The sequence below is a fragment of the Lactuca saligna genome, chromosome 4 (genome assembly GCF_052625555.1).
Source record: "Lactuca saligna cultivar CGN05327 chromosome 4, ASM5262555v1, whole genome shotgun sequence".
NCBI lineage: Eukaryota > Viridiplantae > Streptophyta > Magnoliopsida > Asterales > Asteraceae > Lactuca > Lactuca saligna.
In genome coordinates this window covers 276,760,137-276,832,225 of record NC_136420.1, presented here as the reverse complement: position 1 = coordinate 276,832,225, position 72,089 = coordinate 276,760,137, and the positions used below count along the sequence as shown (strand labels likewise).

At 36.4% G+C, this 72,089-nt stretch overlaps 3 protein-coding genes across 3 annotated transcripts; 2 read left to right on the top strand and 1 right to left on the bottom strand.

The window, feature by feature from the left end:
- Positions 1 to 40,084: 40,084 nt before the first annotated feature.
- On the bottom strand, positions 40,085 to 40,561 carry LOC145040689 (uncharacterized). Its single transcript, XM_078988597.1, has one exon. The coding sequence runs from the start codon at positions 40,559 to 40,561 to the stop codon at positions 40,085 to 40,087; it is 477 nt and encodes a 158-aa protein (XP_078844723.1).
- A 2,006-nt stretch (positions 40,562 to 42,567) lies between these two features.
- Positions 42,568 to 46,898, top strand: LOC145040688 (DUF21 domain-containing protein At4g14240-like). The gene is made up of 13 exons (XM_078988596.1): positions 42,568 to 42,808; positions 43,213 to 43,289; positions 43,404 to 43,487; positions 43,590 to 43,703; positions 44,073 to 44,156; positions 44,247 to 44,318; positions 44,578 to 44,645; positions 44,766 to 44,853; positions 45,116 to 45,189; positions 45,401 to 45,683; positions 46,122 to 46,168; positions 46,236 to 46,311; positions 46,800 to 46,898. Exons 1-13 carry the CDS (start codon positions 42,568 to 42,570, stop codon positions 46,896 to 46,898), a joined length of 1,407 nt encoding a protein of 468 aa, XP_078844722.1.
- A 1,116-nt stretch (positions 46,899 to 48,014) lies between these two features.
- On the top strand, positions 48,015 to 63,522 carry LOC145040687 (uncharacterized). The gene is made up of 17 exons (XM_078988595.1): positions 48,015 to 48,065; positions 50,297 to 50,425; positions 51,082 to 51,167; positions 51,262 to 51,397; positions 51,479 to 51,675; positions 51,766 to 51,886; positions 51,959 to 52,138; positions 52,223 to 52,291; positions 52,369 to 52,450; positions 56,929 to 57,090; positions 57,180 to 57,425; positions 57,534 to 57,771; positions 58,107 to 59,035; positions 59,152 to 60,369; positions 60,515 to 60,985; positions 61,352 to 61,828; positions 63,422 to 63,522. The coding sequence occupies exons 1-17, from the start codon at positions 48,015 to 48,017 to the stop codon at positions 63,520 to 63,522; spliced, it is 4,893 nt and encodes a 1,630-aa protein (XP_078844721.1).
- The last annotated feature ends 8,567 nt before the right edge of the window (positions 63,523 to 72,089 follow it).

The window sequence follows — 72,089 nt, the reverse complement described above, 5'->3', positions numbered from 1 at the left end:
TTAAAAATTTTATAATTCAAATTAAATCTTTATGCATTAGTTATACTATATTCGTTTATAAAAATACCACTACTTTTACACAAAAAAAATATATGCTAAGGTTTATAAAAGTTTGACTTTTTTTAAGGAATTCTTGAGAAAGAATGTTGTCCCCCACCCTAGCCTTATATATCACGTACAATTTCACAAATTATAACTTAATACTCAAATGTCTCATCCTTTCCCCCTTCCCCCCTCCACCCCTCCCCCCCCCCCCCCACCTACCCACCTACCCACCCTCCATCCCCTCCCCATTAAAAGTTGCACCCAAAAATGGCCCCAACCCTAATTCATGTTCTTTACTCTTCTACATTCTTCTTTCTTCATCTTCTTCTTCAATAAGAACTCAAGCTCTTTCAAGGTTAATTCTCCATAAGTTGGTTCTTCAATTTTTTGTAATACTTTCTCCATAAATCCAATGATTCTACACATAAAAATACTAGTTTTATTACAATTACACACATTAATATGAGTTAATATCCATAGGGTAATTCTATCCTCAAGTGTTCTTCAAGTTGTATAAACAACATCGCAGCAGGCGAACTACGATTTTAGCATGGTTGTAATAACTGACATGTGGAATTAACAATACATTTGGTTTACGGGTAACATGCATTCAAATGGTTTTAAATAAGAATAAAACTACATAATACTATTTTTAAGCATAGTAATACTTATACATTTTTTGTCTTATAGTTTTCAGACTACAACTCGTATTTAAAAAAATATTGGATTTTCTAGAATCATACGATATCATTTTACAAGGACAAAGTTACCAATTTTTCAAATACAAAACTCTTATGTACTCACCAAATTAATTATTGAAACTCTAAAAAACTACTTCTAGTCTTAATAAATCGTTAATCAGTTAATCACAAGGTTTTGATGATGGACGTTAAGGCGTCACACTATTTACTTTTGTCATCATGTCATTGGTATTGAAACAAACAATATTTGGACACAATGTAATTTTACTAATTATAATTCTGATGGTTGTATTGATTTGATCACTGTAATTCATTATGTTGTGATATTGTTCAAAAAACTCATCCATCCCATACGTTTCTGGCACCGTAGTTTGGGGATGTGACAGATTGGTATCAGGGCATTGTTTATAGTGAACTAAATATATCAAACCATGTAAGATATACAACTATAAATACAATGGGGTTAAAATACTCTAACCATAACATTTCATACAAGTATACTCTTATAATATAATGATATATTTTTTATATATAAATTATAAGTACATACATACTAGAATGGTGTCATACCAAGAACAATACAAAAGTAATAGGATGAGTTGGACAATATGAGTAGGCCTAGGTGGTATGTAATTAGATCATGGATAAATACTATCTGATCAACTATATTTATCCGAGATGTGATTAACATATGCTTGGGAATAGTCATTGTGAACAACAAGTCTAAAACTTACCAACATCCCATACAAAGAAACTCTAGAACTAAACATAAAGTTTAAAATACTATAGGAGTATTTTATGATGCTATAGAGCCATACACGTAGAGTATCTATGTTTCTTTTATGCTGGATTAGATGGCTAAGCCCATAACTATGACTGATATGTACTTAACTCGAGAGTAGCATAGTCTATTTGGGTTGCATATCACCAGGACAATTTGATACGATGGACTTTTGAGAAAAGGTTAAGTTCTAATATATTAATATGAAATCATATTATTCAATTAGTATTGATCAATAGTTAATTATGAATTTATTTTTTCATCAAAAGAGACTAATTAAATATTAGGGCTTGATTTCGTAATTCATCCATTCTTGTGGTGTGGGCCAATGATCCATGATACCTTAGGTTGGGCTAAACCCATGGATGATCCATGGAGGTTTAAACCCATGGACGCTAAGGAATATGGAAGATCATGTAAATTAGGGTTTGCATGGTGTAACCCTAATCTTCCATACTATATAAGCAGCCCCTTAGCATCCAAAATTGGCTATTACATACACTAGTGTTCTTGGAGTCACTATAGCCGATTTGAGTGGAAGAATCTCTCTCAAAAATCATCCTTTTTCCTAGGTGTATTGTGATTCAATTTGAGGTATTCATATTCTCTAAGTTCTTAAAGGACAAACACAACATGTTCTACAAGCTACATAAAGAGGTAAACTCCTAACTAGTATTTTACGTTGTTTATGTCATTTGTATGCTAGTTGCAGGCTTCATGCTTTGGAAATAATGTTGCATGTATAATTAGAGAAAACATATATCCAAAGCATTAAGGGTTGTATGTACACCATAGGATGTTGTAGTATAGTAAAATCCAACAGTGGTATCAGAGCCACGGGTGGTTTTCTATTATATTTTATGCAAAATGTGTTATTTTTCAAAGCTGAAATGTTATCTTACTACCCTACTCGACGAGTCCATGCTTGGACTCGATGAGTAGGATGACTTTTTCCTTGGACTCGTCGAGTCCAGTATGGGGCTCGATGAGTTGCCTGTCCAGACAATAGTTTTTCGAGTTTTTTGTCCTGTTTTGGATTAAAATCATTACCATAACATGTTTTAGTTCATAAAATCTGATTTGGTAATGATTATTCTCATCCAAAATAAAAGATAATTATCAAAGTTTCATGATCTGTATTAGTTTATATGATTAGGCTAATTTCATGAAATTTGTTTGATATGAATTATCTTAATTTATGAGTTTAATTAGGACAAAGACAAATTGTTTGATTTTGTTACTTACAATTTTTAATCTAAATGTTTTGATGAAATCCAGAACTTGTCCTCAAGTTATGGAAAATGAAAGGTCTCGTTTTTAAATGATAACTTAAATGGTTTTAAGTCTTCGATAACTTGTCCTCAAGTTATGGAACTTGAAGAGTGTTTTACATAAATTTTTTTATGAATTCCATAACATGTGCTCAAGTTACGGAATGTCAAGAGTTTTTTCATAAAACCTTTAATAAGCTCATAATTTATAAAAATCCAAAAGTTTTTTGAATATTTCAAAACATGACCTCAAGTATTGGAATTTGTAAATGCAAAGTCTCACTTTGAAACATTTAATTCATATCCCTAGAATTTCAAATTTTTAAAATTCAACCCTTGTACTATGATAATATTATATGTTTAATATTTATATACGTATAAGAATAAAGTCAGTCTTACCGTTAGTAGGCCTCATTCACGAAGCCTATATATAAGGGGTTATAAGGTTACTAACTATAAAATGGCAGTTTAATGGGTGTCCCCTCTCACCCACTGCTTCCTTGACAGGTGGAGGGTCGTTAGTCGAATGGGTAGGATAGGACATTAATTCTCATTATAAGTATAATGATAATTATACATAACTAAACTTTTATTAAATTCCGAATCTGAGTTACTTTAAGAAAAATATGAATATGGTGCTAACCCATGAAATTGCACTTTGCACCTTGTTAAGTCGTTAGTGGAGCGTATATTGTTAACCGACACTCTAATCTGGACTAACAGTGCATGGAAAAGGGTAGCTTGATGTTAATCATAGATTAATGGAATGTGTGTGGTTAACCGGCACATTGATTAGGTGGTTTGTAACATTGGGTGTACCAAGCCAATTTGCATGGTTATTCACACCTTGTTTGTGATCCTCGACATCCCAGTCACAAACTTGAAAGGCACAATCGAGATCTAAACATGCCATTGATATGTTCAATGAATCTCAAAGGATCTAGGAATTTCAAACCAATTAATACTTAATAATGATTTTGTTTTTTATGGTGGAAATTGATAAATCGTCATTTACCTGCCTTCAAATATTTTACAATTGGATTATGACATCCCTCTTCCGAATTGTAAAATGTTGTGTTGGGTCCTAGGCTTAATATTTCATTTAGGTGCTATATTAAAGACTTAAATCAACTCACTTGAATTTCTCCCTTGTAGATGTCTAGTTTTGACAACTATGTTCTTTGTTAGTGTCAACTATGTTGTAATGTGTCGAAGTTATTTGAGTCAATTTCGAAACTCATTTTATATATTTACTAAGGCATAATAGTTTCAAAGTTTTGATGTTTAGCCCTTAGTATTTTTCTGTACTTTCTGATTATCCTATAAATAGGAGTTGTACTCAGGGTTAGACATAACTTTTCCAAGTCATTTTGTCTAGTGTTCTCTGTGTATTCGAAAGTACAATGGAGTTGTAAACCAAATCTTATTTACTATCAATGTTCATACTACTTTGGTTACTCTGATTACAATCATACTTGATTAAGTCTCTACTAAAATTGTCATCAGAGCAGGAATCATGCTGCAATGATCTGACTTTCATTATGTATCAATCGTATTTTGAGTCTCATCTTCAATTTAAATATTTTATACACAATTAATATTGAAAATCATCTAAATCTTCATTTGTGATTTGATTCTGCAACTAGTTTGTATAATCGAGTATTCTTCTTGTTCTTTCTGTTCAATTCATCAATTAATTCTCAAATTTCTGATGTTTTTCTAAGAATTCATCCGTACATCTATGGCGTATTTCAATATGAACACAATAACATTGTATTCTCATCTCCTTGGATCATCTACGAAGATTTCAATGCGGATTCCATAGTATTACGATCAGTGGGTTGATCGAATGGAGGATTACTTGAATGACATAGATAATGGAAATGCATTACTAATGATGTAACTCCACCTTCTTTTGTTGAAAGCATAGGTACACTAGACAAAATGAAAGGTTGAAGAAGTATGAGAAGAAATGCATAAGAGAGCTTCGTGGTGCTATTCCTCCATTGGTGTATAATCATGAACGCACTTGCACAACTTCAACAGAGATCTAGAATACGTTGAAAGAAAAGTAACAAGGGAGTGAGAAAACTAAAATCAGTTCTGTAAAACAATGTCTGATTGAATTAAGAGAATTCAAGCAGAAAGATGGAGAAACAATTGAAATGTATTACAATCTTCAAAACGAGCTTATCTACAAGTACACAAGGTATGGAATCAAAAGGACTAACATGAAATACAAAATTAATTTTTTAATGGCTCTTCGTAAAGAATGGAGGAATGTAAGCTTGATGATTAAGACACATCATGGCTTCGATTTTTCTACCTTAAATGATGTTTATAACCAGCTAAAATCTCATGAAACTTAAGTGAATGAAACCGCAGAAGAGTCAAGGATCTGTTTGGGTGGTCCTTCAGCTCTAGTATCGAAGGTCAGTGGTAGAGAAAGTGAGAAGGAAGTTGCTGAGAACAACGGTTCAGGGGAAGAAGGTCTTATTGTTAACTTAGACGATGAAGTTGATGCATTTTACTCTAACAACAATGTGAATAAGTTTTACAAAAAGTAATTTAATGCGAAGATACAGTCTGGAGAAATGAAGAGAGGTTATTCTGGGAAAGTTAGTGAGGAGAAGAGGTTTGAGAAGAAAGAGGTAAAAGATGAGGATTCGAAACAAGAGAAGAAGCTGAAGGGTGGTTCAGGTATAGATTGACATTATTTTCATGGACCAAACCACATGGCTAATGATTGTATGCTGAGAAAGAAAGAAGAAAAGAAGAAAAAAGTGAAGGATGAGGCCTATTACTCTGAGAAGCTAGAGGAAGTTAGGAAAAGGTCGAAAAATATTTCACTTGTGGCTAGAGGAGAAGATGAAAATGAAGGAATTTATCATATATGGGCATCAGGGTCTAATGATGAAGAAATGAGAAATCCAAGCCATGGTGGGCCATGTATGCAATATACGCGGATGTCGAAGAAGAGAATGTGACATGAAAATGCTTTGTTTTGAAGTCAAGAGATAATGAACCAATGACTGCAAAGGTACGTTCTCTACTTCAATCCTTTAACATTCCTTCATCTGCATATAATTTTGTATTAACTGAGTTTGATGCTTTTGTTACTTATGTGAATAATCTTGTTATTTCTTCTAGCAATGAAGATAAGAAAGCTAGTACTCAGTTACAAGAAACTCAAAGAATCCAAGAAAAAAACAAGTCTAAGATAGATTGTTTAGAGCTATAGATAACAAATATTATTATACATACATATAATCTTAGCACTAACAATAAGATTTTATTGAAACAGAGGAACATATATTTTAATTCTGCTAAGATACTTTATGGAAAATTAATTGAAATACATCATTCATGTGAAATTAGTAGAGAACAACATTGGAAGCTTCTACCATTCTTAGCTTTCGAAAGAGAAAAAGTAGGTGAAACTTCTTATGATTGTGAGAAGAATATTTCAGATTTTGATAAAGTTCCAAATAATAGATATGCATATGGAATTGTGAAAATTGATGAATGTATGGATTCTAATGAATTAGTTGACATTGTGAATGACACCTTAACCAAAAATGAACAATTTAAAATTTTGAAAAGAACTAAGAATTCGTTTGATATGTTTCATTTGTTGATAATGTAAGAATTGATGAATTTATATGTAAATTAATATGTTTCACTTGTTGATCATGTATGAGTTGATGAATTTATATGTGAAGTTGATGTATATATATGTTGATCATATGATTATTCGAAATATATTTTATTCTATATTAAAAAACTAAAATAAATACATCAGAGTAGATAAAAAAAATTCTATAAGGAAATAAAGAAACATTGGTCAAAAGGGTTTTTAACAGAAAAAAAAATAATAAACCATAATAAACTAACTAAATAAATAACAAATATATAAAATTGTTTTAAAAAGACAATCAAAATTGGTCAAAAAGGTTTTAAAAAGAAAAATAAAAAAAATAAAATTGTTTAAAATACTCAAAGTAGAAAAATAAATCAAAATTGATAAATCAAAGTTATAATTACTAACTTATAATTACTCAAAATAGAAAAAATTAAAATTTTTTAAAGTACTCAAAAAGGTTTTTAAAAAATCTACTAAGTTATAATTACTCAAAATAGAAAAATAAAAACAAAAATAAGTTGATAAATCAAATTGGTCAAAAATGTTTTAAAAAGAAAAACAAGAAGACTAATAATAACCTAATTAAATAAATAACAAATATATAATATCGTTTAAAGTAAAATGTTATAATAAAAAAATGCTAAATCTATAAAGTTATAATTACTCAAAATAGAAAAATAAAAACAAAAATAAGTTGATAAATAAAAATATGAAAAAAAAAAAAAGCTGATATAAATGAAAAAAATAAGTTGATAAAGTCTCTTCTTTTTAAATCATCAAAAGCCTAGAAATACCCGTCCAAAATTGATTTAGAAATTAATTTCGGGTTGTCCCCATTTTGGGACTACTTTTTGAATACCTTATCTCATTTAGGATGCATATGTGAATTACATGATTGATTGTTTAAGAAATATTTGGTTGTTATTTTCTCTTTGCTCCTCGGTATATAATTTTATATATACTTAGGAGCTAAGGGGAAATGTTGCTGAATTTTTCTTAAACGATTAATCATGTAATATACATTTGCATATGAGGTAAGGTATTCAAAAAGTGGGTTTAGAAGCCTACCCTTGTGAATACTCTCTTGTTGTCTGGTTTTCTATTCCATCTGATTGAGCAGTTACTCTATCCTTATAAATATTCAATCCAAATTCTACTTCTTGTAGAGTAAACACTAAAACCTAACTTATGTTTCAGTTGCAACATGTTTATTGATAAAACGTGAACTGCTATTGAAAACCGTAACTCTACCTTGTTCCAACGAGGACTCAAATCTTTTCTTGAGAGGTCCAAACCACATGTCGATAACAAAGGTCAAATTAGATGCCCGTGTAAAAAATGTAATGTCAATACATTTATACTACTAGCCATAATGAAATTCCATATACTTCAACATGGTTTTAGTCCACATTATATTATATGGAAGTATCACGGCGAAAATACAACTCACCTGGTTGTCGAAGACATACCGCGTAGTAACGAGATGGCCGACCTTATTGATGATGTTATGGGCGGGTGTGATTGAAAATGATACCAAGCGCAACGAAGGGAACCCAGATACAGACGGTAGCGGTGTTGATGGTTGATTTCAAAAGCTGTTAGATGAAGTCCAATTCAAATTATATCCTGGATGTTCGTTTTCGTCCCTTGACTTTTTAGCAAAGCGGATGCATATCAAGGTGATCAACAAATGGACTGATAGTTGATTCGATCAGCTTCATGAGTTGTTGCAAACTGCATTTCCTAAAGGAAACAAGGTCCCCCCGGTCACATTACGAAGCAAAAAAGACACTTAAAAAGATCGTCTTAGGTTATGAGTCAATACATGTATGTAAAAATGACTGCTTTCTTTTCTAGAAAGAACACGAGTTGTTGCAAAAATGTCCAGTTTGTAATGAGATTCGGTGGGTTGATCAAAATACAAAGGGTAAAAAGGTGGCTCATAAGGTTTTACGATACTTTCCCATGACCCCCAGACTATAACGTTTATACCGTTCAAGACACACTGTTAAAGATATGATTTGGCATAGTACCGAACAACCCAAAGATGGTACGATGATTCATCCCGTTAATGGTAATTCATGGAAAAAATTTGATATGAAGTATCATGACTTCTCGAGGGAACCCCGAAACGTACGCTTAGGGTTTGGTGTTGATGGTTTTAATCCGTTTGGTAACATGTGTAATCCTCACAGCACGTGGCCTGTCATACTCACCACTTACAATCTTCCACCATGGCTATAAGAAATATGAAACTGTCAGATGGGTTTGGATCTAACATTGGTAAGAAAGTCAATGAAACCAATACTAACATTATTAGGTTGAAATCTCATGATTATCACATTCTTATGCAACATTTGTTACCCATTGGAGTTAAAGGTCTTTTGGGGAAAGGTGTTTATACACCAATAATAGAGCTTTGTATGTTTTTTAAGCAACTTTGCTCAAGAACATTGTTGGTGAAGGATATGAAAGAAGCCAAACCAGACATTATTGAAATACTGTGCAAATTAGAAATGATCTATCCTCCTGTGTTTTTTGACATTATGGTTCATTTAGTTTTGCATTTAGTTGATGAAGCTATTTCTGGAGGCCCAGTATGTATGAGATGGATGTATCCCTTTGAAAAGTATATGAAAAAACTAAAAAACTATGTAAGAAACAAGGCAAGGCCGGAAGGTTCTATAGCTGAGGGTTATGTCACTGAAGAGGCATTATCATTTTGTTTGATGTACCTTGAAGATGTTGAGACTCGATTCAATCGCCTTGAATGAAACGAGGATGTTGTCATAGAAGAAACAAAGTTATGGGTGTTTCAGTCTAAGTGTCGACCGACTAGTGCAAGGAAAATGAAAAATCTCAGTCTAGAGGAGAGAAAACGTCTACATTGGTTTGTGCTTGATAATTGGGAGGAAGTCAGACAGTATATTGCGTAAGTGTTCTTATCTTTTATTTCATTGTCTTTTTTTAATTTCTCACTTTTACTATATATATATATATATATATATATATATATATGTATATATATATATATATATATATATATATATATATATCAACAATGTAGTGAATTCAAATCATTACATCTTGAAATTGATGAAAAAACCGAATTCCCTAAATGGTTCCTTCATAAGGTCTATGATATGCAAAAACAAAAATCTCCAAGTTTAATAAGGAGTTATCAACTCTTTCAATCAGTGTGCATTTGCATGCCTTTACTTACACCTCTTGCATAGTGAATGGTGTTAGGTATATGATACTTATGCGTGACGCCCAACGATCAACACAAAACTCAGGGGTTCTAACTGAGGGAGAGAATAAGCAGAAATATTATGGTCAGCTAGAAGAGATTATCGAGTTGCACTATCCTCATAAATATTCCACCGTAATTTTTCTTTGCAAGTTGTTCGATAATGTAGGAGTTAAATCTGATAATAATTTCACCAGTATCGACCCACAACGCGAATTGAGCAGCGAAGATCAACTCATATTTGCTACGCAGGCTAAGCAAGTATTTTACATCCAAGAACCTTCTCCAAGTGACGAAAATGACACCCAATGGTGGTTTATTGAAAATGCTGATCATAGAAGAATTTGGGATCTACCAATGAATGATGTTGATCATGATCCCATTGAAAATGTCGACAATGATTCAGCCGATGTCGTTCTTAGCAATGATTCTTCCAATTTCACTCTCTCGGTTGACTTTAGCCAGTACTTTCAAAATTCTCAATCGGTTGAAGATGATATTAAAGTTGACCCACCGACGAGTATCATCAATAATGTGTCTGATTGCGAGACTAATTATGATGAGGAAGATTCTGATTACGATACTGATGTATCGGCAGGCACTGAAGTGTCTAGGGGCGGGAATGATTAAAAAATCTTTTTACATTTAATTAGTAAAATAAGGTTTGTATTTGTTGTAATCATATTATATATATATATATATATATATATATATATATATATATATTCATACTGTGTTATAATTTTTCAGGATGTCATTTTGTTGGATTGCATTGCTCCATCTCATGGCTGATGTGATGGGTCATGGAGGCGACGGTGGTGACGAGCCACCACATCCGTTCGATGGAGGTTTTGGTGATCACCAAAATGATGGTAATTGAGATTTATTCTAATTCATTGTATTTCACATTGTATGTATATAAAAAATTATTCTGGCTAATATTGTATGCAGTGGTGCCTCCGAAACGAAGAGGCATGGCGGTAAATAAAAAAATGCACAAACTCTATAAAGCTAACGGTGAACGGTCTCTTAAGATAGTATTCGACGTAAATACTAACATGCCGATTGGGGAGGTGTACGAATGTTTCATTCGGGAGGTTGGGAGCTATATGTGGCAGGACATCAGTTTTGATAAAGACACATGGACAAAGGCTTATGAAGCCGAAAGGGTTGGAATGTTGCAGTATCTTTCGGTAAATTATTTATAAAGTTATATATTTAATATTTTTTAATTTTGATTTATTTTTAATTTCTTTATTTTTTTGTAGAGATGGTTTGATTTTGACGCGATTACAAATCATCCCATGGCTTCAACTTATTGGGCGCCATTGAACAATCGGATATGTGTGCAGTATAGAGACCGCAAAATATTGAAAACAATCGTTTTGATGATTTTGCAGGGAATGTGGAGGCAGCAAGGGCTCAAGCCCTTATGGGTATGGACCGGCAGCGTTGGAATGCTGCTATTGACCATTTCTTAAAAGAAAAACATCAAAAATGATCAGCTGGAAACAAAGAATGCCGGAAGAAGCAAATAGTGAAGAATCGTGGAGGGACGTGCAGCTACGGTAGTACTTGTTTCAAGAAAGTAAGTTACAATAATGTTTATTCAGTTATAACATATTTTGTAATGTTTATTCAAATATAACATATTTTGTAATGTTAAACAGAGTTTGAATAGACTTGAAGTATTTCATCATGCGCATGTAAATAAAAGAGGGAAATTTGTTGATCCTTTGGTTGAAGAGCAATATGTAAGTTATTATTACTTAAAAATGAAGTACATTGTTGAATTTTTTTTTTGTTTGTTTTAACGTATAATAACAATCTTTGTGAAATAAAGAATGCCTTAGTTGCTGAGTTTGCTCTACAAACTCATCACATAGCCAACTCTGGTGGTGATCCAGACACCATTGATTGGATCGCAATATTTGAGAATGTGTTGGGTACTCGAAGGGGGCATGTGAGAGGCATTGGGCCTAAAGCTTCTTTAGTTGCGGGTATGTAAGTTTAGAAGTGTACGTTTGAAAGTGCAGGACCTGCTTTAATCACAAGCAAACCAAGAACGGTGGAATAAAAGAACGACAACAAATTTGTGATTACTTGGTAAACAAAATCTTTTATTGCTGGAAAATCTCTTAATTCAAGTTAGCAAAAACGTAGTCCCTATTTATACTAATTATGATTGAATCCTAAAAAAACACAAAAACTTAATAAATTTTTTCCTAAAGTACCCTTGCTTTAATATCCGATTAACCCAACAATCACCCCCTTAATAGGATTTTTCATACGAGCCACTCGTTCAAAACAACGCCGATTCCTCTTCGATTAGGCCTGCCTCTTCTTTTTCCCATTTAGGACCACTACTAGAAAAATAGCCATTTACGATACGCAAATGCCTGTCATAACGAGAGGCGACGCATTTTTGCACGTCGTCTATTTATGACACGCATTTATGATGCTCTCTTACGATGCGTAATGCGTGTAAAGGAAGGCCCTGTTATAAAGAAGACGACACGCATTTGTGTGTCGTAACCTTACGACACACATTTAAAATGCACATTGAGTATCATTAAAGCCCCTGTAATAAAGAAAGACGACACACATTTTTGCGTGTCATAAAGTTAAATGTTTTAAAAATTATATATTTTTATAGATTTACTAATTTTCAAATTAAATAATACATTAAAAATCTCATAATACAAAATAAAATACCACAAATAACAAAGATAATTAATTTCGTTGATATGTCAAATACAAATAATTATTCCAATAGTGAGTAAATGTTATAAAAAAAAATGAACTCAAGAGAAGCAAAATTTATATACAATTGCATTATCTAGCTTACTATGTGGCAACAACTCTCTCTGTGTTTACTTTTGCTTGAGTCTCGTTTCCTCCAAAGCTTCTAGCCATGCCAAAATATGATATCTTAGGGTTCATGTCCAAATCAAGTAAAACATTGCTAGCTTAAATTTATCAAGTCCTTGGCGTGAAGTCTTAGATAGAAGCTTAACTACAATCTCCAATCCTTCTAGTAAGCCCTAAAGATCAATATTGACCATGTAGCAGGATCAACCTACAATCTCTTTTCTGCCTTCTTATTACTTGCGGCATCTTCTGCCTGTTTGACCAAGGTTGTGCCTTCAGCAGCAACATGTTGCATTGAGTGTAAAAGATAAAAATAGATGACAACAAATACAAATATCTGCCTTCTACTTCAAAAAAAAGTAGAATCCAACTCCTAAATCACAATCTTGTTTAAACATACTAGAGACAGGATCCAATCCATGGGGTATTTTTGGAAAATAGTCGGAACATTCTTGACAAATCATCAACCTGCAAGTGAAGGGTAGAAAGGGAAGAAACAAATTTTCACAACCAGTAAGAAATCAAAACACTAGAAGTTTCACAGTGATTGTTTATGACATATGAATTACAATTTTGGTCCCTGTGGTATATCGAAATAGCACAGAGACCAAAACTGTAATTTACTCTTATGTAACAGTAATACAACAACATACCTTGTCATCCCTAAGTAATGCATGACAAACAGATTGTTCCCTTTCGAGCAACTGGGTTGCATACATGGATAGCAACTCATTTTGAACTTTCTAAACACAAATGTCAATAACAATAAGTATAAAAAAATCGAGTCACAAATTTAAATAGTGAAAAAGAAAACCTGAAGAAGCCTTGTTTCACTACTAAAATGGAGATAGCGAGAAACTCTATCTTTCTCCCTTTTTAAACACTCTTCTGCTTGATATTCCAAAAAGGGCAATTAAAATTTATAATGAAAATTTTCAAAACCAAAGAGGTGTATAAATAATCTATTATAGGAAAAGGGTATCTTAAACTACACATAATAAAGATATATCTAACCTTAATGTTCATAATAAGAAATCAATTCAACTTGGGAATTAAGAGAAAAAACAAAAGAACACAAACCTTTGCGTAACAGTTAATTATGTATACTCTTCTTGTTCATTGAAACACAAGTATCGAGATCTACTAACCAACGGTTAGGATTTAATCATGCAAAAAGTCCCTATTGTTGCCATCTTCATATGAGACCATTTAAGAGTAGGATGAGGAGTTCGATCCGTCCATATGAGAGCATTTAAGCAGAAATTTAAGTCATTTGGTGTATCTTCAAAGTCACCTCCATATGCCCAATATTTGCTACCATTTGCATTTTCATTGAGTAACCCCTGAAACCAGATGCAAATATTTAGAACTACCCTTGTTGTGTGCCTACTTGACATGATTCACAGTCAATAATGTTGTCTGATGCATCTTTCAGGGTGACAACTAATGTATACAGATTTGGCTGCATGCAACATAATCCAATGTTATTAGATGAAGAGGTGAAAAGAAAAGTAATTTGTTTGATTAAAAGACAAGATTTTCAACTTGCTCTGCGGAACAAAGCTTGGGATTTTTCAGTTTTCCTTCTAATCGATACCCATGAAACCCTAAAGGAAAATGAGGGGGCTTCTGAAGCTCCAAACTGGCCACGTTAGTTGATAGCAGATTGGAACCCTCATTGGTATTGATATCAAACAGTGTGGCTTCAACTTTGACATCTATAATGTCATTGATCTTCATAGACTTATCAAGTATTACTTCAACCTAGTGTATAAAAACAAAATAATTCTACCATTATACAACTCTTCTTACTTTAATAGATCACGAAATTATTGATAGCGACAAATCAGTTGTGAAGATGTTAACTACCTCTAAACCTGCATAGGTAGAACTTTCGGCTAAACTTGATCTGAAGAAATAATTTGCAATGAATACCTTAACACATGCATACAACATAAGTTTGTGTGAAAGAATAGAATTAAACACTTTAGCTGATGTAAGAAAAGTTAAAAACCTTTAGCTTGGATAAAACGAGCACATCTCTATGGATGCCAGACAACCATCAATGATCTTGATCTTCAAGATAGGAAAAATCACTCCATCTATATACTTTTACAGCTAGAACATTCTTCTTGTCAAATCCACACTCATGACAAAACTCGGTTATTTCAAATTCAGCAGGTAGTCTACTATCCTGGCTGACCAAACACCAAAACCAACAGAGCTTGTGAATATGTATATCATATTATAATATTTTTTGCTTGTTTGAAGGGTATAATGGATTGTTGTCTCAACCTCAACTTTGTTGTCTCAACCTCAACTCTATTGACAACATATCCATAACCCCTTCTAATGCTGGTTTAGAAATTTGAGCATTTAAAGTTGTTGCCATTAATAAAATAACCTGAAGTGTAGTGTACCAATCAATCATCAAATCAATTTTTTATTTTTTTTATTAGTAATATATGGTGAAAATATGTATCTCATAGTCAAGAGGCTTGCAGACGTGTCTCACGTGCAACAATTAGGTAAAACAGATATTTTTCTTTTTTATTTTTTGTTGTAGGAAGGGTATATTAGGCAACATTTAAACTTTAAATGCTCCCCTTCTTTACTTCCATTTTTCAATTTCCTATTTCCTAATAATAATTAGTTATACCTGAAAAGGGTGTGAATATTAGTTGTTGTAAGGAAGCCTCTTCCATTAAGATCTAAACATCGGAAAAGATATGTAATTCCCTCTGCAATGTCTTTGTTTTCCAGGGCCTTATGCTGCCACCACGCCTTATGCAGGTAAAATTCCAATTCTACCCCTACCTAACATATCCGTTATCCAGTTTCCATAATAATAAATTGTTTGTTTTTCTGTATGTCATAGTGTTTTTACAGCTTCCAACAAGGCTCGTAGTGAGGTCTTATTTGGATTTGGAAATAACAAAAAGTCATTTAAATTCAAGAATGAAGAATCAGAGGAGGAATTGCCTGTAGATGAGAACAGCTCTAGTACCCCAGACTCTACACGAAGCTATGGTGATACACAACTTGAGATATTTCACCATAAACATGGATTGCTAATCTTGCATCTTCTTTCACTCCTCGTGTTTCTTCCATCACTTGTCTTGGTTCGAGGTATAATTCAGTATCGACTAAATTACAAATTTGGGGCCAAAAATTACAACTTTAGTCCAAATTTTCAGATCCAGTCTCAATGTTGTCCTTAGGTTTGCATTTTGTTGCGATATTTGGACTAAACCTGCAATTAACAGTAAAACATAGGGACCTCTCAAAGTCCATCTCCCGAGCATTTCCTCTTCCCGTTTTAACCCTACGCACATGCTCATCAAAAGCTATTGGACAATATAATATCACAAGTCATCTTAAACATATATAAATTATCAGATTGAAAAAAAAAACATAAAAAGATAAAATAAGAAAGTAATTCTTAGTTCTTAACCCTCTCGATAAAAATATCCGTGAGTGTCACGGCAGCATATTCTCGAAGCTCTTGCTTGCTCAGTGTTCTGTTCATATCTTTATCAAGTGCAAGGAACATATCTGTAGTGTACATGAAAATATGATGAGGGTAGTTTCGTTCTTTTATATAGAATGAAAGAATCAAATTGTATTCCTTCCATCCTCTTCATTCTAATTGTATTCTGCCTATTTGGTATATAAACTTTTGTTTCATTAAGTATGTGGTGAGGGTATTTTGGTCTTTTGGAGACTGGAAAGGATATGCTTACGATATACACGCTGTGCAGATGTCATGGAAAACCAGTTTTCCACCTGTTCATGTTCAGTATCTGTAACTTCTTCATCACTTTCCTATCATCATTAAAGAAACAATTTTTTTTTTCAAATTAACAAAAATATTGAAAGATTAATTAAAAAAATATACAATTAAGGACAAAACTGAAATTACCTGGTGCAGTTCCATTAGCTCTTGAAGACAGTGACTAAGCAGCACCTTCTTTATGCATGCCTTCCCTGAAAAATTATAAAGAAATGAGATCACAAGAATAAAATGATAATCAAAAAACTATTTTTAGTTATTTGAAAAAAAAAAGTATAACCAATAAACCTCGTCTATTGGGATAAAAAAAGAAGAAGAATTTGGGTGCAGCAATTCGGCAATACATTTGAACAAAAGCTCCAAGCATATCACGCAATTGAGCCAAATTAGGAATAAGACCTCGAATATAAGCTTCCATTTCCTTTTAACAATATTATTAAGATAATAAACAAGAAAATATAAATGTTAACTAGATTAATAGGGAAAAGAAAGTAATACATTTTTCTATAGTATCCTACTTTTATTTTCTTCTATTATCGCATTGTATTTTCTTTCTTTTTTGTATTAAAAAGTAGTGAAGAATGAAAAAGATGATTGGTGTAACATCCCAAAAATACGAGCCAAAAATTTCATTTTTAAATCACTTATTTAGCAAAACATTAGAAATAAAACATTCACCGATCATATCATTTCATAAAAGATGTGTGTGTCTGGAAATCAGTTAATAAAAAAATAACAATGTCAGATTACAAATCCCCAGGAAGATCTCATAATGCGGAATACAAAGCGTGTGTGTGATGTGTCGCTACCGCGCCAGCTCCTTCCCCTTCGAAGAACAGGTACCTGAAACAAAAACTGAAAACTGTAAGCATGAAGCTTATTGAGTTCCCTAATCATACCACATACCATGCAATCACATATCATACATATTGTCGGGCAATTCTGGGGTGCCCGACTTACCCGATACAGCCATTCTAGGGTGCCGACCTACCCGTGTCAATCCGTTCTGGGGTGCTGACTACCCACATCAAGCCATTCTGGGGTGCTGACTACCCATCGGCCCTAACAATAGATCCTCGGTGACTATTTCACTCCCTACTGCTACTATCACATATACCATAACATAACATATTATCAGACATAACTGGGGTGCCTGAACTACCCTTCGTTCCTATCAACCGAACTCGGGGACTGGTCCCCTCCTACTACCTCTATCGCATATAACATAACAAGCCAGCATTCAAACATATCATCACATACTGTCAGACGTATCTGGGGTGTCTGGCTACCCTTCGGTCCTAACAACCAAACTCTACTACTATCGCATACAACATATCATGCTACCATATAACATATCAGGTAGTAGCAAACCTAGATGATATGACAAAGACAACCATCTATCATACATACTCCTACTAGTGGGCCGACATTGTGGCCTTAGACCCACCGCTACTGGAAGGTAACTCACCTCGAAGTAGCTGCTGAAAGTCTGCTTGTTGAGCGCCTGACTCCTGAGTTGGAACCCACGGCTAGAATTTCCATAAATACTAAGTCGGATACGGATAACTACTCTTGGGGTAAAATTACTATTTTACCCCCCATTCAAACTCAACATCCCGGTCAAAGTCAACTTCCTGGTTGACCGGACTCGTCGAGTTGGCTCGCCAACTCGCCGAGTGTAACAGCCTGGATCCCCAGGTATCTTCATTTCTTATATATTTTGACATTTTGTGAGGGGACTCGGCGAGTCGGTGGTTGAACTCGCCGAGTCGGGTCGCGGTTTTTAGCAGGGGTTCGCGTCCGGACTCGGCGAGTCCAAGGGATGGACTCGACGAGTCCGCACTGTTTAATGAAACCCTAATTTCCCGGTCCTAAGCTCTATTTAAAGGACCTTATGGCCCTCATATGCGGCCACCTTGAACCCTAAGAGCCTCCATACGTCTGTAAGCCCTTGTGTGTGTGTTTGAAGGCCTTTTGTTCTTCATTTTGTGTGATAGTGCAAGGAAAGGAGGGAGAGGAGCAAGCTTGAAGTGTTGGGGAGCTTAGATCTGTTGCTATTTCTTCAAGGGGGTCTTCTTGAGGTAACTTTCTGAGCCAATCTTCGTGTTTTGTGTTGATGGGCCAAATCTAGGGTTTCTTCTTGCATTTCTTGGCTTGAATAAGAAGTATGAGAGGTCCCATGGGGATATGGGACCTAGATCTGGACTTTAGCAGGTCCAGGAGACCCCTTATGACAAGCTTTATGCCCATCCTTTTGAGTTAGAAGTTAAACTTGCCATATTAAAGGTTGTTTCTTCAAAATAAGCCTTGTATGCATTGCATGGCAACCAAGACTGAGACTTTACGTGACAAATAAGCTTGGGAAGGCCAGATCTATGTATTTATGGAATGGATCTGACCGCAAAAGCCAGTTTTAGCTGGTGCATGGCATGGACTCGCCGAGTCCGAAGAACAGACTCGACGAGTCGCTTGAAGATTGTCCTTGAGACAATCCTGCATGTAGACTGGACCGAGTTGTGGGCGACTTAGTGAGTCGCAGAGAGTTGGAAAGGTTTTGACAGGTGGACCGAGTCAGGATGGGACTCGCCGAGTTGACCTTCGACTCGGCGAGTTGAGTCGTGGTGGCCCTGTGATTCAGGCCCAGGTGGAACTCGTCGAGTCGGGGGAGTACTCGACGAGTCAAAGGGAAAATTTTGAGAGTTGGTAAAAACGCGTAGACTCGCCGAGTCACTATTGTGCACTCGCCGAGTCTAGTCCAAATTGACTAAAGACTGTTGACCAGGTCAACCTGTGTTGACTTGATTTGGATGGTCCACCTTAGTGGTACAAGTAATATTTATAGATTTATAATATCGTAGGAGGATTGCAGCTCGAGGGTTCGAACCCGAGTGATTCCAGGATTCACGATTAGCCACTTAGCGAGGCATACGAGGTGAGTCTTCTCACTATACTGTACCCGGAAGGGTTTTGACTATGTGACCGGAAGGTCGAATATGATATGGAATATATGCTTTATGTGTGTTAAGTTATTTGCTATATGTGTCATGTATGATATGTTTGATATGGGCCGGAAGGCGTGTTCATATGGACTGTAAGGATTGATGTGGGTAGGACCGGAAGGTTTACCCAGACGGGACGGAAGTCCCCTGAGACACATGGACCGGAAGGTCAAGGCCTGGAAAGGCGTATGTGCGTATGTTGTATTTTGGGAACTCACTAAGCTTTATGCTTACAGTTGTTGCTTTATGTGTTTCAGGTACGAGTGAGGACCGTGGGAAGGCGCCAGCGTGACCGTACACACACTCGGGGAAACTATTTTATCTTTTGTTATGTAATCGTTTGAGACTGCGACGTTATTTTGGGAATCTAAACTAATTACTCATGTCTTGATGGTTGTAAAAATGAAAATTTTTTGTTGGAAATTTTATGACGTTACAAGTTGGTATCAGAGCCTTGGTTTGAGGGATTCGGGTACACCTTCGGGCGTAACTGGACTCAAACCGGGGATTGGAGAAAATTGTTTTTACAAAAAAAAAAAATTTAATTTAAATTTTTGAAAGGTGAGACGACCAAAGAAGAAAAAGTGTGTACGGTCAGCCAGCGCCCGAACGGTAAAAATCCCCAAAATACTCTTATTATATGTGTTACGATATATGATATGATATGATACGCATGCTAGTAGACTAGGTATACATATTAGGGCTAGAGTGGCCTGATTTTGTGATGCCTTAGTCTAGGAAAACTTGCTTCTATGAGGTGCTCGAGAGCGAGTGAGTAACAAGAGTATGAAAAGAATAGAGTGCTCAGGATTCGAGGTTGGGGAGGATGACTTGGGTGAATACCGACGCGGTGTAACTGGCAGTATTAGGCCCGTACTACCAAGGACACCGGGTCAGTAGGCAGCCAAGTGGAAACCCCTGAGTATCGAAAACTGAGCAGGACTGCGTTATCGAGTGCGATTTTTGCCCGATAGGGTCTCTGATATTCTTTTGTTGTATTTCAGAGACATCATGGTTGGACCACGACACAGACCTGGCACGAGTGGGGTGACTGACGAGGAGCTTCGTCAGATGATTCATGAGGAGGTAGCTGCAGCGATCCGGGCTGAGATCCCGGAGATGTTTGGGTCTATTAAGACCACGCTGATGGAGACATTTGATGAGCGGTACGCCGCGTTGTCTGAGGCTGCCGCTGCTGCAGCTACCGCAGCTGTGGCTGCTGCCAGACCACAGGGGGGTGACTCGTTGCTGTTCCGGGAGTTCAGCAACACGAAGCCACCAGAGTTTGACGGGACTCAGGATCCGATTGCTGCGATGAGGTGGATTGCCGATATTGAGGGATGCTTCTATACTTGTTCATGTCCGGAGCATCTGAGGGTGCGGTTCGCCCTGAACCAGCTCCGCCTGGGAGCGAAGGATTGGTGGAAGTTCGTGACGGCGAACTTCACTCTCGCGGAGGTTTCAGCCTTGACTTGGGAGGGATTTACTGCTATGTTCAGAGACGAGTATGTTCCCCCGGTAGAGAGGGAACGGTTGGTTCAGGAGTTCTTGACCCTCAAGCAGGGTAATGATTCGGTTGCAGTGATCACGCGGAAGTTTCATGAGAGGGCGATGTTCTGCCCCGAGCAGGTGTCCTCGGAGCAGGCTCGGATGAGCCGGTATTTGGGAGTGCTGAGGAGAGACATCCGGGAGTTCGTATCGAACTCATCATATCAGAATTTTGCTGAGCTTCAGGCGAATGTCAGGAAGCGGGAGATCGAGTTGGAGACCCAGGCCAGGGAGGAGGCCGAGTCTCAACGGATGGATCGGCGGCTGGCTCAGTCGCAGCCGGCAGCCAAGCGGACCAAGTCCGCTGATTTGAGATCCGGAGGACAGAAGAGTCGTACTTGTGGGAAGTGCGGCAAGGGTCACGAGCGGGCATGTCGATCGGGTGCTTGCTACAAGTGTGGCAAGGAGAGGCACATTGCGAGGGATTGCCCCAAGGGATTTGTGGTCTGCTTCCATTGCAACCAGACTGGCCATCGGAAGGCCGAGTGCCCCCAGCTTCGCCAGGGATCTTCGCCTGCTGCCAGGGTTCCTGAGGTTCGGCCAGTGAAGACCGAGGCCCCGAAGGCTCGTGGGAGAGCTTTCCAGTTGACTGCGGAGGAGGTCCGCGCGGCGCCTGATGTAGTGGTCGGTATGTATTCTTTCACGTATTTACATTTATGCTGAGACATTATGCTTATATTCCTATATGCGTAGGTACTTTTCTTGTGAATCATGTGCCTGCTTTGGTATTATTCGACTCAGGTGCGAGTCGGTCCTTTGTTTCGCTGGCTTTTAGCCAGTACATCGATATCGATCGGGAGACGATGAGTCGTCCCCTGCGAGTTGCTATAGCAAACGAGAGAGCAGTATACGCCACCGAGGTGATTCGAGGATGCGTGCTCGAGATTTTTGGGGTCGAGTTTCCTATAGACTTAGTCCCTATAGCTATGGGGGATGTTTGCATTATCGTGGGCATGGATTGGTTGAGTAAGTTTGGAGCAGTCATTGACTGCGAGAGACAGCTGGTGATGATTAGGGACCCTAGTGGGGGAGTGCTCACGGTTTATAGCGAAGGGACCCGGTGTGGGTCAGCGTTTTGTTCAGCGGCCAGGGCAAGGCAGAGTCTGCAGCAGGGCTGTGATGGATTCATAGCCTATGTGATGGATACTCGTGTGACCACGGAGAGGCCCAATTCGATTGATGACGTTCCGGTTGTATGCGAGTTTGTGGATGTGTTCCCCGAGGAGTTACCAGGCGTGCCTCCGGAGAGGCAAGTGGAGTTTCGTATCGATTTGGTTCCGGGGGCGGCGCCCATCGCCAAGGCGCCTTACCATCTCGCTCCACCGGAAATGCAGGAATTATCCTCGCAGCTTCAGGAGCTGTTGGGGAAGGGATTCATTCGACCAAGTAGCTCGCCTTGGGGAGCGCCGATTTTGTTCGTCAAAAAGAAGGATGGTTCACATCGGATGTGTATCGATTATCGGGAGTTAAACAAGTTGACGATTAAGAACCGATACCCGTTACCTAGGATCGACGATCTGTTCGATCAGTTGCAGGGGGCATCTTGGTTTTCCAAGATTGACTTGAGGTCGGGATATCATCAGATGAGGGTTCGCGAGGAGGATATCCAAAAGACTGCCTTCAGGACTCGTTATGGACATTATGAGTTTGTAGTGATGCCTTTTGGGCTCACCAATGCCCCGGCCGCATTCATGGATCTCATGAACAGGGTGTGCCGACCGATGCTGGATCGGTCGGTGATCGTATTCATCGATGATATTTTGGTGTATTCGAGGACTAGGGACCAGCATGAGGAGCATTTACGGGAGATTCTTCGGGTATTGAGATCAGAGAGACTGTATGCCAAGTTCTCCAAGTGTGATTTCTGGTTACGAGAGGTCCAATTCCTCGGGCATCTTGTGAACCAGAAGGGGATATTGGTCGATCCGGCCAAGATTGAGGCGGTGTTGAGGTGGGAGGTGCCGAGATCGCCCACCGAGATCAGGAGTTTTCTGGGTTTGGCTGGATATTACCGCAAATTTATCAAGGATTTCTCCAAGATCGCTGTGCCACTTACTAGGATGACCCGGAAGGGTGTTGCGTTTTCATGGGGACCGGAGCAGCAGTCTTCGTTTGAGACGCTTCGTCAGAAATTGTGCGAGGCTCCAGTGCTTGCACTCCCGGAAGGGATGGAGGATTTTGTGGTATATTGTGATGCCTCTATATCGGGTTTGGGGGCGGTACTTATGCAGAGGGGTCATGTGATAGCGTACGCTTCGAGGCAGTTGAAGCCTCATGAGTCGAGATATCCCACGCACGACCTGGAATTGGGGGCGGTGGTGTTTGCCCTCAAAATCTGGCGACACTATTTGTACGGGGTTCGGTGTACGATTTACACGGACCATAAGAGCTTGAAATACTTGATGGATCAGCCAAATCTGAATATGCGTCAGAGGAGGTGGTTGGATGTGGTGAAGGATTACGATTGTGAGATCCTGTACCACCCGGGAAAGGCTAATGTGGTAGCCGACACATTGAGCCGTAGGGCGGATAGCGCCCCGTCCGAGACATTTGTATGAGGTTGACGGTTTTGACCCCGATTCTGGACATTATTCGAGGGGCTCAGATGGAGGCTGCAAAGTCGGAACACCAGAAGAAGGAACGGGTGGTAGGTCAGGTATCAGGATTTGTTACGGATGGTCGGGGGCTTATGACTTTTCAGGGACGGATTTGGGTGCCGTTTGTGGGCGGTGCGCGCACTATTTTGATGGAGGAAGCACATCGATCAAAATTCTCGATTCACCCTGGTGCTACGAAAATGTATTTGGATCTCAAGAAGGAGTACTGGTGGCCATGTATGAAAAGGGATGTCGCTTGGTTCGTCGAGAGGTGCTTGACTTGTCGGCAGGTCAAGGCCGAACACCAGCGACCGCACGGTAAGCTGCAACCGCTAGAGATTCCCGAATGGAAGTGGGAAAAAATCTCTATGGATTTCATTACCAAGTTACCGCGAACGGCGAGAGGAGTCGATGCGATTTGGGTAATTGTGGATCGACTAACAAAGAGCGCTCATTTTCTAGCTATTAGTGAGAGCTCTTCTGCGGAGAAGTTGGCTGAGTTATATGTGAGGGAAGTAGTATCTCGGCACGGGGTGCCAATCTCGATTATTTCGGACCGCGACGTGCGTTTTACTTCCAGGTTCTGGAAGAAATTCCATGAAGAGTTGGGTACTAGGTTACTTTTCAGTACGGCATATCATCCTCAGACAGACGGCCAGAGTGAGCGGACCATTCAGACACTCGAGGACATGCTTCGGGCATGTGTGTTGGATTTTGGAGGGTGCTGGGATACCTATCTACCTTTAGCAGAGTTCTCGTATAACAACAGCCATCATTCGAGCATTGGTATGCCGCCCTTTGAGCTGTTGTATGGGCGGAGGTGTCGCACCCCCATTTGTTGGGGTGAGGTGGGACAGCAGGTTATGGGTAGCACGGAGATCGTGCTTCAGACGACCGAGCAAATTCAGATGGTCAGGCAAAGGTTGCTGACCGCTCAGAGCCGGCAGAAGAGTTATGCAGACAGGCGACGGTCCGAGCTTGAGTTCCAGGTTGGTGATCTCGTGCTCCTGAAGGTCTCTCCTTGGAAAGGAGTGATTCGATTCAGGAAGAGGGGCAAGTTGGGGCCCCGGTATATTGGTCCTTTCCGTGTGATCGCAAGGGTGGGTCGGGTAGCCTACCGTTTAGACTTGCCAGCAGAGTTGGGACAGATTCACGATACTTTCCATGTGTCGCAACTGCGGAAATGTATAGCCGACGAATCAGCGGTGGTTCCATTAGGGGATATTTAGGTGGATGCAAGTCTGAATTATGCTGAAAGACCTGTAGCCATCAAAGATCGGAAGATCAAGGTTTTGAGAAACAAGGAGGTGCCCCTGGTATTGGTGCAGTGGCAGCATCGGAAGGGATCAGAGATGACCTGGGAGCCGGAACGGGAAATGCGGGAGCAGCATCCGGAACTTTTTGCCTAAGCGGGACTTCGAGGGCGAAGTCTTATTCTAGTGGGGGAGATTTGTAACAGCCCGGATCCCCAGGTATCTTCATTTCTTATATATTTTGACATTCTGTGAGGGGACTCGGCGAGTCGGTGGTTGAACTCGCCGAGTCGGGTCGCGGTTTTTAGCAGGGATTCGCGTCCGGACTCGGCGAGTCCAAGGGATGGACTCGACGAGTCCGTACTGTTTAATGAAACCCTAATTTCCCGGTCCTAAGCTCTATTTAAAGGACCTTATGGCCCTCATATGCGGCCACCTTGAACCCTAAGAGCCTCCATACGTCTGTAAGCCCTTGTGTGTGTGTTTGAAGGCCTTTTGTTCTTCATTTTGTGTGATAGTGCAAGGAAAGGAGGGAGAGGAGCAAGCTTGAAGTGTTGGGGAGCTTAGATCTGTTGCTATTTCTTCAAGGGGGTCTTCTTGAGGTAACTTTCTGAGCCAATCTTCGTGTTTTGTGTTGATGGGCCAAATCTAGGGTTTCTTCTTGCATTTCTTGGCTTGAATAAGAAGTATGAGAGGTCCCATGGGGATATGGGACCTAGATCTGGACTTTAGCAGGTCCAGGAGACCCCTTATGACAAGCTTTATGCCCATCCTTTTGAGTTAGAAGTTAAACTTGCCATATTAAAGGTTGTTTCTTCAAAATAAGCCTTGTATGCATTGCATGGCAACCAAGACTGAGACTTTACGTGACAAATAAGCTTGGGAAGGCCAGATCTATGTATTTATGGAACGGATCTGACCGCAAAAGCCAGTTTTAGCTGGTGCATGGCATGGACTCGCCGAGTCCGAAGAACAGACTCGACGAGTCGCTTGAAGATTGTCCTTGAGACAATCCTGCGTGTAGACTGGACCGAGTTGTGGGCGACTTAGTGAGTCGCAGAGAGTTGGAAAGGTTTTGACAGGTGGACCGAGTCAGGATGGGACTTGCCGAGTTGACCTTCGACTCGGCGAGTTGAGTCGCGGTGGCCCTGTGATTCAGGCCCAAGTGGAACTCATCGAGTCGGGGGAGTAATCGACGAGTCAAAGGGAAAATTTTGAGAGTTGGTAAAAACGCGTAGACTCGCCAAGTCACTATTGTGCACTCGCCGAGTCTAGTCCAAATTGACTAAAGACTGTTGACCAGGTCAACCTGTGTTGACTTGATTTGGATGGTCCACCTTAGTGGTACAAGTAATATTTATAGATTTATAATATCGTAGGAGGATTGCAGCTCGAGGGTTCGAACCCGAGTGATTCCAGGATTCACGATTAGCCACTTAGCGAGGCATACGAGGTGAGTCTTCTCACTATACTGTACCCGGAAGGGTTTTGACTATGTGACCGGAAGGTCGAATATGATATGGAATATATGCTTTATGTGTGTTAAGTTATTTGCTATATGTGTCATGTATGATATGTTTGATATGGGCCGGAAGGCGTGGTCATATGGACTGTAAGGATTGATGTGGGTAGGACCGGAAGGTTTACCCAGACGGGACGGAAGTCCCGTGAGACACATGGACCGGAAGGTCAAGGCCTGGAAAGGCGTATGTGCGTATGTTGTATTTTGGGAACTCACTAAGCTTTATGCTTACAGTGGTTGCTTTATGTGTTTCAGGTACGAGTGAGGACCGTGGGAAGGCGCCAGCATGACCGTACACACACTCGGGGAAACTATTTTATCTTTTGTTATGTAATCGTTTGAGACTGCGACGTTATTTTGGGAATCTAAACTAATTACTCATGTCTTGATGGTTGTAAAAATGAAAATTTTTGGTTGGAAATTTTATGACGTTACACCGAGTCCCTTCCATCTGTTATAGTTCTACACCCGATCTACTCGTCGAGCTTAGCGAAGACTCAACGCGTTCTTCCTCGATGCATACATACTAAGTCCAAGTTCATCTGACTCGCCGAGTTGAAGAACAACTCGTCGATTCTTAAGGGAATCTTCATCGGACTCGCCGAGTTGCTCATCCAACTCGCCGAGTCCACGGCTATCTTCATAGGACTCGCCGAGTCCATCGTTCTACTCACCGAGTTCATTCAGTCCTTTTTCTATACAAACCTGATTTGAGCCATGCAGCAGCTCCAAACCACAGATCTAGGCTTCTAGGGCATGCTTATCACGTAAAGTTGCAAACTTTACGTGCATGCATAGCTTTAGAGGTTTCAAATGTCTAAACTAAGCTCTTAATGGGTTCTAAGCTCAAGAGGGACCTTAATCACCAATATGACTGAACTTAACACTTCAAGAAGCTAATGAGAGCCCATATCTAAAGTATAACCCGACCATAAGGTTTCTCTTCAAGGATTTGGGGTTTTAGGGCTTAAAAGCAACAACTTAGGGACAAACAACATCTAATAGATAATTAACCAAGATGGAAAGTTTATTACCAGAATGGACGACCACAAAGAATGTGTTTTGGATCTAAGTCCCATTCCTTGACCTCTTCAACTTCTCCCTTCTTCCACTTGCTCCAAAATGCACCAAAAGTCCCTTCACAAGGCAACAATCACTAAAACTCACCAATGGAGGCTATGGTTTTCGATAAGGATTGCTCTGAGGGTGATGGGGGCTAAGATGGGGCTGCAAGGACGTTTAAATAGGGTGCAAACCCTAAGGATTAGGGTCTCCTCTTGATTGGCCTACTCACCGAGTTCAGGCGTGGACTCGCCGAGTAGATCACTTAAAGCCCGCATCCAACTCGACATCTACTCGGCGAGTTAGGGCTACAACTCGCCGAGTAGCTCTTCCAAAAGAAACATTTAATCAAAATAATTACGTACCAGGAACGGGGTGTTACAATTCTCCCCCACTTATCTTAGACTTCGTCCTCGAAGTCTGCTGACTCCAGAAACAACTCGGGGTAGCGCTCCCTCATCTCCTCCTCCACCTCCCATGTCCACTCCGAACCCTTCCGGTGCTACCACTGCACCTTCACCAACTGAACCACCTTGTTCCTCAAGGTCTTCGCATTTCGATCTAAGATCGCAACTGGTCTCTCGATATAATTTAGGTTGCTATCAACCTGAATATCCTCCAAGGGTACAACTGTTGACTCGTCCACCAAACACTTTCTCAACTGAGAAACATGAAAAGTGTTGTGGATCTAGCTAACCTCTGCTAGAAGATCCAATAGATAGGCGGCCCGACCCACCCAGGCCAAAATCCTAAAAGGACCGATGAACCTGGGGCCCAACTTGCCCCTCTTCCGGAAACTAATGACACCCTTCCAAGGTGATACCTTCAGGAGGACTATGTCACCCACCCGAAACTCCAAGTCTGAACACCTCCTGTTGGCGTAACTCTTTTGCCGACTCGACGCAGTCTGCAGTCTACTACAAACCTGCTAAATCAACTATGTTGTCTTGAGCACCACTTCAGTGCTCCTAATGACACGCTGACCGACCTCGCCCCAAGAAATCGGTGTCTTGAACTTTCTCCCATAGAGCATCTCGAAAGGATGGCGGTCAACACTCGCATGGTAACTGTTGTTATACGAAAACTCTGCTAACGGAAGATACGTATCCCAACTGCCACCGAAATCTAGCACGCATGCCTACAACATATCCTCAAGATTTTGGATGCTCCGCTCACTCTGGCCATCCGTCTGCGGGTGGAAGGCAGTGCTAAGATGCAGACGAGTGCCCAACTCATCATGAAACTTCTTCCAAAACCTGGAAGTAAAATGCACATGTTTGTCTGAAATCACTGACACTGGCACCCCGTGCCACGCCACTATCTCCCTGATATAGATGTCGGCCAACTTCTCGCCCGAGATGCTCTCCTGATATGGATAAAAATGGGCGCTCTTGCTCAATAGATCCATGATAACCCATATAGAATCCATTCCTCGCGCGGTCCTGGGAAGCTTTGTGATAAAATCCATCGTAATATCCTCCCACTTCCACAATGGAATTTCCAGCGACTGCATCTTGCCATGTGGTCTCTGATGTTCGGCCTTGACCTTCCTCCTGGTCAAGCACTGCTCGACGTCCAAAGCCAAATCCAGCTTCATGCAGGGCCACCAATAATTCAGACGAAGATCCCTATACATCTTCGTCGCCCCGGGATGAATGGAGAATCGGGATTTGTGCGCCTCCTCCATTAAAATCTGGCGCACGCCTCCGAGGTATGGCACCCATAACCTACGGTATAGTATCAATAATCCTCGGCTATCATTATTAAAAGAGGCGACTTGACCCACTATTCGCTCGCTCTTCCGACGCTCCTCCTTCATAGCCTCCTGCTGAGCTTCCCAAATCTGGTCTAATAGTGGAGTCACCACCGTCATCCTCATACAAACATCCCTAATCGGTGCCACTTTACGGCTAAGTGCATCGGCCACCACATTGGCTTTCCCCGAGTGATAAAGGATTTTGCAATCATAATCCTTCACCACGTGCAACCACCGATGCTGTCTCATGTTCAGATTCGGATGATCCATGAGGTACCTCAAACTCTTGTGGTCCGTGTAAATGGTACACCGAACTCCATAGAGGTAATGTGGCCAAATCTTGAGGGCGAGGACCACCGCCCCCAACTCTAAATCATGCGTCGGGTAGTTCGCCTCGTGAGGCTTCAGCTGCCTCGAAGCATAGGCGATGACATGCCCTCTATGCATCAATACCGTGCCTAAACCTGAGGTAGATGCATCAATGTAAACCAAAAAAATCCTCTACATCCTTGGGTAGGGCTAAGATTGGCGCCTCGCACAATCTCCGCCTCAGAATCTCGAACGGTGCCTGCTGCTCAGACCCCCATCGAAAGACCATGGCTTTCCTAGTCAACCGTGTCAGGGGTACGGCTTTCCTAGTCAACCGTGTCAGGGGTGCCTCCGATAATACCCTGCTAATCCTAAGAAAATCCGAATCTCAGATGGAGCCTTCGGAACCTCCCATCTCATCATGGCCTCCACCTTAGCCGGGTCTACTGAAATCCCGTTTTGGTTGACGAGGTGCCCAACAAACTGCACCTCACATAACCAAAACTCACATTTATAGAAATTGGCGTACAAGCTCTCCCTCCTCAAGGTCTCCAAAACCTCTCTCAGATGCTCCTCGTGCTCCTCCTGCATCTTGGAATAAACCAAGATGTCATCAATGAAAGCTATCACAGACCGATCCAGCATCGGTCTACCAATGCGGTTCATGAGGTCCAGGAATGCGGCAGGAGCATTGGTGGGCCCAAACGGCATCACCACGAACTCATAATGGCCATATCGCGTTCCAAATGCGGTCTTCTGTACATCCTCCTCTACGACCCTCATCTGATGATAACCTGAACGCAAATCGATCTTAGAGAACCAAGATGCTCCCTGTAACTGATCAAATGGGTCACCAATCCTCGGGAATGGGTAACGGTTCTTCACCGTTACCTTATTCAGCTCCCGGTAATCTATACACATCCAATGCGACCCATCCTTCTTCTTCACAAACAGGATCGGGGGTCCCCAGGGTGAACTGCTCGGTCGAATAAATCTGTTGCGTAGACAATTCCTACAGCTGCGTAGACAACTCCTGCATCTCGGGAGGAGCCAACTAATAGGGTGCCGTGGCTATCGGAGCCACACCAGGAACTAGGTCAATCCTGAACTCTACCTGACGCTCTGGAGGTATTACAGGAAGCTCCTCCGGGAACACATCAGCGTAGTCTCGCACCACTGGAACCTCGCTCACCACCATCTTACCCATCTCCCGGGTATCCATCACGTACGCGACATATCCCGCGCAACCCTGCTGAATGTAGCGCCTAGCTCTCGCTGTTGAACATACTGTGGGTCCACGATGTGTCCTCTAGCCGTGGATCACGAACTCTCCCCCACTTGGGGTCCTGATCTACACTACCTGTTGTGCGCAATCTATCACCGCCCCATTAGGGCTCAACCAATCCATGCCTATAATTACCTTGTTCCCCCGCAATGGGATGGGAACCAAATCCACCAAATAGTGCTCCTCAAATAACCTTAGAACACAGTCCCTGAATACTTCTAATGCTCGCACCGATCGATCATTGGCAATCTCTACCTCTAAAGGGCAATCCAACATGTCCGAAGACTCAGTAAACCTCTTGCTAAGCGCAAGGGAAACAAATGATCGGGTGTCATCCAAGTAAAATAACACCTGAACAGGGATACCGTTCACATGGAACGATCATAATGCATATACACAGAGCACATATCAATCTCATAACATCATAAAAAATAAAATAAAGGGAAAGAATCATACCCATCACCACATCTGGTGCGGCGCGTGCCTCCTCGGTAGTCAGCTGAAATGCCCGGCTCCTCACCACTGGATCCTCGGCCTTGCCCTGTCGGCCATCTGTAATCCGCAGGGTAGCTGGAGCTGGAGCCTTAACCGGCGTTGATGCTATCAACTGGGGGCAATTGGCCTTCTTGTGGCCCCTCTGGTTGCAGTGGAAACACAGCAACTCAGACGTCTGTATCACAGGTGCAGGGCGGTACAGTCCCTGCTGAAATTCCCCATCTTGCCTTACTTATAGCAGCCCAACGATCCCAGCCTACATGCCCCCTCATGAGGCCTGCTACATTTCTTGCAGCGGCTCAGTCCTGACTGGCCTTTCGGCCTACCATCTGGTCCCTTAGGCTTCTTCCCCGAAGCCCCTCCTGCCTGTCCCTCCTCTGTCTTCCTCTTCTGGATGTGCTCCAGATCTATCTCTCTCTCCCTCACCCTGGCAATCATAGAGGCCAAGGTAGAGCAAGCTGAAAAACTAACACGCTCTCGAATATCAGCTCGGAGCATGTCATGGTAGTAGGTCCTCCTCATGTCCTCATCACCCGCATATTGGGGCACCAACAATGCCCTCTCCCGGAACTTGGTGGTGATCTCCGCCACAGTCTTCGCCGTCTGCATCATATCTAAGAACTCCCTGGCCAGCTGTTGAAGCTCGACAGCCGGTGCAAACTCTGCCCTAAACCTGGTCGCAATGTTCGACCAAGTCATAGCCTCGACAGCTGAGGCTCCCAACGAGTCACCCACGGACTCCCACCAATCCCTAACTCGATCTCGTAAACACCCTTCTGCAAACCTCACCTTCGACCCCTCAGGGTAGAATCTAATTATCTGTGCAGACTCAATGTCTACAATCCATCACCTAGCAGCTATGGGGTCCTTCGCCCCGTGAAAATCCGGCACACCACTGCCCCTGAAGTCCTTAAAGGACAGTGTGCGAGATCCCGACTGTCCAGATGCCATGTCGCTCCTGAATTCTAGGAGGCGATCCTCCATCAACTCCATTATCCCTTCCTTGATCGACCCGAAGATAATGGGGGTTGACTCAAGGATTCCCCTGGTGATCTCTGATGCGATGAAATCGCATAGTCCCTCATCCACCGGCTCGGAACCTAGTCCTGAACCCGATCCCTCTCCTGAGCTGTCAACTGCTGGTCTAGGGAGCAATACCACCATTCTGAAACACAACATAATAAACGTCAGGAACACTAATATATCTCGAGGAATCACTACTACCACAAGTTTCCTGGTCTCGTCTCAGCTTTCCTTGATTTGAGTACGGATCCTCTACTTCCAGTAGTACGGGCCCATATTACCTTCCACATCTATCCGTACTTTCCTCAAGTACTGCCTTGACTCCACCAAGTCACTATTACTGCTAATAATTTCTGTTACTCCCATCCTGGGCTTGCCCTAGGAAATCCTCTGACTATACCCGATCCAGTCCTCAGCTGCTGAAAGCCTCCTTGTGATGCCAGTTAGCCATCACCTGAATACCATCACATGCGGCGAGGCTCAGATAATCCTTCAAGTAAAAGAATCATCCCTACAATGGTTAGACTCAGACAAGAGCTGCGCAATAGGGACAAGTCTAGCACTCTGAGATTATTCAACCCTGTTTGCATGTGACGTGACGCATTCACCTAATGGCTAACTCTCATCACTTAGAGTCCCACAAAGCACAAAGCAAGCATCATTCAGACATAGGAGACTACTCAAGCAATTCCATCCTCATAATGGGAAACTGATTAGCATACAATGCTAAGCTCATGCTATCAGGCATAACCTAAACATGCTATCCTACTGCTGTCTACTCAATCCTAGCATGCAATTTTTCGTATATTGAAGCACATAAAGCAGGCACATAAGGCATCACTCCTAGATCCTTAGTCATATTCTAGCATGTTGTTTACTGGAACTGATAAACATATGTAAACTTGTATGGGTACATTGTGTCACACCCTGAAACGGAAGGCGGAAACGTCTCGGGGCAGAGGTGACTTCATGTGGATATCATAACCAATGTACATAGTAAGCAAAGTAAAACACAAAACATTACATTACATAGATTTCATTACACCTGTTGAAAAGTAAAGTATTACAAGTTTCATAGATACATAGTTTAAACAAAAGAAAGACGTGACTTCCATTTGCTCCGTCTTATGCAAAAGGATGCGGGGTACCTGTCTAAGTAGAACCTGAGAACACAAGCAGTTTGAAAATCAGCATAAAGCTGGTGAGTTCATAAGCGATTTGTTTTTATGAATATGTACAAGATTCCTTTTGATTTCTGAAAATGTTACAACCCAAGGAATATCCCATATTTTCCTAATGTGAAAGATGTATACTGAAAACCTGATTAACCCTGTAAAGTGTGTTTGTTTACCAACCCAAAAATGTAATGTAAAAGATGTATACGGAAAGTAAAGTTTAGTTGTTCTGTTATGTTACACTGTTCTGGTTATGAATTGTGATTACCTGAGGAAAATCCTATATTTTCCTAATGTGAAAGATGAATACTGAAATCCTGGTTACCCTTGTAAAGTGTGTGTTAGTTTACCGACCCAAAAAGTAATGTAAAAGATGTATGCTGAAAATGTATTGGTTTTAACACGTTTATAAAACTAATATATATACCAAGTAAACTAGTTACTTAACCTATTATTACTATAAAGTAAATCTCTGTTATCCAAATTGCGAGTTCTATAACCGTACTAAAGACTAAATATGTCAAAGGAAAGCCAATATCACTATGACTTTTGTCAACCTTGAACCTTTCGGTTCGGCTGTAGCTAGCAGCCAGGTATGGGATAGTCACTCCCGTATAGATCTATACACTCAAGTCACGCTCCCTACCTAAGAGATTCTGGTTACAGAGGCGGTCCTCCACTCGCGTATCTCTGTGGAGTGTTCTCCGAGGACGTGTCTCCAATTTATAGGAATAACAAATCTACAAAGATGATCCTCCACTCGCGTATCTCTGTGGAGTGTTACCGAGGACAAAATGATATACTAAGCTTCTAGTTGAATGTTCAAAGATTATGTTTTTAACTATTTATAATATGGAAACCATTTGTGAAAATATAAAATATAACAATTTATAACATTTTTCACAAATACTATGATAATGAAATTTGTAAGTTCAAACGGTTAACTGATATGATTAACAATGTTAAAAACATATGTAGTATGAAACACAACACTTATAAATAAGTTTTGAGTACAAGTATTACTTGTACTTTGCTTGTATTCCCCCCTGAAAATATTGAAAAACATTGAAAAAGGGTAGGGGTATGAACTCACCGGACGAGAAATGTGTCGATGGTGATGCTAAATGTCGGATCAAGGCTTGAAAACGTGCAAGGTTCCTATGTAATGTTAAATTATACACAAATGTATCTAGTTAGACTTTAAAACACTAATCAGATACGATTATACACTCCAAGACGCGAAAACACTTCAAATTAAGTGTTTGGAGTGACCTGGGTGACTTTTCAGGACATGAATGGCTAAGGAATGGAGTTTACTCTCCAAGAGTAAACTATAGGGAGTGTTCACAGCCTTAAACAGCTCATCCCCATGAGTTTACGGCCGTAAACTCATGGTGGGGTGTTTTATGTGCTAAATGGCCTTAAATCAAATGAGGGGTGTTGCTAGGTTTGGTTCTAGGGCATTATCAAGGAATTAACTCAACCATATGGACCAATTTATGAGTTTACGGCAGTAAACTAAGTGTTTACGGTCGTAAACTCTCACCCACATCATTCTTAATTGTTTTGAAGGTCAATGATTCATCACAAATGATTCAACTCAATTTCTCAAGACTTGGGGTGAGTTTAGGGCATCAAATGACACATATATAGGAGTTTACGGGCTTGGAGCATATGTTATGTCCGTAAACTCTCAAATGGAGGGTTTTTGTTATGTTTAAGGCCCCCAATAATTTTTGGTTGGTTCTAGGATTTATTCCAAGGCTTATGAGGTGTGTAAGTTGCATTTTAACACCCAAAAAGGAGTTTACTCTCCATGAAAAGGTGTTTACGGCCCAAGATTGTTCTTGGGCAGTAAAGTCATGTTTACTCCTCAAAAATGATATTCAAGGTGTTCTAAGTCCAATCCAATAAGTCCTTAAGCCATACCTAAGCTCCTATGGTGATTTGGATGGGTTTTAAGGCTCAAAAACCCCATTTACATGTGTTCATGGCCTAAGGCTGTTCTAGGGCCATAAACACATTTTTATGGTCCTATTCCATGATTTGAACACGAAAATGAAGGCTAAAGATGTTATACTAGGAGCTAGGATGATTACCTTAGTGTTTTAAGGCTTGAAATGGATCATTTTTGGACCAAATTCTTGAGTTGAGGAGAGAGGTTAGAGAGAGAGCGAAATGGCTCCAAATGAGTCTTAATTCACTTTAAATATGGTTTGAATTGGATACACGGTGGAATTCTACCCGATACCGACGTTAACCAGTGCTTTGGGTCGCAACCAATTAAGTTGTCGTTACCCGATATGGTCGAAACTAAAATTTTTCAAATTACTAGTTAGGGACGTTTTCACATGTTTCCAACATGTTTGGATACTTACAAGGTCAAATAAAATTCTTAACATAATTGACCTAATCCAAAAACGAAATCGAGATAATTCGATTAAAATGAGTTTTACGGACGAAACAGGTTGTGGCGATGGAAAAACTTCGGGTTGTCACGCATTGAGGAATACTTACTTGAGCTCGATCGGTCGCGCACATCACACACTTTGTTCCTCCTTAAAAGTCTTTACTTAACCTTTTAGAAAGCATTCTTATTTTTCAAAATTATTTAATCCCTCGATTTGAGTTCAGACACCCCCGAAGGTGTGTCCGAATCCCTCAAACCAGGGCTCTGATACCAACTTGTAACATCCCAAAAATAAGAGCCAAAAATTTCATTTTTAAATCACTTACTTAGCAAAACATTAGAAATAAAACATTCACCGATCATATCATTTCATAAAAGATGTGTGTGTCTGGAAATCAGTTTATAAAAACATAACAATGTCAGAGTACAAATCCCCAGGAAGATCTCATAGTGCGGAATACAAAGCGTGTGTGTGATGTGCTGCTACCGCACCAGCTCCTTTCCCTTCGAAGAAGAGGTACCTGAAACCAAAACTGAAAACTGTAAGCACAAAACTTAGTGAGTTCCCCCATCATACCACATACCATACAATCACATATCATACATACTGTCGGGAAATTCTGGGGTGCCCGACTTACCCGGTACGGCCATTCTGGGGTGCCGACCTACCCGTGTCAAGCTGTTATGGGGTGCTGACTACCCATGTCAAGCCATTCTAAGGTGCTGACTACCCATCGGCCCTAACAACCGATCCTCGGGGACTATTTCACCCCCTACTGCTACTATCACATATACCATAACATAACATATTATCAAACATAACTGGGGTGCCTGAACTACCCTTCGGTCCTATCAACCGAACTCGGGGACTGGTCCCCTCCTACTACCTCTATTGCATATAACATAAAAAGCCAACATGCAAACATATCATCACATACTGTCAGACGTATCTGGGGTGTCTGACTACCCTTCGGTCCTGACAACCGAACTCTACTACTATCGCATACAACATATCATGCTAGCATATAACATATCAGGTAGTAGCAAACCCAGATGATATCATAAAGACAATCATCTATCATACGTACTCCTACTGGTGAGCTAACACTGTGGCCTTAGACCCACCGCTACTGGAAGGTAACTCACCTCGAAGTAGCTGCTGAAACTCTGCTTGTTGAGCGCCTGACTGCTCAAACGGAACCCCCGGCTCCAATTTCCATAAACACTAAGTCAGATCCTGATAACTACTCTTGGGGTAAAATGACTATTTTACCCCCGTTCAAAGTGAACATCTCGGTCAAAGTCAACTTCCTGGTTGACCAGACTCGCCGAGTTGGCTCGCCAACTCACCAAGTCCCTTCCATCTGTTCTAGTTCTACACCCGATCTACTCATCGAGCTTACCGAAGACTCAACGTATTCTTCCTCGATGCATACATACTAACTCCAAATTCATCTGACTCGCCTAGTTGAAGAACAACTCGTCGAGTCTTAAGGCAATCTTCATCGGACTCTCTGAGTTGCTCATCCAACTCACCGAGTCCACGGCTATCTTCATAGGAGTCGCCGAGTCCATCGTTCTACTCGCCGAGTTCATTCAGTCCTTTTTCTATACAGACCTGATTTGAGCCATGCAGCGGCTCCAAACCACAGATATAGGCTTCTAGGGCATGCTTATCACGTAAAGTTGCAAACTTTACATGCATGCATAACTTTAGAGGCTTCAAATGTCTAATCTAAGCTCTTAATGGGTTGTAAGCTCAAGAAGGACCTTAATCACCAATATAACCGAACTTAACACTTCAAGAAGCTAATGAGAGTCCAGATCTGAAGTATAACCCAACCATAAGGTTTCTCTTCAAGGATTTGGGGTTTTAGGGCTTAAAAGCAACAACTTAGGGAAAAACAAGATCTAATAGATAAATAACCAAGATGGAAACTTTATTACCAGAATGGACGACCACAAATGAATGTGTTCTGGATCTAAGTCCCCTTCCTTGAGCTGTTCAACTTCTCCCTTCTTCCACTTGCTCCAAAGTGCACCAAAAGTCCCTTCACAAGGCAACAATCACTCAAACTCACCAATGGAGGCTAGGGTTTTCGATAAGAATTGCTCTGAGGGTCATGGGGGCTGAGATGGGGTTACAAGGAAATTTAAATAGGGTGCAAACCCTAAGGATTAGGGTCTCTTCCTGATTGGCCTACTCGTCGAGTCCAGGCGTGGACTCGCCGAGTAGATCACTTAAAGCCTGCATCCAACTTGACATCTACTCGGCAAGTTAGGGCTACAACTCGCCGAGTAGCTCTATCAAAAGAAACATTTAATCAAAATAATTAGTCATCCTAGTGAATTATACATCTACTCAGTGAGTTAGGGCTACAACCATGAACGGGGCGTTACACTTGGCTTCTCAATCAGGGGTCGTATAGTCAATTAGTCATCCTAGTGATCAAATTCTTCTTTTCTAACAGCCCTAATCTGGTAAAATAGAGGGTTTATGATTGGGATAAATCTATAACTTCAAGGATATGTGGGTCCCTTTGTGTTTTATTCTATAAATCACAGGCTTATATCTAAGCTCACCAGGTGAAATTTAACTGTCAATCTTACATCTCCCATAGTACTCCAAAGAAAAGATCATCTCTTTTCTCTTCCTCTCTTGATTACATAAGAAAAAAAACTATGATTTCTAGTACTCAGAAGGTATTCATCTTTCTTACCTGTATTGGAATATTACCAGTTGAACCATATATGGTTTCTAGATTCAGAAAACATATGCATTCATCGTACGCTCAAGGCAGTTTCCATGGAGGATCTTCAAGAAAATCCATCACCTATGGATTTGAAAGGAAAATTTGATTCATATCATTCAAATAAAAGACCAGTTCGAAGAAGGTCAGACCCCATCCACAACCGAAGTTAATATTTCAGGACAGATTGCAAAAAAGACAGACTTTAGAGGGAAGTCGTAAAACAAAAGCTTATATCTACCAATGATTTTTAATTAACCTACCTTTGGATCTATGAAGCTTGCACCAAACTTGTAGTTTACAGTTGGAATTTTTAATTACTTAAGGAGATTGAAAAGGGAGCTCCATGGGTCCCATATCCCCCACTTAATATCCATGACCAGGCGATCCTAATCTTGATCCCTCCATTGATGACCTAATCTCGGTGGCCACACTCCCATTTGCAGTAAAATCATCAAACAACTAGATCATTGAATCATAGGCAATATTGATTCTTTTGACTTCGTCTCTTGTCTCCTTTGTCCCTTCTTCTGCTTTTGGAAATTACCAGCTAATGGAAATTGGCAACTCGATAACATAACAAAAGCCATCCGGAATAGTGGGGCGGTAAGAAAATTGAGATCGAGACGGAATCAGACAAACAAAAAAAGAAGGTAATAAGAGCAAAAATGACCAGGTACACCAAAGCACGAGTGCCAACACGCTCGGGAATGTGGAGTTTTCTAATTGTTTGGGTTTCTAATCGGAGGTCGATAGATGTTTTTAGACTAAAATCGGAGATTAAAGAGCCGAAGAAGAGAGAATCATAAAAGCGTGAAGTGTGGATTGAGTTTTTAAGGTTCAATGGCAGTGACGATGGCAATGGCTTAGGGTTTACAGAGAGAAGGAAGGGAGATACTGAGGAGAGAGGATAGAAGCGGGGTTCTTCAAAATTTTAGAATTTCAGACGATTTTGTTTCCCCCCTTTAAAAACGTGTGTTTAAGCAAAAAAATATATATATAAAGCGACATTCGAAGAGGACGCACATTTAAGATAAGCGCCCTCCGTTTTTGTATTTTGTTTTCTTTTCTAACACTAATTTTAGGGCACGCACAAATGTGTGTCCTTTATCCTTCAAATTTTAGAAGAGATGACATTATTTTTAGGGCTCATTCTTTTGCGTATCGTAAATCACTGTGTGTCATTGTTTGTGCGTCGTAAAAGGCTGTTTTTCTAGTAGTGGACACTCGTTGTTATAGTGGCCAAGGTCACCACATTTGTAACATTTAATGTGACTTTTATTCCATTGGAAACGTTCGCCATCTCGACTTTTCCTGGACCCGACCTCTTCCCGGGCCAAGTCCAAAGCCTTCCCGATTTGAACATCTATTGCCACAATGCTTACAAACATGTGATTTTTCCTCACAAGCCAACAACAACCCACCTTGAGTGTCCTCCACTTTCTCGGTTCCTCTTATACGCTCCTCTTACGCCTTCAATCTACCAACCGCTTCATCGAATAACATTGAATCCAACTCGAAACATTGCTCTATTGAAGCCACGATTTAAAGAAACGACTTAGGCATTGAATCCAGTAACCCTTTTACCAAATGACCTTCTTCAAGCTCATATCCAAGACTCCTTGCTTTTAAAGCTAAACAAGATAATTTTGTCACAAAATCATCAACCGTTTCATCCTCCTTCATGCGTAAACTTTCAAGCTCCCTTTTTAAGGTTGCAAGCCAAGCCGTTCTCACCCGATCCACTCCCAAATACCGTGTTTTTAGCCCATCCCACACTTTCTTTGGTTCGGTGTAACTCGCTATTTGCAACACCATATCTTCGGGTATCGCTTGAAACAAAAAGGCAAGAGCTTGTTTTAACTTCTTTTGATCCACTGCTTCACCTAACGCCTTTCGTTCGATCGTCTCCCATATGCCATGTGCATCCATAATCGACTTGACTTTGACCGCCCACACCGGATAATTCGTTTGAGTCAAAACCAGAACTTGATATATCATCGAACCTTCTTTCATCACCATTCTTCCTTTTATAGCTTCAACCCTATTCCAATCAAACTTGTTCAAAGAGATCTATTCCACCGATCAAGAAAAGAAGCAACCCGCTCTACCATCTTCTTGCACCAGCAAAACGAACCGAATCCAAAGCTACCTACTTCGAAGGATCTCTTCCGTTGCTTTATTCCACACCTCCCCGGTTAGTCTCTTTCACCCGAACAAGCCTCCGATCAAAGGATGAAACCTACACCCCTCTTTCTCGAACCAACCCTCTTTAACCTTCACTCTGATACCAAGTGTAAGTTTAGAAGTGTAGGTTTGCAAGTACAGGACCTACTTTAATCACAAGCAAACCAAGAACAGTGGAATAAAGAACGACAACAAATTTTAGATTACTTGGTAAACAAAATCTTTTATTGCTGGAAAATCTCTTAATTCAAGTTAGCCAAAACGTAGTCCCTATTTATACTAATTATGATTGAATCCTAAACAAACACAAAAACATAATAAATTTTCTCCTAAAATACCCTTGCTTTAATATCCGATTAACCCAACAGGGTACAACTGCTGCATCCCAATGGCAGTTACAGTCACAAGCATCGCAACCAACACATGTACTTGTTAAATTCTTATAGAATTTGGTTGCTTTGTTATATTGTTAAGAACTTAATGTATTTGTAGTAATTTCTGGTAGCTCGGTAGCTTGTTAAATTGTTTAAGACTTAATTGATTTGGTGCTTTGATGGTTTGATAGTTTGTTGAATTGTTCATGACTTAATTTGTTTGTGACTTAATTGTAGGATGTTAATGTGAATGCTTTTCTTTAAAACCCGGCATTTGTGATGGCCATTGGAGACATTATTTGCTCGTTTAAAAACCAAGTCAATGAGGAAAACAATGATGGTGAGGTTGGTGGGGAAGATGAAGACAACTAATATTTCTTGTTTTATGATATAGAGGATGTTATTTTGAATTTGGAAAATAGTTTATGTATGATATATATTAGATGTTTGTTTGAGATTATTAGATATGGTATGTTCGATGTTTGTTTGGAAAATAGTTTATGGAATATGTTATGTTTGATGTTTTTATATAATGTGGTATGTATTTATTTATGTATTTTTATCAAAACTGTATTTTATAATATATATATATATATATATATATATATATATATATATATATATATATTAATATTATAAAAAATAAGTTTTTTTTCAAAAAAAAAACAGCGATGCCTTTAGAGACGACTACGATCACTTGCGACGACGAGGACCTCCAGCGAGTATTGCCAGAAAAATTCCTGCCGGTGGCCGGAATATTAATAGAGACGACACTATTAGAGATGACAGTATTAGAGACAACAAGTGGCTATTAGCTACGAGCCAATAGCGGCATCGCTTTAGTGATGACGTGTCGTCGCTAATACTATTAGCGACAGCAGACGTGATCAATTGCGATGATTTTTTGTCGCCGCTAAAGGTTAGTTTTTTTGTAGTGTATTAAGATGGCTTATTTAATAAATTTTTATTTGTTTACTTTAATAATAACCTAGAAAAAAAATGGTAAAGAAGATAATTAGGGGAGGTGCATATATAGAAAACCCTTAAAATAAAATAGATATAAATTAAAATTTTTAAACAAATCAATTAGATGAATCACTCGTATATAAATATTACTTGCATTATACCTCGTATCTGTATATATCGCCATTGTTTATATAAAAATACAAAAGAAACATATAAAAAAGAGAAATTAAAATTCTAAATAGATCAATCAGCTACCTCGTATTTAAATATTACTTTGGTTACCTCGTATCTGTAAGTCGACATTGTTTATTTAAAAATACAAGATCTGTTGACTATAGAGAGCGAAATATATTTAAATATTTACTTGCCTTGAATATTTGTCTAGAAAGAGTTTGCAAGTCGGCATTCTTTCTTGTACCTTGATTCCAAGATCATATCCTCAATTTTGTGTATACTCCATAAGGGAATCAAAGAGAGCGAACAACCTGCAATCTATACAGGATGCATGCCATAAACGCAGTACAGTTGATACGAATGGTGACGAGTCCCAGTAGCAATTCGATGTTAGGAGCAGAGATTGAATTCGGATCTGCGATGTTCTACGTTTACGCTGGCATCTCGTGTTTTCTAGTCATCTTTGCCGGAATCATGTCCGGCCTTACCTTAGGATTGATGTCTCTTGGCCTCGTCGAGCTTGAAATCCTCCAGCGCAGTGGCACTCCGGTCGAGAAAAAACAAGCAGGTTTTTTATTAGTTCTTCAACTTCTTTATCTATTTAACGTGGTTGATGCCTATTTTGAATTTATGGTTTCCTTGTTCAAATTTCTTGACGCTTTATTTGAGTTTACAATTCTATTTGGGGATCCAATTTGTATACGGATTCAATTTATAAATTGTAAAAGAAGGTTTTGACTAGGATAAATTTCTATGGTTCTATTCAAATATGATTTGAGGTATCTGACCATTTTCAATTTCAAGTCAATGACTTCTAGTCGAGCAGAGAAGCATCTACATTTTGTTTTAAAATAAGCATTCATGATCTTTTTTTTTAGATTGCCAAAAAATGTAAAACCTGTCTCCTCACATGACAATCGTATTCATTGATCTCTTTCTTATCTTGGCTTTATGCGACGTTATTTTCTTCAGCTATCATTTTTCCAGTGGTACAGAAACAGCACCAACTTCTTGTAACGTTGCTTTTATGCAATGCAGCTTCCATGGAGGTAGTCATTCATTTAAATGATTAGTATATAATATGCATAATATTTTTTCTTAAAGTTTGTTATTAACTAGTGCTCTATTTTTCACAACATCCTTATTGATGTACATCGTTTCAGGCGCTGCCAATATATTTGGACAAGATTTTCAATCAAGTTGTTGCAATAGTTCTTTCGGTAACTTTTGTCATGTTTTTTGGAGAGGTAACTTTTGTTGCAATATAAGAATTTGTCTTTTTTTTGTTCTTTTTTGTTCTTCATGAATCATTTATATATATGAGTTTTTTTACCATTTATTTTTGACAGGTGATTCCACAAGCAGTGTGTACCAGATATGGACTGGCTATAGGTTCTAGTTTTATCTGGCTTGTACGTATTTTGATGATAATTTGCTATCCTATTGCTTACCCTATAAGCAAGGTAAATTTTACTATGGGAGATTTAGGGTTATTTATATCTTCATTATAGCTTCCTACTTTCGTTTCTCCCTATTAAAGCATTGTAGTTTGAAAGCCGATTTGGGTACATCTATGCCTTCATAAGAATTAAATTGGAAGTAGAGTGTTGTAACAAAGAATAACAAAGAATATTCTTCCATAATGTCATGTAACCAACTTCTCTCATCTAAAAACTTCTTAAAAAACCTTTTTACTCATAATTCCTATCTTAACCTTCTAGAATATATAGATGTAGTAGCCTTGGTTTAGGCACATGCTGGACCATAATCAGATACATTCTAGTTTTATTAAAATACCACAGCTCATGTTTTAAAGTGTTTTGTGATTTCAGATTCTTGATTTTTTGTTGGGTCATAATGAAGCTTTGTTTAGAAGAGCTCAGTTGAAAGCCCTTGTTTCCATCCATGGCCAGGAGGTTATTTCTAATCTTTTAAGCATGTAGCATATAATTTTTTTTTATGAAACATTGTGATGAAATTATGTGTATAAATATCCTGATTTTTAGGCAGGTAAAGGAGGTGAACTCACTCATGATGAGACCACAATTATCAATGGAGCACTTGATTTAACTGAAAAGGTATCAAATAAAATGAACTTACAATTTATAACTTAGTTTGATTGTTGATTGTTGATTGTTGATTGTTGATTGTTGTTTTGTATAAAATACGCTATGTGGATTATGACTTAGTTATATTCTTTTATAACATGACATTTAATTGTTGTTGAATGTTATATTGTTAACTTTCATGTGAATTTCCATGCATTTGGTTTTTTTTCTTCACTTTCTTTTCAATGATGGAGAATTTCTCAAAGTAATCACTGATATGTCTGATCAGACTGCAGAGGAGGCTATGACACCAATCGAGTCAACTTTTTCCTTGGATGTGAATTCAAACTTAGATTTGTGAGTATTATTCATGTACATGATTATATTTGTTTCTTATCAGTTATCATTTGGTCTTCTTTTGACAATTATTAAGCTTGCATTAAAAGGTCTTACTATTTTTTCTTTTCAATATGTCAGGGAAGCAATGAGAAAGATTCTTGCAAAAGGTCATAGTAGAGTTCCTGTATACTCTGGAAACCCAAGAAATGTTATTGGGCTTCTATTGGTAACTTGTCACTCTAGTTTAATTATGGGTTAGAAAATCTATCAAAACTACCGCAATGTCATTTCTAAAAAAAACAACTTTCACTGCTATGTTTAGATAGATTTTACAAAGTCTTAATGTCCTAATAAGAACAATGCTATACTAGATGGACTTTTGAAAGTATATGTTTTTATACACATGAAAAATATAAAAGTATAATGTTGTTATTAGATATAAATAAAATTTGGGTGCGTCTCCTAATTCCATCCTTGTTGAGATGTAGGTTAAAAGTCTTCTTACTATTCAAGCTGAAACTGAGACTCCAGTAAGTGCAGTTTCCATTAGGAAAATTCCAAGGTTTGCTGTTTTTCTTTTTAATTTTTCCTCTATGATCTTACAAAAAAACCCGAGCTAAATGCAAGAAATAAGAATATACATTCATTTATTTATGTATCATAGCATCTTGCTTTCATTCCTTTGTATTTTAGTATTGTACTTTGAAACTATACCCCGTTATAGCATTGTATATTTTTATCAAACAATGAATCACCATATTCTTTTTTCACAGGGTTCCAGCTCACATGCCACTATATGAAATACTAAATGAGTTCCAAAAGGGAAACAGTCATATGGCAGCTGTAGTCAAAACTAAAGGGAAAAACCAAAAACATCCAACACTTGAAGAAGAATCAAAAACGAATGACAATGTAACAATTGATGTGGAACCACGAGTTTTTGCTAAGCAAGGGGATGCTACTACAAGTGGAGTGCCATATTTAATTGAGGACATTGAAGAAGGTGAAGTGATTGGTATAATCACTTTAGAAGATGTATTCGAGGAACTTCTTCAGGTTCTTTTGGTTCCATGTGTAGTGTTTATAAAACAAATTTTAGAAGGGTTAAATGAAAAGAAATCGCAACGTACTTTCATTTGTTTTTTTGGTAAATCAACTTTTTAATTCGTAAGATAAGGTAAGATTTCTTAGATATTTAATTCCATTTCATCTTATTACAACAATTATAGCAATGTCAGCAAAGTACGATGCAATTTTTACTGTTGTACTAATAAGGAAAAAAGGAAATGTAGAATGCTAGAGTTGGGTAGGTTTTTTAAAGTACAATGTCATGATAACAAAACAGTTGAAACTATAATGTTGTAATGGATTTACTTTAATATTTGTTGCATTTAGCCTACTTTAAAATTAGATCCTCTTCAATGCTGCCAAAAGTATAATGATCTACCTGCTTTTTAAATTCTAAATAGATGATAATTTTTTATATCAATGTAGGAGGAGATTATAGATGAAACTGATGAATTTGTTGATGTGCATAAAAGGTACATTAGATTTATAGAATTATTCGGTTTTATATGAAAAAAAACCAACTGATACTGCTTTCCACAGGATACGTGTAGTAGCCGCTGCAGCCGCTTTATATGTAGCACGTGCTCCCTCATTTCGGAGATCATCTAGTATTTCCGTAAGAAATCATTTTCTTTGCTATAATATAAAATTATAGATTTTCGATTAGAATAATAATAGTAAGGGTTATTTGCAATAAATAACGACGTTATTTCATTGTTTTGTCATTTGTTAATTATAGCATCATACCTCCATTTCTTCAAAATGCATTTATGTTCATTTTTCCTTTGCAACATCCAACTTTGAAAAAACTATAATTGGGTCTATTTTGCAAAGCATAATCTTCCAATGATTTTTTGTTTAATTAAACTGATATGGTTGTGAGTATTTTTCAAAGTGAAATGCCTTAATGTGACAAATTAAAACTACAATCTTGTAATAGAATGAAATGATAGTAGACTGCTATACTAAACAAATGAGTGGATGTACATTGCTATTTCTTAAATTAAGCCCTAATCGTTTGTTTTGCATACATTCTTATATATTCATATTCTCGCTATTGGTTAAACTTGAATTTGTTGCTATTGTTCTGGTTAAATACATCAGGGATCCCAAAATAAGCAAGGGAAAACTCCAAAGAAGCTCGGTGAGGGTGATTCAACTTCATCAAAGTTGCAAAGGGATCTCATGGAACCTTTTCTTTGAAAAGGGACATAAAATGGCCAACTACTCAAAGCCTCGTAAAAGACACTTCTTATGTGTGTGGATGTATTTATTTAGAGGGTTAATGTTACTGTTGCCCTACCAAATAATCGTTGTTTTTTTTGCATGCATGTTTGTATTCTTTGGCACTAAACTTGTTATCTTGTTGATTGTATCATGTGTTCCGGATGTAGCCTCACAAGCTAAATTTGTATCCTATGGGATTGGTCAAACCTTAACACTATGTGGCCTTGCATGGCCTCCACATAGATTGTTATTTACTTTTTTAATTTTTATATTCTTAAAACAAGATTTTATATATATATATATATATATATATATATATATATATATATATATATATATATATATATATATATATATATATATATATATATATATATACTAGTGGTTTACCCGCACGATGCTGGAATCTTTACTTTCGTTGAATAGTTTCAAACAAATATTAGTTTCCTTTCAGAATGTTATTTTGGAATAAAAATTTAAATACATTTTAGTTTTGGGTTAAAACTAAAAAATATTGTTTAGGTTAAATCAAATTCTTAAAGTTTTACGTTTAAACAAAATATATTGTTATTTTAGGTTAAAATAAAATAATATATTACTTTTTTTTTGTTAAAATGGAAATCTTTTGTTATAATCACTTATAAAGTAAAAGTGTTCTTTTTCTTTCGGATACGTTATTATATATGCGGCAACACAGACAAAGTTGTTTAAAAAGATCGAAAACATGCGGCTGGTTTTTTAAACAAATAGCTTTGATGTCCGACTTTAACTCGGAATAAATAACCCGTTTGAGTGTTTTAAAGGTTTATCTTAATATTAATAATTATCTAGCTTATAAGTTTTATTTTTATTATGTATTTTTGTTATAGGTTATAAGTTATTTTTAATTATTCTTACATATATTTATTTTATTTTAAATTTATTCATAGGTTTGAGTTTTATTTTTATTTTTATCTTTGTTTTTAGTATGATAAATATTGTTAATAGTCAAATCCTAATTCTAATAAATAAGTAGAACTCTGCCACGTGTCAATCTATAAGACCTCCAAAATAGAGTTTTCCCGCTCATTTTATTCATCTATATTTACGTAAATGCCATACAATCCAAATTCAATAATTCCGGAAAAATCTGCAAACAAATATGTTAGTCAATCTTCAGATTCGAAAAACACGCATTAATTTTGAAAGTTTGTTTATTTTGATTGCAAATTAAATCCCTAAAAATCTGCAATATTATTCTTTTTCAAACGTAATCTTCTTAATTTTTGTTCTTATTTATTCAAACGTAAATAGCATTCATACAGTTATTTTCTCTTTACCATTCTGCTCCAGACGAATTCTGCTCCATAGTAATATTTGCAAACGTATTCTTCTTCATTCTTCGTGATTCTGCAACGCTTCAAAAATTATAATATCAGGTTAGTGTATTAAAATATCAGCATTACTAATATTTCTAACCTCTTAATTGTCTGATTTACCAGTTTCTATCATTTTTCATTTTATTAGTGATGTTCTTCTTCTTCCTTTTGCTAATTCTTCTTAATCATGTTCTTCTTCTACCTTTTCAGTTTAAAAGACGTAAATGTTAATGAAAATGATTACAAAATACGAAATTAGTAATAAAAATGAGAACTTTATTTTCTTTAAAAAAAAACTGTTCTTCAAAGCTTTAACTATTACAATATGTTTTTTTTGTTTTGCTGTTTCATTTACTTTGATTTGCTGTTAATTTAAAAGGTTGCTAATTTTCCTTACAATTCTATAATGATTAAATTTATTGCAGAAAATGGAATTCATATGCGAACCCAACTGATTGGCAATATGGTCATTAAATTTATTCTATAAAATCAAAACTTATCTGTTTTCATATGCGAACCCAACTGATTGGCTTTTCAAAATCAAATTCGCAACTCCAAATCGTTCGATTATTCGCCCCAATTCCAAAATCAAATAACAGATCCTTCGTATGATTCATTTAATAACCAAGGCTTCTTTTACTTCAAAATGACCATATTGCCCCTAACTTGATAAGTATTTCATATATCGCAATTAACAATTAAGACAAATCAATCAATCAATCAATTTGTATAATAAAAATGCGAAATTCTTAGCTTTCTTCCCCAATTCGCATTCTACTGTAAAATTCACATTCTTCATTCACCCTCTTTCTTCGCATGTTCCAGTCATTTTTTTTTTTAGTTCATTCGCATTTGAGTTGTTTGTCTCACGAAATACGAAATGAATATTAACCATAATCACCTTCGCATCTTTAACCCCAATCCATACAACCTCATATGCGAAACCCAATTTTGATTTGTATTACCAAATGCGAACATTTTTGCTTTTACACTTGAACTGCATTTGACTCCAATATGCGAACATCTTTAACCCCAATCCATACAACCTCAAAGCTTTAACTATTACAATATGTTTTTTTCGTTTTGCTGTTTCATTTACTTTGATTTGCTGTTAATTTAAAAGGTTGCTAATTTTCCTTACAATTCTATAATGATTAAATTTATTGCAGAAAATGGAAATAGGAAATAAGGTTTACCTAAATCAAATAACAGATCCTTCGTATGATTCATTTAATAACCAAGGCTTCTTTTACTTCAAAATGACCATATTGCCCCTAACTTGATAAGTATTTCATATATCGCAATTAACAATTAAGACAAATCAATCAATCAATCAATTTGTATAATAAAAATGCGAAATTCTTAGCTTTCTTCCCCAATTCGCATTCTACTGTAAAATTCACATTCTTCATTCACCCTCTTTCTTCGCATGTTCCAGTCATTTTTTTTTTAGTTCATTCGCATTTGAGTTGTTTGTCTCACCAAATACGAAATGAATATTAACCATAATCACCTTCGCATCTTTAACCCCAATCCATACAACCTCATATGCGAAACCCAATTTTGATTTGTATTACCAAATGCGAACATTTTTGCTTTTACACTTGAACTGCATTTGACTCCAATATGCGAACATCTTTAACCCCAATCCATACAACCTCAAAGCTTTAACTATTACAATACGTTTTTTTTGTTTTGCTGTTTCATTTACTTTGATTTGCTGTTAATTTAAAAGGTTGCTAATTTTCCTTACAATTCTATAATGATTAAATTTATTGCAGAAAATGGAAATAGGAAATAAGGTTTACCTAAATAACATTGACCAGATAGATGAAAAATCGCATATCAAGGTTCGGGTGCTTAAAATTTGGAACTTTGTCAGAAATAATAAAGTTTGTTCCATTGAAATGATCATCATGGATGAGGAGGTTTGTTGTATTTGATATATTTTTTATTCATCATTCAATATTAGACATGTTTCATGAACATAATAATTTTTAATTTTTTTTTAAACAGGGTACACAATACCAAGCTCGTGTCTTCAATCAGAATTTCTCCAGATTTCGTCATCTTTTAAAGGAAGATGAAAGTTATATAGTTATAAACCCAATATGGCTGCTGTTACTAATGGTTTTAGTTATACAGGTCATAAACAGACCTTAACTTTGGATTGGAAAAGCATCCTAAAAAAATGTGATGATTTCTCGGGTCCGGTCAATGGATTTATGTTTGTTGACTTTAATTCTATCATAGAACAAACATGCCCAAAAGACACATTCTTTGGGTAGTCATAAAATATTAGTAAAATCATTTTTTATTATTTGTTTTTTTGGTTATACATTTTATTATTTAAATATTACGAATTTAATCCTAAACTTTTATTTTTTTTGTGGTATCTGTTGTGTAGATGTTATTGGACATATCGTGTCATTTAGGCCTCTTGAAACTTCAAATCCAGTACCATCCAAGCATTATATAAAAGTCACTCTTAGCAACCTAGAGTGAGATTATATTGTATTATTTATTTATTATTTATTATCTTTAATTAATCACAAATTAATATTAATATACTATTTTATGGTTTATTTAGTTTTGTACATCTGAAGGTTACTATTTTTGAAAGTCAAGCATATCAAATTTCAGAATACCTAAAAAATAACCCGACTGTTAATTTTGTTGTGATCGTGATGTAGTTTTTGAAGCTAAACATTTGGAATGGTTTGTATTCAGTCTTTATATATAGATGTTTATAATTACTGTTTTTATATAAATTTTAATAATTGGATATACATTTTTTACAGGTCTTGGTGAAGCTAAAAATCATTTTGAAAGTAACGAAATTGTTCATAAATTCTGACATTTATGAAACAAATGAGTTTAAAAATAAGTTAGTTTCCAATTGTTTTTTATTTTTTTATAATGTATTTTAACTTAAAAAAACACAAAACCAAATATTCATGAATCTAAATTAAACATTACAGGTTGAAATGTCATGACAATTTCGGTATAACTGAAAAAAGCATAACTACACTTCAAAGCTACTCTTCTTCATATACAGATGACTTTAAGGGCAATTTTCCATTAAAAACAATCTGTGAGATCACCGAACCAATTAAGGTATATTGCATTATTTTATATGTTTTACATTTTATTTTTGCATAATTTATTTTAATAATTTTTACATTTTATATGATACAGGAAATGAAGTTTTTATTAGTTGCTTCCATTGTTAATATAAGGCAGAATCTACCATGGTATTATGAAGCATGCAAAAAATGTGGAAAAAAATTTATCCCGGTTCCCAAAACCAATCATTCGTATACCAACCCTGAGGGAATTTCAGAAACTATGGTTGTCGAGTGTACAAATGCACAATGCAAAAAATCTGAATTTCAGTCAGTTATAAAGTATAGACATATTTATTTCTATTAATTTTGTCAATCTTAAAACAACACTAACAATGACATAATTATTTTTTGTTTTAGGTATATAATTCCAATTAACGTACAAGATTGTACTGGAACCATTGGATTGACTCTTTTTGATAGGGAAGCAAGGAGGTTGTTAAATATAAGTGCCTACGAGTTGAAAAAGATACATGATGCGGTATATTATTCATACCTTTAAAATCAGAAAACATTTACTTAATTTTTTAATTTATTAAAATATATCTTACAGGCCGGAGACAGTGATGCCCTATTTCCAATGCAACTTAATGTGTTGAAAAACCGCAAGTTTGGTTTTGTTGTATATATTACAGAATACAATGTCAACAACTATAATAACATTTACACAGTTCTCAGAGTTACAGAAGATATGTCGATTGTTTGTGAATTGGAAAGTAAAATAGAACTTATGGTATGTAATTTTTATTGTTGAAAATTTACAATTCTTTAATGTTAAAGTACAAAACGATTAACATATTTCCATTTTATTTTTTAGAGTAATCAATCTGTCTCCTTAAATCAAGTTGCTTTGGAATCCGATGATGTTGTACAGCCTGTTCAAAAGGTTTTTCATTTTATTTTATAAACTTTTAATTATATTAGTTATTTTTTTTAGGAATCAAACATTTTTTTTTAAATTAGGATGTGATCTCACAAACAGACAAAAGTTTTACACCCTCAACAGTTGATAAGTCAACCGCAACAAGTCCTTGCAAAATATCAGGTGATTTGAAGCGCAACCTCCAAGAAATTTATGATGTTGATTCTGGATATGATTTAAGTTCAACTAAGGCTAAAAGAAAGTCAACCGCAGAGGAAACTCCACTCTTGATTCCAAAAATTGAAAAGTGAGTTTCTATCGGTTATAAGACACATTTAATATATTTTGATCATTTGTTTTGGTTATAAAGATATTTTAATTGCTTGGTATGATTTTTATTTTGGGGTATTTAGGATGTCAAATATTATTGGTTTTGAATATTTTTGGATACTTTTATTGTTTTAAATTGGACAAGTTAGTTGATTTTGGTTATAACTCAAATAAAATATATTGCCCCTAACTTGATAAGTATTTCATATATCGCAATTAACAATTAAGACAAATCAATCAATCAATCAATTTGAATAATAAAAATGCGAAATTCTTAGCTTTCTTCCCCAATTCGCATTCTACTGTAAAATTCACATTCTTCATTCATCCTATTTCTTCGCATGTTCCAGTCATTTTTTTTTTTTAGTTCATTCGCATTTGAGTTGTTTGTCTCACCAAATACGAAATGAATATTAACCATAATCACCTTCGCATCTTTAACCCCAATCCATACAACCTCATATGCGAAACCCAATTTTGATTTGTATTACCAAATGCGAACATTTTTGCATTTACACGTGAACTGCATTTGACTCCAATATTGAGCAAATCACATTTCACAGTCCTTCTTGACTTCGCATTTTTCTTCACGAATCGTCCCTCAATCAATAACCCAATTAACCCAATTGCGAATCCAAAATCAAAACTTATCTGTTTTCATATGCGAACCCAACTGATTGGCTTTTCAAAATCAAATTCGCAACTCCAAATCGTTCGATTATTCGCCCCAATTCCAAAATCAAATAACAGATCCTTCGTATGATTCATTTAATAACCAAGGCTTCTTTTACTTCAAAATGACCATATTGCCCCTAACTTGATAAGTATTTCATATATCGCAATTAACAATTAAGACAAATCAATCAATCAATCAATTTGTATAATAAAAATGCGAAATTCTTAGCTTTCTTCCCCAATTCGCATTCTACTGTAAAATTCACATTCTTCATTCACCCTCTTTCTTCGCATGTTCCAGTCATTTTTTTTTTTTTAGTTCATTGGCATTTGAGTTGTTTGTCTCACCAAATGCGAAATTAATATTAACCATAATCACCTTCGCATCTTTAACCCCAATCCATACAACCTCATATGCGAAACCCAATTTTGATTTGTATTACCAAAACCGAACATTTTTGCTTTTACACGTGAACTGCATTTGACTCCAATATTGAACAAATCACATTTCACAGTCCTTCTTGACTTCGCATTTTTCTTCACGAATCGTCTCTCAATCAATAACCCAATTAACCCAATTGCTAATCCAAAATCAAAACTTATCTGTTTTCATATGCGAACCCAACTGATTGGCTTTTCAAAATCAAATTCGCAACTCCAAATCGTTCGATTATTCGCCCCAATTCCAAAATCAAATAACAGATCCTTCGTATCATTTAATAACCAAGGCTTCTTTTACTTCAAAATGACCATATTCCCCCTAACTTGATAAGTATTTCATATATCGCAATTAACAATTAAGACAAATCAATCAATCAATCAATTGGTATAATAAAAATGCGAAATTCTTAGCTTTCTTCCCCAATTCGCATTCTACTGTAAAATTCACATTCTTCATTCACCCTCTTTCTTCGCATGTTCCAGTCATTTTTTTTTTTAGTTCATTCGCATTTGAGTTGTTTGTCTCACCAAATACGAAATGAATATTAACTATAATCACCTTCGCATCTTTAACCCCAATCCATACAACCTCATATGCGAAACCCAATTTTGATTTGTATTACCAAATGCGAACATTTTTGCTTTTACACGTGAACTGCATTTGACTCCAATATTGAGCAAATCACATTTCACAGTCCTTCTTGACTTCGCATTTTTCTTCACGAATCGTCCCTCAATCAATAACCCAATTAACCCAATTGCGAATCCAAAATCAAAACTTATTTGTTTTCATATGCGAACCCAACTGATTGGCTTTTCAAAATCAAATTCGCAACTCCAAATGGTTCGATTATTCGCCCCAATTCCAAAATCAAATAACAGATCCTTCATATGATTCATTTAATAACCAAGGCTTCTTTTACTTCAAAATGACCATATTCCCCCTAACTTGATAAGTATTTCATATATCGCAATTAACAATTAAGACAAATCAATCAATCAATCAATTTGTATAATAAAAATGCAAAATTCTTAGCTTTCTTCCCCAACTCGCATTCTACTGTAAAATTCACATTCTTCATTCACCCTCTTTCTTCGCATGTTCCAGTCATATTTTTTTTTAGTTCATTCGCATTTGAGTTGTTTGTCTCACCAAATACGAAATGAATATTAACCATAATCACCTTCGCATCTTTAACCCCAATCCATACAACCTCATATGCGAAACCCAATTTTGATTTGTATTACCAAATGCGAACATTTTTGCTTTTACACGTGAACTGCATTTGACTCCAATATTGAACAAATCATATTTCACAGTCCTTCTTGACTTCGCATTTTTCTTCACGAATCGTCCCTCAATCAATAAACCAATTAACCCAATTGCTAATCCAAAATCAAAACTTATCTGTTTACATATGCGAACCCAACTGATTGGCTTTTCAAAATCAAATTCGCAACTCCAAATCGTTCGATTATTCACCCCAATTCCAAAATCAAATAACAGATCCTTCGTATGATTCATTTAATAACCAAGGCTTCTTTTACTTCAAAATGACCATATTGCCCCTAACTTGATAAGTATTTCATATATCGCAATTAACAATTAAGACAAATCAATCAATCAATAAATTTGTATAATAAAAATGCGAAATTCTTAGCTTTCTTCCCCAATTCGCTTTCTACTGTAAAATTCACATTCTTCATTCACCCTCTTTCTTCGCATGTTCCAGTCATTTTTTTTTAGTTCATTCGCATTTGAGTTGTTTGTCTCACCAAATACGAAATGAATATTAACCATAATCACCTTCGCATCTTTAACCCCAATCCATACAACCTCATATGCGAAACCCAATTTTGATTTGTATTACCAAATGCGAACATTTTTGCTTTTACACGTGAACTGCATTTGACTCCAATAATGAATATTAACCATAATCACCTTCGCATCTTTCTGTTGATTATTTTAAACATGGAACATTTATGTCTATTATTTAGAATAGCTATTATTTTTGTCACGATAAATATGTTATTTTTAATAAATAATCAATAACCAATTGTAAACAAAATTTATATCTTTGATTCTCTAAAATTAATTCATACATTTTTGTAATGGTTGCAACATATTTACTTATCTTCTGTAAATAACCTATATTCAACCAACTATTTCCTAATATTCTATACTCCTTTTTTAGATGAAATTTGAATATTAAACTAATTTTTAGTTGTAATCTTTTAAATTCCAAAAAATCAGGAAGAAAATTATATCTAATAAAGATCCAACAACAATAAAATTATATAATCGTAATCTTTTTCCAATATTCAAGCATATAACTTTAACTCAAAACGTGAAATCCAAAATTTTGAAACACCTCATTCGTCTTCTTAATGTTCAATTGTTTCTGCGATTTTTTTTTCATTAAGCTTACATCAAACTGCTTCATTAAAGTTGTAATCCTCATTCCAGTTCTACCTGCAAGATTTCCATATCCATATGTCCGGTTAGTATTATCAGTTTAGATCACTTTGTTTTCTCTATGAATTTATGGTTGAAATTTACAACAATAATCAATATGCTGGAATAGATGTTTTTCTAATTGTAAAAAAATAATCTTGAATAGATACATAAGATCAATAAGCAATTTATAATCATAACGATTATCGTGTATCACACAATTTTACCTTCATTGATTCCATGGAGATCTAGGGTTTTAACCCCTGATATCATCCGAACCCACGATTGGTTGAAATTGGGGAAACAGTAGATTTAAATCGAATAAACCCTAGGTTGGAAATGAGGATGATGAGTCATGATGCTAACATTTTAATAAACAAATTAATAAAGGTAACTTTTTAAATACATTTACTTTATTATCATTATTTATTTAATTCTAACTAACTTCAATTGTATTATATAAACATATTATGTACATAATTTCACATTTCATTTCCTAACCTATATCTTCTTATGCAGAAAACAACGGTAACATGTACCACATGCAGGCCAAAGAGAAAAGAAGACAAAGAAAAATATATTTGGAAAATAAAAGATCGAAGAAAATAAAAACAATACCAAACGTTCCAAGTATATCATTACAACATCTCTTCAAAAAAACCATTAACTATAACCGTATTAGTATTTTATATTCCATCTTTTACTGTTATATAGTTGAATACATATATTTACAAGTTTTATAAGTCATTTCTATTTGCAGATCAATCAACCAACATTGTTCGTCAAACTCAAAATGTCAATTCATTTACAACACCTGCAAAGCATAACACAACCATACAATATTGTCCTTCCTTTACAGATGTTAGAACTCCATTTTCTAACATTAAAAATGTTATAAATCCGTTATCTAACATTACGAATGGTAATTATTTATGGTTTTTAAAATATACTATTATCCATTATGTAAATATTTATTTATTTAGTTAACTATTTTATTTTTATTTTATTCAGATAACATTGGTTTGGATAAATATATCACTTCCAAGTTAGCAAAGAAAAGACAGTACCATGTACTTTCAAATGATATGACATCAAATAATGCATCTACAGTAACAACTTCTTCATCATCAATCAAATTAAATCCAGGATGTCATAAATTAAAAACGAAGGCAAGACATTTATCCCCTATCCCATTGATTGATTTGACAGAAGATGTAGAAAATATACATCAAGTGAACAATGAAAATCGTATAGTTGGTATCTCAAATGGTAATGAAAAAATAAAATTCATTTTACATTTCAGATACTATGTTCTATATAATTATAAAATTCATTGATATTTTATTCAACGCTTTTATTTTACAGAATATTTGGATCATGGTGATCAAGATGTTTTATGTCAAACATGTCGTGCAAAGTTATGGAGAAATGAATACATTAGAGGTAAAGAAAATGGGAACACGGATTATTCATTATGTTGTGGTTACGGCAAAGTTCAACTTCCAGACTTAAAGAATGCACCCCCTACTTATGAAAGAATGTTTCGAAATATGGATTCAAAAAGCAAACACTTCATGAAAAACATTCGACGTTACAATTCAATGTTTTCTTTCACGTCGATGGTGGTAAAATTGACTCTTCAATCAATAGAGGAAACGCTCCTTACATTTTCAGATTGGGTGGTCAAAATTATCATAGTATTGGAAGTCTTTTGCCAGCAAAAGGATCGGAACCAAAATTCTCTCAGTTATACATTTATGACACTGACAACGAAATTACAAATAGACAAAGATGTTTTCGGTATTTTCTCAAACTTCTTATTCATAATCTATTATTATTATTATTATTATTATTATTATTATTATTATTATTATTATTATATATATATATATATTATGTATATATTACTAATATTATGTATAAATTTATTTATTTTAGTGGTGAAAAAGATCAATCAACATCAACTGATAGTGATATTGTTAAAGATATTAAGGTGATGTTGGATTCAAATAATGTCTTGGTTAGATCTTATAGAATGGTAAGAGATACTTTTCAAAAAAATCCAGAAGTTGATATGAAATTACGACTTATCGGGAGAAGGGAGCAAGATGGAAGAACATATAACCTACCGACTGCTTCTGAGGTTGCTGCTTTAATAATTGGTGACATTTCGGATTCAATCGAAAAGAGGGATATCGTCGTTCAAACAAAAAATGGTTGTCTACAACGTATCAGTGAATTGCATCCTTCGTACCTTCCTCTCCAATATCCATTGCTATTTCCATATGGGGATGATGGTTATAGTGTTGACATTCTTCATAGAGGTGTGTCATTTACGACCAACAGCAAGCGTGCGAAATGTACAATGAGAGAATATTTCGCTTATAGGATTCAAGACAGAGATCATTCGTTCTCTCTCATACTTAATTCAAGAAGGTTGTTTCAACAATTTCTGGTAGATGCCTATACTATGATGGAAACAGAGAGAATGTACTACATACGTAGGCAACAACATGTTCTTAGATGTGATTCTTATGAAAATTTACGTAACCAAAAAGCTCAAGGAATGACTGATATCTCGAATGTCGGCCAACGTGTCATATTACCTTCATCCTTTACCGGAGGTGCACGCTATATGCTGCAAAACTATTTGGATGCCATGTCACTATGTAAATGGTTTGGATATCCTAATTTCTTCATAACCTTTACGTGTAATCCCAAATGGCCTGAGATTAAAAGGTTTCTTAAGGATACTTCACTTCAACAAGAAGACAGACCTGATATACTATGTAGGTTGTTTAAGATCAAGCTTGATGCATTCATTAAAGACTTAAGGGAGAATCAAATTTTCGGCAAAGTTCAAGCATGTAATTAAAACTATATTTTTAATTTTTTTGTAAAACATTGATCTTATTATTATATTTTAAATATGTTTTGATATCTAATCACATTCTCTTTTATTTTTTGTCAAATTCTTTTACAGATGTTTATACCATTGAATTTCAAAAAAGAGGTTTGCCGCATAGTCATATATGTCTATTCATGCATTCTGACAACAAGCTACCAACTGTTGAACTTATCGATCCAATAATTTCAGCAGAGATACCAGACAGAATTGAAGATCCTGAATTGTATTCACTTGTAAATGAGTTTATGATTCATGGTCCATGTGGAGCTGAAAATATGAATTGTCCATGCATGGTGGATAAAAAGTGCTCTAAAAACTTTCCAAAACAATTCATTAATCATTCGTCTGTTGATCAGAATGGTTTTCCGTTATATAGGCGAAGAAACGATGGTCATTTTGTAGAAAAATCAGGTGTAAGGTTGGATAATAGAAATGTTGTTCCATACAACAAATATCTATTGAAAAGATATCAGACACATATTAATATTGAATGGTGCAATCAGGGATCTTCTATAAAGTATTTGTTTAAATACATAAATAAGGGTCCTGATAGAGCTACAGTTGCTGTTGTACCAACCAACAATGAATGTGAAAATAATGATGCGGTCGATGAAATAGCTGAATATTACGATTGTAGATATTTATCAGCATGTGAAGCATCATGGCGAATTTTTAGATATGATGTTCATTGCAGACATCCTTCTGTTGTTAGACTACCTTTTCATCTTCCTAATCAACAACAGATTGTATATGGCGAAGATGATGATATTGATGATGTTCTTGACAAACCTTCTGTTGCCGCTTCTAAGTTCACAGCTTGGATGGAGTGTAATGCAATCGACAGTGAAGCACGAAAACTCACATATGTTGAATTCCCTACAAAGTTTGTTTGGATATTAAATGGTCGGTTTTGGAAGCGAAGGAAAGTAGGAAAAGCCATCGGTAGAATTCATTCAGTTTCACCTAAACTAGGTGAAGCATATTTCTTAAGGATTCTTTTAAATAAAGTAAAAGGACCAACATCATTTGATGAAATTCGCACGGTAAATGGAGAAACACATTCTTCTTTTAGAGATGCCTGTTATGCACTCGGGCTATTAGATGATGACAATGAATACATTGATGCAATTAAAGAAGCAAGTCATTCTGGATCTGGTTTTTATCTACGCTTTTTATTTGCTACATTGTTGATGTGTAATAGTATGTCTAAACCAGAGATCGTTTGGGAAAATACATGGGAATATTTGGCAGATGGAATTCTATATAGCCAACGACGAAGATTTAAGTCAGCAGGTATTACATTTTTTCTTATTTTTTAAAATTAATTTATTTTTATTTTTCAACACCCATTAAATAATTAGTAATGAAATTATTAAATATCAACCACGTATTTTATTAATTATTTAATATTTTCGTGCATAATTGTCTCTCGGAGTAGATGAACTTAAGAACTTAACTTTGTTCGAAATACAACAAATTTTACTTCGAAACAACTCTACTCTCAAAAACTTCAAAAACATGCCATACCCAGATGTTGAATCCGTTTCTTCTTCAAACAATCGACTTATCACCGAGGAACTAGATTACGACATTCCCGTGATAAAGAATGACTATGATCGTATGTTTCTTGCATTAACAAATGAGCAACGGAACATTTTCCTAAACATCAAGAGTGCTATTCAACAAAATAAAGGAGGTGTCTTCTTTGTTTACGGGTATGGTGGAACGGGTAAAACTTTTTTATGGAAAACAATATCTGCAGCAATTAGATCTGAAGGAAATATTGTATTAAATGTTGCTTCAAGTGGTATTGCTTCCTTATTATTGCCCGGTGGTAGAACAACACACTCTCGATTTATAATTCCATTTGAGCTTACAGAGGATTCTTTTTGTAACATAAATCCAGACGGTGAGTTGGCAAGCTTAATAAGGAAAACCTCTTTGATAATTTGGGATGAAGCACCTATGGTCCATAAGCATGCATTTGAAGCTTTAGATCGAACTTTGAAGGATTTATTAAGGTGCGTAAATTCAACCATCTCAAATATTCCATTTGGAGGGAAAGTTATTGTCTTTGGAGGAGATTTTAGACAAATTCTACCTGTTGTGCCGGGTGGCAGTAGACAGAACATTGTAAATGCTTCTTTGAGTTCTTCATATTTATGGGAACATTGCAAAGTCCATAGATTAACAAAAAACATTAGGCTAACTGTTGGAAGGGATCAATCAGATATATGAAAAATAAGAGATTTTGCAAATTGGTTGTTGGATATAGGAGAAGGAAAACTTGGTGGTCCGAACGACGGTGAAACGATTATCGATATTCCGGATGATATTCTCATTAATGATTCACATGATCCTATAGGTTCCTTAATTGAGTTTGTATATCCTTCAATTTTAGAGTACTATAGCGATATAAATTATTTCCAAGAAAGAGCGATACTTGCTCCAAAAAATGAAGTTGTCCAGGAAATAAACGACCGTTTACTTAAGAAGTTTCCAGGAGATCAAGTTGAATATTTAAGTTCAGACTGCATATGTGAATCCGAATTTCTCCATGATCAATTTGATGCAAATCTATACTCTCCTGATGTATTAAATGGACTCAAAGTATCCGGTTTACCAAATCATAAATTAGTTTTAAAAATTGGTGTTCCAGTAATGTTACTGAGAAATATTGATCAGAAAAACGGCTTATGTAATGGCACAAGAATAGAGGTGTTATCATTGGGCAAACGTGCTATTGAGGCACGTATAATAACTGGAACTAATATTGGAAATCGGACTTTTATTCCAAGAATGTCTTTAACTCCATCAGAAAAAAAGATTCCCTTCAAATTCACAAGAAGACAGTTTCCTTTGGCTGTATGTTTTGCAATGACTATTAACAAAAGTCAAGGACAATCGTTGTCAAAGGTTGGTCTGTTTCTGAAAGATTCAGTTTTTTCACATGGACAATTGTATGTTGCCTTATCTAGAGTTCAGAGTAGAGAGGGATTAAAATTATTAATTTTAGATAAAGATGACAAACTCACAAATAAAACTTCCAATGTTGTTTATAAGGAAGTTTTTCGAAATTTGTAGCCAACTTTTTTGTAACGTCGTTTTATTCAATTTTAGGAAATCACACTTAATCCATCATATTACTGTATTTTTTTATAATTACGTATTGTTGTATTTTATGTTAATTTCATTACACACATTGGTATTGTATCATCTGCATATGTCCAATTAGAATAATGAATAAAAAAAAATAGTTTTCAAAAATCTTCATTCCTAATTAAATACTTCCCATTTAGTTAGTAATTAAATAATTACCAATAAAAAAATTATTTAAATATTCAATATTACAATTTATAAGTTATCAGAATTATTGATATAATATTTTATTAAATAATTAATTTTTAAATTCAATTCAAAAACAGCACCCGTGAGTTCCACGGATTTTAACCTAGTATAAGAATACATATGTAAATCGTTACGTATGACTTTTTTAAAGCATTATTTTATAATTTTAAAATCTTCTAAACATATTATTATTTTATTATTTCAAAATATATTTTAATACATAATTACAAAACCTAATTAAAATCAGATAACTATTAACCAATATACAAAACTAACACCAATATAATAATTAAATATAACATTATATATTTAACCAATTTTTTTATTTAAAATAACTAAATAATAAGCAAATAATAACACTCAACCAATATGGTCAATATTAAAGCCGTTTACCTCAAATATAAATTAGTCATAAAATGTATTCTTGTATCGTATGTTTTAGGCTTTTAGCTTTTTGTATCCTGGGTTTTGCATATGGTCAAAACGATTGTTTGAACAATAATTAGAAATTAACCATATTTTTTTCTAAATTATTCCACGATATAGGGTTGATGTCTTGATGATAAGGAAAAGTAAATAAAAATTATATTATATGTGTTTTCCTCTTACATGTTAATAATAAAATTACATACTTACTTTTATATAAACATATACATGACAAACTTTAAATCTTTAATATTATTATATGAAACTAAAATATGTATAAAAAACTGATAAACTTTAATATGATTATATGCAATTAAAATATGTAAAAAAACCACTTAAAAGAATTAAATAAGAGTCCAAAGAAAATGAATAATAGTTATATTGCCCAACAAATAATTATACTATTGCTTCGTTTAAGACAATACTTTTTTTTGTTATCGAGCAGTCACAGTCATCATCATTAATGTGCAGCTTAATGTATAGATTATCATTGTTTTTTTTCTCAAAACTCTACATGATATTTTTTAGCGTTAACAAAAAAAAAATAGGTATCGATCATGATTTGTATTAGGAATGAATGCGCACGGTGATAAGTCATGTGTTGAATCATCAAATCTTCCAGCTCAAAGTAATGGTAACATCTTTAGCATGTTGCAATATAAGATTTTTTAAAGCCACATAAGATTTTTTTAAACCATATAGGATGAAAAGAAGGGTAGCAAAAAGATAAGGAATAGTAGCATTTAATCGTGTGTTATTTATATTGTGAAAAAAAATAGAAAAAAAAATAACCAATCATGTGCCTTTATCTCCCAATCTCTTTCTTTTTCCTCGCAGGAGGCTCGCTACTTTATTTTGGTGAGGACTTTGACACATTTGTAGGCGAGTATGGCTACCGAACCACTCCCTCCAACCTTATTGATTGTCTAGAAGTTTTATCATTCAAATACAATTTTTTTTTTCTAGTCGAACAAAATCCATGTGTAGCATAACGTGAGCGAACTTTGTTAATTGAAAATATAAATCATAAATCATAGTTTTGGATATGTGATGACCATTTTAACTTATAATACAAGTTAGCTCAATTTGTTGGATAAATCAATGAAGTTTTTGATTGTATCCTAAAACATCATGTTTTCCAACACATTGAAATGTCTAACTAGAAAAGAAAATAATATATATATATATATATATATATATATATATATATATATATATATATATATATATATATATATATATATATATATATATATATATATATATATCCAAAATTGCAAAAATGGTCCTTGTGTTTGACAAAATTATGTGGTTTTGGTCCAAAAATTTTTAGTGGTGCATCAATGGTTCAAAATTGGATCTTTCTATTGGTTTTGGTCCCTCTCCATCAAAAAATACGATTATACCCCTCATATTTGTTTTTTTTTTTGTTTCTTTATCATTTTAGTATTTTTTAAGTAATTAAAAATCAAAATACCTCTCTCTCTTTCTCACACACACACACATACACAAGAAACCTATTTTCAGCTTCCACCACCGGAAATATCTGTCACCGCCAGACACTGCAACCTCCCCCTCCGTTGCTGATCACCTATGATAAATGTCTCTCTCTCTCTCTCTCTCTCTCTCTCTCTCTCTCTCTGCACAGTCACCGACGAATGAGCACCCCAACACCTTTCTCACCCTCGCCGTCGTTCTCCACCACCGAAAAAGTCGTCCTCTCTACCAGGCGTCGCCTCCTCTCCCCACCGTTGTTGGCCACCGATAAAAATACACCTTTCCTCCCTCTGCGTTGTCACCGACGAAAGAACACATCGCCACTTTTCCCATCCTCGACATCACTTTTTTGCAGATCTGGAGCACCATCATCTTTAATATTTTGTTAGAACTAGGGTTTTCAGATCCGCCAAAGCCGGAGAAGATGAAAGGTAAGAACATCACCACCTGTTCTATCCAGAAACACCATCACCACTGTGACAACCCTTTGAAAAAAGCTTATGGGCTTTCAAGAACAGTCTATTTCTACAAATTGATTTTCATATATGTGCACTTATATCATTTATGTGTTTAGGGTTAATGGACTCAAAAAAGGATACGATGGTGTTGAATCAAATCGGAGCTAAAATCATCCCGTAACTAGAATCTGAAATTGTGTGTGCCTTGTGTTCTTGGAGAAAATCACCAGCCATGGCCATTGCTGTTAGATCTCTTTCATTCCAGATGGAGGAAACGAATTGAAATAGATGTGCTCTAATTTTTCTTGTGGTGGTGTTGACCGATGATGGTGGGTGATGAAGTGGCGGCGACGACTAATGCTCAAGCGTGTTTTTGGTGGTGTCAACGATGGATGGGATCTTCGTTTTAGGAGAGATACACAAATAAAGAGTGGGATGGTGGGTGGGTAGAATTTTCTTTTTTGATTTTTTTAATTAAAACGTCTAAAAAGAATAACAAAAGATATTGAAAAAGAATTACTAAAAGGGCATATTAGTCATTTTAGGTGGGATATGGACCAAAAACACAAGAAAATATAACCATAGGGACTAAAACCGCACTAGGTATCTAAAATTGGACTAGTGATACACCAACATTTCGTTTTGGACCAAAACTACATAATTTTGCCAACCACAGGGACCATTTTTGCAATTTTGTCATATATATATATATATATATATATATATATATATATATATATATATATATATATATATATATATATATATATATATATATTAACAAAACTGAAATGTAAATCTAAAAACACTCGTAAACAAAATCTCACTTACTGATTTGATAGTTTACATTAAACTATTTTTTTATGGTTTTTGGTATTTGTAATTTTTATATTATTTTTGATGTTTATATAAAATAAAAATCAATGAAACCCATATTTGTGCTAACTTTATCGAATAATATTATGATCAAATGATTTTACCTATTGTTTTTCATAGTTTCAGTTTATGTATGTCAGAAATATGGTTTAGTGGCACTTGGAAATCTGAGAATCGTGATAATCACTTTCAAATCGAAGTATTTAGGTGGTACTCCCAAATCCTCAATTGGATAAGACTCAGATAAAATCAGAGAGAAAAGAAAGAGATAATGAGATGGTGTAATTTCGTAAGTACCAGAAAACTAACTAAAATTGGTTATAAACCTTTCTTATTTGAAAAACTATCATATAACAGTTTTCTCAACAGTAAAAACTGTTATAAATCTGGGTTTTGTATAAGGATTAATGCAAAGTCAAAACCGGGTCAAATATTCAAAATTTGGATTTTCTGATGCATTTTTAATACAGCCAGGGGCTCTGCCCCCGGACCCCGCTCCCAGGGGCGCTACCCCCAGACCACCATTTGTTCAGGGGCTTCGCCCCTAAATGACAGTATACTTTAATACTTAATCAAACTTAAACAAGTGTGTACTCCACACCTTCCTTAGTTGTTTAATATTTATCAAGATCATTTTTAGTCAACAAAGTAATCCTATTACACTTAAATAACATTGATGATAACAAATCACCAACAAACCTCCCCCATTTAAGTGTACTCTTGATTAACTTAAAATGAAACATAACACCAACAAAACTGATGCATAAATGAAATATCGTGACGATTAAATTTCACATTAGTATATTATATAATCCAAATATTCGAATACCAGGGTATCACTAAGGATTGAACCCTTTCTATCCATAGTGAATACATGAAGATAATACACACAACAGTTTACATTCTCATAAGTTCTAACTTGACACTATATTTTACTAGCTTTTGTCCTATCCTTCAATAAGCATATCAAAGCCAAGTCCTAACTTCTTGAAGCAGCTAAACTTCATGCTTATATAGGTAGTTCTTTTATTCTTGCACCTGCAAATGCAATTTTTCAAAAGAACTATTAAGAATATAAATTCAACCTCCTTAACTTGCAGTACTGAACACATATCTTGGGATGATGATAATAATGTGTTCGAATCTTCAAATGACAAGCTTTCCACATTGAATTTAGCATCTAATATTACATTAGATGGGAATTGGGTATCTCAATATAAAATATTTTAAGTGGACTTTAAACCCATCCCTACAGCCACCTTGTGCACAAGATCTCTTGCTAAGCCTTTTGTTAGATGATCGGCTAAATTAAATTGAGTTCTTACAAACTCCATAAATATCACACCAGTCATGATGAGCTCACAAATCATGTTATGTCTAACACCTAAATGTCTAGATTTTCCATTGTACACTTGACTATAAGCCTTAGCCAAGGTAGCAGCACTATCTCATCTGATAGAAATGGTAGATATCGGTTTAGGCCATAATGGAATTTCATAAATCAACTTCCTTAGCCATTCAGCTTCTTTACCAGCAGCAGACAATGCAACAAACTCAGATTCCATGATTGAGTTAGTAATACAAGTCTGTTTCTTAGATGCCCAAGAAATGGCACCTTCTCCAAGAAGAAACACCCAACCACTTGTAGAGGAGTGATCCTCTAAGTTGTTAATCCAGCTGGCATCTGAATAACCTTCCAAAACAAAAGGATATCCTTTTAAGTTAAACCATAATTAATGGTCCCTTTCAAGTACTTGAATACTCTACTCACAGCTTGCCAATGATGTGAACTAGGATTACTAGTATGTCTACTAAGCCTTCCCGCATCATATGTTATAGCAGGCCTAGTACTAATCATGGCATACATTAGACAACCAATAGCCATTGAGTATTCAAGTTGAGACATTGGAGATCCTTTATTAGGTAGAAGCTTAAGACTAGGATCTATAGGAGTGCTAACAGGAGAACAGTTCTCAAAGTTAAACTTTTTCAAGATCTTCTCAATATAATAAGATTTTGAAATTGAAATACCATTGTTTCCTTTTCTAATTCTTATACCAAGAATGACCTCAGCCTCCCCCATGTCTTTCATATCAAAACTAGATGATAAGAATTTCTTGGTTTTATCAACTTCTTCTAAATCAGTACCAAAAATCAACATATCATCTACATATAAGGAAATCATGACTCCTTTACCAGAAGTATCAAATTTTCTATATACACACTTGTTAGCTTGGTTTAATGCAAAACCATTAAACAAGACAACATCATCAAACTTTTGATGCCATTGTTTTGGTGCTTGTTTCTAACCATATAATGATTTCTTCAACATGCACACTTTGTGTTCATTTCCAGGCATCACAAACCCTTCAGGTTGTTTCATGTATATTTCCTCATCCAAGTCACCATTCAAGAATGCAGTTTTCACATCCATTTGGTGAATCACAAGATTATGTATAGCTGCAAGAGCTAATAATAATAATCTAATAGTAGAAATTCTAGAAACAGGAGCATAAGTATCAAAGAAATCAATGCCTTCCTTTTGTCTAAAGCCTTGGATAACCAATTTGGCTTTATACATATCAATTGTGCCATCCACCTTCATTTTTATTTTGAGGATCCATTTACATCCTAATGCCTTGCAACCAGGAGGTAAATCAGCCAATACGCAAGTATTGTTATGCATCATAGAATCAATCTCATCATGAATTGCCTCTTTCCAGTAATGAACATCCCTAGAAGCTATAGCTTCACTGAAAGTCTTTGGATCCTCTTCAATATTAAAACAATATTGATGTTGAGAAATAGTCTCATTCCTTGTTCCTTCAACTAAATATAGTTGAAAATCAGATCCGAAAGACTTAGCCTTTCTAGCTCTAGTGCTTTTCCTAGGTTCAGGTACAGAACTACCACCACCAGAAACATCTTCAGCTTGAGTAGTACTCTTGTTGGAAGATTGATGAATCATGTCCCTTGGTCTAGGTATAGATGTAGATATTTCTTCATCAAAGATAGCTTCTCTTGACCCTATCACTGTGTTTACAGACACAGAGTCATTAGATTCTAAAACATAGAATCTATATGCTTTGGAATGCTCAGCATATCCAATAAAGATACAATCTATACATCTCTTACCTAATGTTTTCCTTTTGGGTTCAGTGAGCCTTACAACTGCTCTACAACCCTAAACTTTGAGATAACTCAAATTTGGTACCTTTTTATACCAAAGTTCATGAGGAGTATTCTTACTCCATTTATTTGGAGTTCTATTCAAGATGTAACATGCAATTAACATTGCCTCACCCCAAAACCCTTCACTTAAACCAGAATATGACAACACGGAATTAACCATTTCTTTCAAAGTCCTATTCTTCCTTTCAGCTACACCATTTTGTTGTGGTGTATATGGAGCTGTGGTTTGATGTATTATTCCAATTGATTCAAAATAAAATGGATCATAATACTCACCACCTCTATCAATACGCAATACTTTTATTAATTCATTTTTATGAAGCTCAACTTGTTGTTTATAAATTTTAAATTTATCAAGTGCTTCATCCTTAAATGTAGCAAATAGATATAACAATATCTAGATGCATCATCAATAAAAGTAATAACATACTTCTTGTTTCCAAGGGAAGGTGTTGCATGGAAATCACATAAATCACTATGTATAAGATCCAAAACCTTGCTTTCCCTAACAACATCTTTGAAAGGTTGTCTAGTGATTTTAATTAGCATGCATGTTTTACATTTTTCATTATTTTGCATATCAAAAGCAGAAATTAAACTCAATTTAGACATGTCTTTTAATCTCTTCTAATGAATGTGTCCTAGTCTAGCATGCCATAATTCAAATTTATGAAACTTATTGCTAGTACTACTAGAAGCCATGCATACAGAATTATCACTAGAAGGATAATTAATATTAAGCCTAATCATTCCATTACATATATAGCCAAATCCCATAAAAGAACCATGTCTTGACAAGATATACGTGTCACTTTATAATACTTGTTTGTAACCACAACTATTTAATAAAATTTCAGACACGAGATTCTTACGAATCCCTGGAACATATAAAACATTGTTCAAACACAAACATTTCCCAGAAGTAAAAGTAATTAAAATAGATCCTATGCCCTTGATTGGTTCAGTTGCAACATTTCCTATTTTCACAACAGATCCATCATCAATTGGTTGAAAGTCCTTGAACCAATATTGATCTTTGCAAACATGACTTGTTGCTCCTGAATCAACCCACCGTGCAACATTATCATCCTGCACATAAAATTCTTCAGAAATCACAGAAATATAATTCTGAATATAGTTGGACTTCTGCATGAAAACAGAATTCTGACATTGTTGCTTTTCTGGATCCTTGGATCCACTTGGTCCTGCACCATCCTTGTTCACTTTATGCAAACGACAATCTTTCTTGAAGTGACCCGGTTTGTTACAATTCCATCACACCACTTTAGCCTTCTTGTTGGAAGACTTGTCATCCTTTCATTTAAACTTCCTTTTTCCATTAGACTTCTTTGGATTCTTTGATCCTTCTCCATCCACCGTGTTCATAGAAGAGGAACCAACTTGGTTCTTGCCTTTCGGATTGTTATCAAGTTCTTGAGTCCTTAAGGACTCTTCAATCCTTAAATGGATTCCAAGTTGAGTTAAAGTCAACTCCTATTTGTTATGTTTCAGATTGTGTTTAAAATCCTTCCAGGAAGGGGGCAGTTTGTCAATGATCACAACCATAACAATGGATTCATCCATTTTCAGATTGTGTTGAGCAAACTGTCCCAGAATCCTTAAGATTTCATGGTATTGTTCCATAACAGGTCTGGAGTCAATCATCTTGTAACCCATAAAGTTACTGATAAGAAACTTCTTGCTAGAAGCATCATCAGCCATATACTTGGATTCAAGAGAATCCCATAGTTCTTTTGCAGATTCAAAATTTTGATATATATCAAAAGGAGAGTCAGACATACCATTGAGAATATGACCACGACATATGTGATCATCATTTTCCCACTTTGATATTCTTCTTGTTGCCTCAAAAGGTTCATCTTCAACAGATTCTGGTAAGACTGGCATGGGTGTATTGAGAACAATCACCGCTTTCAGAGTGGTAAGGAGAAACTTCATCTTCTTCTGCCATCTACGAAAATCTTGCCCTTTAAACTTGTTTAGTTTTTCGAACTTACTTGTCATTTCCTTCACAGAATCACCACTTGCCATGATCACAGTTTACTTTGATTTTTGTTAGAAATATGGTTTAGTGGCACTTGGAAATATGAGAATCGTGATAATCACTTTCAAATCGAAATATTTGGGTGGTACTCCCAAATCCTCAATTGGATAAGACTCAGATAAAATCAGAGATAAAAGAAATAGAGAATGAGATGGTGTAATTTCGTAAGTACCAGAAAAGTGACTAAAATTGGTTATAAACCTTCCTTATCTGAAAAACTATCAGAACTGTTATATAACAGTTTTCTCAACAGTAAAAACTGTTATAAATCTAGGTTTTGTATAAGGATTAATGCAAAATCAAAATTGGGTCAAATATTCAAAATTTAGATTTTTTGATGCATTTTTAATACAACAATATAACCGAAATAAAAACAGCTCGACCCCAGCCAGTGGCTCTGCTCCTTCGACCCCACCAGGGGCTGCCGCCCCTTGGACCCCGCTCCCAGGGGCGATGCCCCCGGACCCCCATTTATTCAGGGCCTTTGCCCCTAAATGATAGTATACTTTAATACTTGATCTAACTTAAACAAGTGTGTACTCCACACCTTCCTTAATTGTTTAATATTTATCAAGATCATTTTTAGTCAACAAAGTAATCCTATTACACTTAAATAACACTGATGATAAAAAATCACCAACAATGTAAACACCTTAAATATACAACATTTATTCAAACTTAACATGTAAAAGATTTAAACATAAACCCATTGAAAATATATATCTAAATACGCAAACATGGAACCGTTGAAAATCCATATCTAAAATCAAACATAAATGATAACATACCTACACTAAGGAAAATATACGAAATAACACATGTAAATCTAAACAATGAGGCATAGCTGCTTTGGTGGTCCATGATTCATCTGCACTTTTTTCGGTTGAGGGATTGGTAGAGGTTGTGAGTGGTAGAGGCCGAGTACAACATACATACATAATTCTCTGTGTACATAAACATTATCGCTGGGATCCAAAGTCCAGATCTAAGCAACATATAAGAGAAAATAATGATTCTATAGGTTGAAAAGAATACCTAGGATCGTTTGCCAAGAAAGAGAAATGATAATGACACGGTTTAATGAAGATGAGGTTCGGTGCGGTGGTTGTTGTTGATGGAGGTGGCGTCAAGGAAGATGTTTAAAGCTCTAG

What these genes read in the sequence shown, in the direction of transcription:
- LOC145040688 (XM_078988596.1), top strand. Translation starts at nt 42,568, where the DNA reads ATGCATGCCATAAACGCAGTACAGTTGATACGAATGGTGACGAGTCCC. An exon ending in GCAATGCAGCTTCCATGGAG is followed by an intron (nt 43,290 to 43,403) that starts GTAGTCATTCAT and finishes ACATCGTTTCAG; the next exon opens with GCGCTGCCAATATATTTGGA. An exon ending in TATTCGAGGAACTTCTTCAG is followed by an intron (nt 45,684 to 46,121) that starts GTTCTTTTGGTT and finishes ATATCAATGTAG; the next exon opens with GAGGAGATTATAGATGAAAC.
- LOC145040687 (XM_078988595.1), top strand. Translation starts at nt 48,015, where the DNA reads ATGCCATACAATCCAAATTCAATAATTCCGGAAAAATCTGCAAACAAA. An exon ending in ACAAATGAGTTTAAAAATAA is followed by an intron (nt 51,168 to 51,261) that starts GTTAGTTTCCAA and finishes TAAACATTACAG; the next exon opens with GTTGAAATGTCATGACAATT. An exon ending in ATTCGACGTTACAATTCAAT is followed by an intron (nt 57,772 to 58,106) that starts GTTTTCTTTCAC and finishes TATTTATTTTAG; the next exon opens with TGGTGAAAAAGATCAATCAA.
- LOC145040689 (XM_078988597.1), bottom strand. Translation starts at nt 40,561, where the DNA reads ATGGTGATGAAAGAAGGTTCGATGATATATCAAGTTCTGGTTTTGACT.